At 39.5% G+C, this 70604-nt stretch overlaps 5 protein-coding genes and 1 long non-coding RNA gene across 11 annotated transcripts; 3 read left to right on the top strand and 3 right to left on the bottom strand.

Moving 5' to 3' along the window:
• Positions 1 to 13594: 13594 nt before the first annotated feature.
• On the bottom strand, positions 13595 to 19933 carry LOC121687923 (inositol monophosphatase 1-like). 2 transcript variants are annotated; one of them, XM_042067123.1, is made up of 9 exons: positions 19817 to 19933; positions 18062 to 18142; positions 17798 to 17931; positions 17428 to 17532; positions 15114 to 15159; positions 14891 to 14999; positions 14683 to 14791; positions 14220 to 14371; positions 13595 to 14008 (listed from the first exon to the last, which is right to left on the bottom strand). In XM_042067123.1, exons 2-9 carry the CDS (start codon positions 18122 to 18124, stop codon positions 13884 to 13886), a joined length of 843 nt encoding a protein of 280 aa, XP_041923057.1. In that variant the 5' UTR covers positions 18125 to 18142; positions 19817 to 19933; the 3' UTR covers positions 13595 to 13883. The 2 variants fall into 2 exon arrangements, with proteins under 2 accessions (XP_041923057.1, XP_041923056.1); XM_042067122.1 differs by having other exon boundaries at positions 18062 to 18145; positions 19817 to 19929.
• A 5398-nt stretch (positions 19934 to 25331) lies between these two features.
• On the bottom strand, positions 25332 to 42145 carry LOC121687924 (inositol monophosphatase 1-like). 3 transcript variants are annotated; one of them, XM_042067124.1, is made up of 9 exons: positions 42048 to 42145; positions 39884 to 39970; positions 38723 to 38856; positions 37230 to 37334; positions 35914 to 35959; positions 35564 to 35672; positions 35024 to 35132; positions 34636 to 34787; positions 25332 to 26345 (listed from the first exon to the last, which is right to left on the bottom strand). In XM_042067124.1, the coding sequence occupies exons 2-9, from the start codon at positions 39944 to 39946 to the stop codon at positions 26227 to 26229; spliced, it is 837 nt and encodes a 278-aa protein (XP_041923058.1). In that variant the 5' UTR covers positions 39947 to 39970; positions 42048 to 42145; the 3' UTR covers positions 25332 to 26226. The 3 variants fall into 3 exon arrangements, with proteins under 3 accessions (XP_041923058.1, XP_041923060.1, XP_041923059.1); XM_042067126.1 differs by having other exon boundaries at positions 35564 to 35668; positions 35914 to 35936; XM_042067125.1 differs by lacking the exon at positions 42048 to 42145 and adding an exon at positions 40284 to 42024.
• A 2129-nt stretch (positions 42146 to 44274) lies between these two features.
• LOC121687925 lies at positions 44275 to 46292 on the bottom strand. Its single transcript, XR_006024454.1, has 4 exons — positions 46214 to 46292; positions 45578 to 45692; positions 44582 to 44670; positions 44275 to 44485 (listed from the first exon to the last, which is right to left on the bottom strand). It is a non-coding gene; the product is annotated as an uncharacterized LOC121687925 (long non-coding RNA).
• Positions 46293 to 49643: 3351 nt separating this feature from the next.
• On the top strand, positions 49644 to 51976 carry LOC121687920. Of its 2 annotated transcripts, none has more exons than XR_006024453.1 (7): positions 49644 to 49734; positions 49865 to 49955; positions 50039 to 50272; positions 50468 to 50641; positions 50730 to 50768; positions 50908 to 50949; positions 51256 to 51976. XR_006024453.1 is itself a non-coding variant. In XM_042067118.1 (7 exons), the coding sequence occupies exons 2-7, from the start codon at positions 49941 to 49943 to the stop codon at positions 51912 to 51914; spliced, it is 1149 nt and encodes a 382-aa protein (XP_041923052.1). In that variant the 5' UTR covers positions 49644 to 49734; positions 49865 to 49940; the 3' UTR covers positions 51915 to 51976. The 2 variants fall into 2 exon arrangements, 1 of the variants encoding a protein (XP_041923052.1); XM_042067118.1 differs by having other exon boundaries at positions 50482 to 50641.
• Positions 51977 to 53404: 1428 nt separating this feature from the next.
• On the top strand, positions 53405 to 58273 carry LOC121687921 (ADP-ribosyl cyclase/cyclic ADP-ribose hydrolase 1). Its single transcript, XM_042067119.1, has 11 exons — positions 53405 to 53512; positions 53674 to 53719; positions 53889 to 53949; positions 54052 to 54175; positions 55324 to 55450; positions 56469 to 56607; positions 57053 to 57135; positions 57212 to 57285; positions 57406 to 57498; positions 57806 to 57892; positions 57992 to 58273. The coding sequence occupies exons 1-11, from the start codon at positions 53439 to 53441 to the stop codon at positions 58086 to 58088; spliced, it is 1005 nt and encodes a 334-aa protein (XP_041923053.1). The 5' UTR covers positions 53405 to 53438; the 3' UTR covers positions 58089 to 58273.
• Positions 58274 to 59079: 806 nt separating this feature from the next.
• On the top strand, positions 59080 to 68138 carry LOC121687922 (ADP-ribosyl cyclase/cyclic ADP-ribose hydrolase 1-like). Of its 2 annotated transcripts, XM_042067120.1 has the most exons (8): positions 59084 to 59666; positions 60173 to 60302; positions 60459 to 60594; positions 60695 to 60777; positions 61338 to 61411; positions 61580 to 61666; positions 66635 to 66721; positions 66815 to 68138. In XM_042067120.1, the coding sequence occupies exons 1-8, from the start codon at positions 59464 to 59466 to the stop codon at positions 66870 to 66872; spliced, it is 858 nt and encodes a 285-aa protein (XP_041923054.1). In that variant the 5' UTR covers positions 59084 to 59463; the 3' UTR covers positions 66873 to 68138. The 2 variants fall into 2 exon arrangements, with proteins under 2 accessions (XP_041923055.1, XP_041923054.1); XM_042067121.1 differs by lacking the exon at positions 66635 to 66721 and having other exon boundaries at positions 59080 to 59666.
• Positions 68139 to 70604: the final 2466 nt, after the last annotated feature.

Below are 70604 nucleotides of genomic sequence, written 5' to 3'. Positions count from 1 at the left end.
TAACATCAAAGGTGTCATATGATTAAAACATATGATTCATATATATTAATATAAATTAATGGTTTTACTGGATCTAGTTAAAATAATGAATACTGGGGAGAAATCATGAAATGTTCATTTCTCTAGTTCACAGACGGAGAAAGTACATGGTATGACATGTCAGAACTTGACCATGACATGATAAGAACTGTACCATGGACAGAAATCTCAAACAGAGGAGACTGTTTCAGTTGTCTGATGCATTGAGCCCTAATGTGTCAGGATGGATACATTTCAGCTATCAGATGTCTGAGCTGATGTAATTTTTTATCTTTATTTTAACCAGTCCACATTATGAAAAGGCAAGAGTCTAGTAGCCTTTGAGTTGCATCACCTGTGCACAATGTCAGAGCCTGAAAGACAGTCTAATGTTACACATTGTCTAGCCTACAAATGTCACATAGCCTTACATCTTTACACAAAGACTATTGCTTAAGCTCTACATTATGACAAGCACAATTTTTATCGTTCTGCCTTGCTCCAGCAGTTATATTCAAACTTGATCAAACTCTCTTGTATCAAACGCAACATAGAATAGAAATGTCTTATTGTCTACTGGGGGAATGCTGTGCAATCAGAAGCATTCAAATACAAGCTTTGGCATTTTGCCAGAACTTACCAAATAGTTGACAGAAGGCCTTAGTATAGTGTGTAGACCATAACTGCAGCTGCTAGGGCAGGTTTCAATGGTGATCTTTGTATGGCAGTACAGCTCACACTTCTATAAAACATAGGTAACATGTAATGAATTAATAGGCCACCTTATTGGACCTAATTAATCCATACTGTTTGGTGGTATATGTTATTCATGTTATATACACATAGATCTTAGTACAAATTTCACGTTTTTGCCTGAAATTGCACTGTGCCTATTTACAAGGGCATTGTTCCCACCTCTTTTGGGGCCTACTATCAAATGTTGGACCTCTATAGAAAGCTGAGAACCTGTAGTTTTCATAGGAAACACAAAATAACTGTGTGATGTACTCACACAGAGTTAGAGAGGCTAGAATATAGTTTTTTTCTTTCTGCCGGATTACAAGCATCTCTGAACTGACCACATTTCAGCCCTCTAGGTCACTTGATATCACTTAGAAACACAACTGAGCCCTAGCACTAGGTCTTGTGAAGTTGTGTGCAAAAGTAGATCAATATAGAATGAAAATATGAGTGCTTTAGACTATTATTTGCCAAGGTATGCTCATGTGTTTTGTAAAATGCTTATGGAAACTCCCCATAGGACTTTTTGTTATCCAAAATGCACTGATAATCAAATGCTTACTGCACATGAACCCCTTTGTGTAGAAGCATAATCCTTGTCTCAAATGAAAGGTAACACTTTGAGGTGTCTTGTGGACTATTTAGATTGTATGTCAGCTGTTCTGATATAGACTGACTACACAAAATATGGAATAATTACAAAAAAGTCTCTATTTTTGCATTTACTTTGTTGGTTCAATGAGTGTGTATAAGATAAACTATACATCTGTACAACTAATATTGGATAATACAACATGAAGATTCAATTTCTATGGATTCTTGTGAATATTTCAGTACACAATATGTTGCATCTACTTATGGTGCTGCAGCTACACTGCAGCCAGAAGTCAGGGTAGCACCAAAAGGGGAGGAGGGGGAGGGGGTCGTTTTGGATCAAATTTAATTGAGACATAACAAAATTAATCTGAAAATGTAAAGCACTATACAGATCGTACATGAAAAAAGTTGTCATTTTTGGATTACCAAGAGCCAAGGCTTTGAAATGGTGTATAACATTACTATGCTACATAGCAATATGATGCATACAATTGATTTAGAATGTTGGGGGGAGGTGGGGGAGGGGGGTAACCGTCCCACCGGCGGCAGGTTTAAACTGTCAATAGTCAGATTATTTAGCTATCTATTTTTGAATAGTGTTGGAATTATTTTAGATGCCTCTGGCGGAATACCTAATAAAAAGGCAGATACTTGCACCCAGGTATTTATACCAGCCTATGTGGCCATTTACACCCAGAAGTATAGGAGACATGCAGAAGCATGCAGACAGAGACATGAACTTGGGTGTCCATTGCCAGCAATGTTACACCTGGGCACAAAGATAAACATTTAGTGCATATCTGTGCATTAAATGCATGCATAAATCTATACATATATAATGTAAAAGCAATTATGAAAATTCCTGTCTTTGATGTTACTGTAAGTCCTCCTGCACTTACAGTACAGTAGCGCTAATAACTGGACATGCTTATTTGACCACTTCTACTCTGACCTTCTTCCTGATCCTTACTATCCCTTTTCACCTTCCCTTGACTTATCTTCGCATGAACTTTCTTGTCATTCTTTCTTTGTGAGTACAGTACTTATTGCTGCACTAACATGTCCTAGTTGCACTGTACCTTGGTTGTACATTGATTTTGTAAGTAACTATGGATAAAAGCTTCAGCTAAATTACTATGTAAATGTTGATGTAAATGTAAGTACAGTCCCAGGCACCTGATTGATAACCCCAGTGAGATGCTCTTGAAGGCTGCTCTGTTGGGGATGTTTTTGTCCACAAAGGTTGCTTTATTGGTGATTTTGTGTTTGATGGTAAATAGACCTAGCTGTTGATTGGCTGTGGGAAATCCCCTACCTATAGAACACATTGAATGGGTGTAGATAGCCTCACTGTGTGTCAAGTGCTATTGGTACCTGGGTGCAAATTTCATCACTTGACAGTAATAAAAACCTAACTGAGGTGTGAGAGTGCTGTGGTGAAAGTTGGTGAATAAATTGGTCAGTTTTATTGCACTATGAATGTAATGTAGTGCAGTAGAATGTGTTACATGTGTCAGTGAAAAACGTTAAGTCCTATTCCTTCTTGTGACATGCATCTTGTCTAGCTGTGCAAATATCATAATTGAGCTGAGAGGCAATCTGTGCCAAAATAAAAGCAACTTGCAAACACATTCTAAGCCAAAACACACACATAGCAAATCACCACACAAGAATGGGATAAAATATATTCCCAAAATGATGAGAAAACAACTCAAAAACATATTTCACTCAATATACCTCCTTTATCAGGTCATGGGTCACCTACAATATTTTCTTCTTTCCACACAAACATTATTTTCAGAGACAGTATAACACAATGTGAGAATGATGGACATATTGAATAATGCAGGAGAAAGCACCATTGTCTCCCTTCAGCTGTTAATGTGCAAATCACTGTACCTCCAAAACCCAGATTACTGCTGAAAAATCTTTGAATTTATGAATATGTCTTGGACACATGAGCAAATGGTGATAAGAAAAACTCTTGGCAAATAAGTGTTTCAAAAACATACAAACACACAGAGAGAGAGAGAGAGAGGGGGGGGGGGGATAATTCATCTAAACAGATAATAAAACAGCCAATTGAAAGTTTAATATATATTAATTTTTCAACAGCATCTATTTCGAACTGGAAACATGACATTTTGATTTCATTATATTCATCTTATATTGATCAATACATAACTTACAAAAACCTTATTTTTTGCATTTAATACAGCTTCAATAAAATGTGTTGATAGGAGACATATGAGACCATGAGATGAGATATACATGAAAATCTCTCCTTGTCCAAAAATAGCCACGAAATGCCCCTAAACCCTGCACCCTGTGGGTCAGGTATTCAGTGTCTAGCAGGCATTGTCTACATATTGTAGAGATTAAAATCTGTCCATCAAAGAGTGTCTTGCAGCTCACTGGCGATTAAACAGGATGAAGCAGTTGGAGTAGAGGCTTGATTTATTTCCTCTGAGGACACTAGCAGATGTTTCATAATTACAGTTACATGGGTCCTACGGTTAGCATAATCCACCAGCAGCAGCATGCATCCCAGGGTGCTCCAGCACTAGGATATTAGCTATGGTCCCCTGGGAAAGAGAACAACACAAATACATGTGTATGCTTCAGGAATGGACCACACAGGGATGGGAGAGGAAGAGCAATGTTGTGCTCTGCAGTTCAGGTATTCTAAGAAAAAGAAAATAATATTTGTGTTTGACTAGTTTTCATTACACATGTAAATCTTTTCCAATGCAATAGAAAGATGTAGAGCTTCTTTCTTATGAGCAAAGATTGCAAATAATATTTATTGATCTCTCAATGAGTTGATATACCAGACTGGAATACATGGCTGAGTGCAATTGTGCTTCTGAATGTGGTTTCAGCTGTGAATGATATCAACTATTGATGACATGAACACACATTTCCATTTCCATTCGTTCATTTAGCTGATGCTTTTGTCCAAAGCAACTTACAAAAAACGAGAAATAAAATAGAGAACAAGGTACAATGTGAACAAACATGTAATAATAAGTATTACCTTGAATAAGAAATAGAATGACAGTTCAGAGTCAAGTTAAGACAAGTTCAGAGTTAAGTTAAGACAAGGAATGTAGATAAAATAGACAGACAGGATAGAGAAGAAGGTCATAGTAAGTGTAAGTTAAGTGTGTTATAAGTGTGTTAATACATGAACACACATGATTGAATTAGCTACAGTGATGTTTTTTGTTTCATTTTCTCATTCCCATAAAATAGTTCTTTAATAAACAGACAATTATCTGTAGTCTTGATTTTATATGTGTTGCTGCAGCATGTTGAACAAATATCTTTGCAAGTCAGATGCAGGCCAGTTCAGGCTTGAACATCTCATTTTATGATGGTACTCCTAACCTCTGTGACTGTGGGAATAGCTGCAGTAGTACAGTTAGAGCAGGGGTGGGCAAACTGCGGCCCGCGGGTCGGATCCGGCCCGCCAAGCACTTTCATCCGGCCTGCTGAGCATTTCATTTAGTTATCAGGCTGCTCGCTATTTTTTTCCTGCGATAGAGACGACGTTGGTTAGCTTTACTGCAAACTGCTTTTCACTCTCCTTAGATAACGTTTACAATGTCAATGTCAAAACATCATGTTAAATAGAGATAACATCATGTTAAACTAGGTTAACCCTTAGTTATCTCCTTTGCAGCAGATCTAACGTGAACATTATGCAATCCATTTAATTGGGAACGCGTCTGCACTCACGACAGGGAGAGGGAGCCGCAGGTTCCAGCTGGCTTGTGATTGTTGATAATTGATATCTCCTTCTTATAATAAAGTTTTAAAAGGAAATCATGACGGCAACAGTAGTTCCCACTACTGACCATTTAAAAACTGTGAGAGGGCCCAGCCGTAGATACAGCACTAGCCATAGCGGAGCAGGCAGAAGATCATTGAGAAATAAACGTGAATTAAAGCGACTGTCTTAAAGCGACAGTGCACAATTTATACATTTGTTAAACAGCATAAAATTAGCTAGCCTGGGTGTTCCCATGCTGCCTTGCGCGCGATTTGATTCACGCTGCTAAGGCAGCCTGGAGACCATGGAGCAAATTTTCGCCTGAGATAGGGAACCAATCACAGAACAGGGGGGAAAGCAAGACGATGATGAGCTATGCACAGACGCATTTGATAGACATCCGTGGCACCCAATAAACGGATCTGGGCATTTTTTTCAAATACGAGAAAATGAACGTTTGGTTCCCAGACCACGTCTCATTGAGAAGTGGTGGCGCTAGCCAGGCTAAAAATTAGCAGTATTTTTAAGCAATTAATATTTTAAAACAAATACTTTTCATACTAAATTATAGGCTATAAAAAATGTATTTTTTTATGCGTGTGGCGTGGGGGGGGTTGTTGTGCACCCGCCGGCCAATTTTCAAAACCCAATGTGGCCCTTGAGCCAAAAAGTTTGCCCACCCCTGAGTTAGAGGATTGGAAAAGACCATTGGTTATTTGTCATTGGTATCCTTCAGTTAACTATATTGGGTTTGTCATAGCATTACCCTCAATAATGACCTCTTTCATTTATTTGGACAGCCAAAAGTCAACAGCACCAGCAAAGGTATAGCTGAAGCACCCCTGAGTCTCAAAATCATTAAGTTCCTCAACTTTCAGAGTTCAATCGATTACACAGACATGAAACAGCCGCCCATATGAAAGTGGATATGCATTTAATGTAGCACACAGTGCGATCTTACTTTCACCAGTGATACCTCAGCCACCCATCCCCAACCATGATATTATTTTTAAGTCCTCCGTCACTTTGAAAATTACGGAGGGTGATTAGCGGCAGTTCGTTGGGAGATCTGCCGCTCTCCTCTCTGCAAATGCCACCCGTTTGATGTTGTTGTTTTTCACTTTCTGCACCTCCCCATCATTTGAATATCACAGGCAGAGGGGGGCTCTCGCCCGGCCACTCGCTGCGCCTTTGTTGCTGTGATTAAAGCAGGTGTCGCAGAGGGTTGTGTTTGTTAATGACAGTTTGCATTTAAATAGCTGTCACTTGCCTGTCAAAGGAGAGGGAAAGTGTTTGTTTCTAGGCCTCAGAAGAACTCGGAGCGCATCTCTTTTACATAAGCTTAACCCAGCTTTGCAAATGAGCCAGGCTAGTTTGTTTGTTTTTCTTTCTTGATGCATTTTCTTTTCCACACAGTTTGCTTTCTTCCTGGATGATTCTTGGAGGAGTTGTGGGGAGTTATCGAGTGCCAAGTGATGAAGATGATGTAATACTACAGTACAATTCAGTTAAGGTTTTTAGAAATGACTCTTAAGGAGCACCGCAGCAAAGCGTGCTCGAGCACAGCCCAGGCCAGGCCAGAGTTTTAGGTACATACGGTTCATAGCTGTCCCCTCTCTATTAGATAGGTAGGCTATGCTACTCCATTCAGCATTCTGTTAAGGTCTCAAACAGAGATCCAAGGAGAGTCCATTTCACCTCTCTGACATCCGTGGAATAATCAGTTCATCTCCCTCCTCTCTCTCCAGGCGTGACACCAACACAGCATTTCTAGATCTGTCTCGCCAACTTCAAAAAAGGATTGTCCGTGGCCCCTTTGATGGCTCGAGTTGCTTGAAGTTGCAGGCAGTTAGTGGGTTTGCCCTCAGCGCAGTCTGCTTTTCATGAACTTTGCCAGCAGTGAAGAAGTTGGTGAAAAATAAATAAGGGAGGCAGACTTGCCTTCAGATGGCAATTAGCTCCAATCACGCTGTTCCATGGCCATTGGTGGCTTTCCTCCTAATTACTGCTTGCATAATAATAATACAAAAAACCCAAGGGTATGCAGAACACCCTCATGATTAAGGGTAGTGGCAGACATTAGCTTTGTTTTCAGAAATTCCAGGAACGGGAGAGGGAAAAATCACATCATGTAACCTTGGATGACATATAATTTGTTTCTGACTTGAAATTAGTTTAGCAGGCCTGTTGTAGCAGGCCTGTTGAGGTTGACTGACCCACGTCTGTGGCCTAGGTACTCCCACTGCAAAAAGTATCTGAATTTGGGCATTCTCTTATTCATGTATGTACCCAGTTCTGATTCCATTTTATTATCTGTAAACAACCTGTGCTACTCATTATGCTGGCCTATTGATTGGCTGTTTCCTGCCAGAAAGGAGATTAGTGGTTAACTCTTAAGACCCAAATCAATAATAATCTCCCTAATTGGGTATTAGCAGCTGGGAAAACATCCACAGCAGCCTGACAAACAAACTCAGACAGTCCCCAAAGTTTACCAGTGAGACTGCCTGGGGCTAGACTGTTATGAGGCCACCTCCAATTTTTTGCCATTTGATGTAAATTACAGTCCTTGTGTTTGTTGTGCTTGTTCTACCCTGTTTAAAAATGCAAGCCCAGGGATCAAGGAAAACTATTAAACATGTTCAACAGCAAAATAGCTGAGGCTTTATGTATACAAAATAATAGATTTGTGTGTGAAGATGATATGAACAAATATCATGCACATTTCACCAAAGAGAAGATGCAAGATAGCTGCAAAAGTATGTTTGAAACTAATACTTATTTTACAACATCTATGTTTCTGACATGATCTGCAGTATCTTTCAAATTCAATGTTAATGTTTAATAGAAATTAATACTGTAAAAATAATTTGTATAGATGTGCTGAGAACTGTGTTGGAATAAACCCTCTTAAGTGCTGAGAGAACATTCCTGAAAATCTATTTTTACAGAAGCAGCACTTTCAACATTTTTGCCTTAGGTTCAAAATCAGCACAGCACAGAGATTTGAAATGTTTTTTTTTAGGAATGTTTTACATCACACAGCAAATTCTGTTTACTACTACCAACCGTGTATATGAGGTGTAGGAAAGGATCCATCATGTAATTCTAGCTTTATTATTACGAAAATGGATACTGTTTTTTTGTCTTTCTGTGTCAAAAACAGGTAAAAACCATCATGGAAATATTCTGTTTAATCAGCCCTCTCCGTGGTGTTTTCCTTGCCTTGACTGCATCCGTACTGAGGGACATAAACAGAGCTAAATTGCAGAACTGGGGTGGACCACTGATTGCCTTAACAATAACACCTTTTCCCAGGATGCTTTCTAAACCTTGGCCCTCACCTGACCCACAGAGTAGAAGAAACTCCCAAACAGAAAGGCAAAGTGAATTGAAATCAGGGGGCTAAACCGGGAGTTCATTCTCGCTAATTACCACCGCAAGCCGGCCCGGTCGGAGCATCTTCTCAAGAAGGAAGTGAGAATAGGCCATGCTATTATCCTGCTGGGCAACCATCTAAAGCCTCCGCTTGGGTAATTACTATACTGAATTTGTGTATCTTATGAAACAAAAAAGAAATCAATATTAGTCTCTTATCTGTTATTTGTTTTTGGTTGAGGGCATAAAGTGGTGCTACTGTCATGGGAAGCTCTGCGATAATCTCATTTCTCTTGATCCAGGCTGCAAATGAGGCCTGTGAACTTTTGACTGTTTCTTTTTCGGTGTGGCACCAATGAACTATGCTTGGAAATGATGGCAGTGAGCATGTGGATCACAGAATTGCTCATTACAACTTACCGGGGTGGCTCTGTTTCCAAGCAACAGCAATGTGGCACAAACTGAGATTAGCGGCACGGGGATAGCCGTCCCCCCCTGTCTGATCTGATCTGGGAGTACGGTTGGAAATCCTTGCTCCACTGTGACATCCCCATGGCTGACACAGCTGCTAAACTGACTCCCACCTTCTGCTGTTGTTGTGCAAATGCATTGAGGTCAAGTTATTAGTGTGTGTGTGTGTGTGTGTGTGTGTGTGTGTGTGTGTGTGTGTGTGTGAGGATGATAGTAGTTTGTGGTAAATGCAGTCATTATAACACTACCATGGTCATAGATGGCATTTGTTCCAATATTTTGGTAGAATCTGGTCAAAATATTGTAACATTGTACATCTGGTCAAAAACTGGGTAATCATTGTGTAAGACAAATAAAAGCCTTCAAGGTCTCCTTTTAAACATAAATTATCTGTCATATCTAAGGATGTTATAAACAACTTTTCAACATTTCGAGCATAAGTGTCCATGACAAGTCTTTAACCAACACTGTAATTTGCTTTGAATACTTATGTTTGACCCACTACTTACAATAAAACAAATATGAATAGAACAAATTGATCGAACATTCTATTAGAATGAGCTATCTCTGTAACACACAATGGTTGCTTAATGCAGATCTAGCCTAGTTCAGTTATTAATTTAATAATTGAGTTATCAAGAAAGAATTTACAGCTGAAAACTTGTTTACAAAAACAGTTGAGGCCTCTGATACCTCAAATTCAAAAAAGAAAAGCTCAACGCACACATTATTACATGCTGGTTATATGTATAACATTCCACAATCCCACATTTTAATATGCTTTCTGTGAAGAAGTGAATGCTTTTTAGTTTTTTCCACCTTGAAATGCTTGCCATGGAGGTTTGTATTCTAAATTAGCAAGCTTTGCAGCAGTTAACTTTCCTTCATTTCATTGGAGGCATGAACCATGACAGATAACAAGTCTGAGGTGTGCATGGTGCTAGTTGTCCCATTAGATTCATAGCTAGAAGTGCAGCTTTTTGTTTCAGAAACGTTGCACTGCCACTCTGCCACTCAGTCTCCAAGGATTCCAGTGTTCACTGCTCTTCACTAGTGACCAGCAGAAAGGCAGACTAATTTTGTGACAGGCTGCCAAGCCCTTCACTACAGAGTGGATATTCTTTGTCTAAATGAAGCAAAATGATTTTGTATTGGTTTTGTTACATCCCAACAGGACCCCTGCCAGCACATGTTATGGTAGAACACCCAGTGTCTGACTTTCACCAGCTTTATTTATTTATCATTATTAAGGGTTACAGCCCGCTGGTCCTTTTATACAAAAACTGTTGACTCTGACCTGGATCTTGGTGTCTTGGTGTGTGTGTGTGTGTGTGTGTGTGTGTCTGTGTGTGTATCTGTGTGTGTGTTGATCTCTTGTCAGACTCACTTGAATAAACCCAGGCCGACAGAATAACAAGAGCTCCATGGCCTGAGGGTGAACATGGATGGGAGAACAGAGAGGCTCGAATAGTCATTATGGCAGGCCTTATTTAACAGGTGAGCAGCTCTTTCACTCCACAAAGGTACTCGCTTAGAAGAAAAATAAATCGTAAAGCATAACAGAAGGCTAGTGAAAGATGAGCTTTTGAATCATTATCACAAACATAATTATACATTTATAAGTCAATTAAAAGTCAAAGAAGAAGTTGAAAAGAAATATAGATGACAACCATTTACCACTTATAATGTGTTGTGTGTGGTGTCTTTCACAAAGTGTAGCCAGATCAAATGGTCAAATGACTGAATTGTGTAAAAGGTTTGACAAGCACCCTTCGACAGCTTTTATGTGATGAAGAAAGTCAAGGCTCCATGATTCCATGTTGACATCCTGGTCTTGTCGAGTCTGATGTGGTCCTGGTATTGCAGAACTTGTGTAGCCTATCAAAATATGTACAGTTCAATGGTCTACTTCAAAGGACTTTCAATTTGACACACTCTCGGATGACAAACAAATGTATAACACATCATACCCCTGAGAGAGTTAAACATTATATAAATTATATTGTTGAAATTTTGGTAATTCTGCTTACAGCTATTAACATTTTAGTTTAATTGTATAGTATAATTAATAATAGTCCATTACCACTAAATGCATCAGGTGCGAAAGTATTGATTCGAAATTCTTGTTGGATGGATCTAGGATGCATTGTGCATTCTATGGTCCATTTAATGTAATTTTAGGAAATGTTATCCCCTGTTTATGTTGTCAATTAGCATGCTGTCGGAGAAAGAGACCAGACAGTTTTCTGTGCTAATTGCTAAAGCTTCCATGAACATTGGTGGGAGATTGATTTCTCTGCCTAAGACTTTAAACAGGTTGAACGACACATAGAAATCAATAGAATATTGTCTCCTCAGGTGCATTTCCAACTCTGAAAATGTTGAAATTGTTCCATTTGCTGGTTTTCACTTGTTGGCCTTTGATGAATAACACCCCATTTTTACTGCTGGAGAGAGAAACAGAACCCTCACCATGCTCCACTTAAAATAATCAAATAAATGAAAAAAAAAAAATGCATAAATAAATAAATAAACTCTAGTAAATGTAATTAAATGAGGAGTTTAAAATGCGAGCTGGCAACGTTTTTGGGATCAATTTCAGTAGATTGACAAGATGGAGGTGAACAATTCATCACCTTACATATTGACTGGCCCTGCTGCAGGAAACCAAACTTGTCATCTATCACATTAGTCTAATGATGGAGATGGGGATCAGAAACAGGCACAAACAAACACAAAGCTTTTATGTTGCGTGTGTCCAACACATTTGCATACCCAGTGACATATAATGGAGTCTGACAATTGCTGTACCTTAAAAGGACTGTCTTCTCTCTCCAGACAATCATATGAACCATCATTTTGGTAAGATTTGCTTATGAAAAGAACAGAATTAGGCCTACACTTTCAGTTCAGTACATTTGGCAGCTTGCATCTGTAGCTGAATGAGATGATTGTTCCCATATTGGTGAGATAGATGACAGTGAAGTTGATGTCAGCCAGGATGTACATTTTTGTTATCCTGATCCCACACGCTTGATTTAAAAACAAAAAAACTTGATCACTGTCTATGTGTAATTCTATTTAAGATAATTATTCAATATGCTCCAGCAAGCTGCGATTAAAATCTCCATGTCTCCATATCAATGCGCAGGTGCTTCATATATCATTTTGCATGGAACAATTGCTTTAATCAAGGAGATAGAGTTACCAGACCACAATCTCCATCTTTGCAATATAATTCTCACATCAAACACCTGCTCTACTCGCTTAAGCGATCATATGAGTCTCAGATGCATACTTTAGCTTCCTCTCCACCATCAACACAGGGCCACTTGCAGTTGGCAGAGAACAGTTTCACATGTGAGGTTTAGGCTATTTTGTTGAAGCACTAGCAGCAGCCTACTTATTTATTATTCATTAAGATTTGTAGGATGTTTGATGTGAAGTACGATGCTTATTATTAAATTATCTGTAGCTGTCAATAGCATATTTAACCATATTCAAATACCCAGTCACTTTTAAACCAGTGTCTGTCCTATTCAGTGAGGTTTTTAATCAGGACCTTTATTGTGAATAGCTGTGTGTGTGTGTGTGTGTGTGTGTGTGTGTGTGTGTGTGCGTGCGTGCGTGCATGTGTGTGTGTGTGTGTGTGTTATATACTGTATCTCTCTGTTGTAAGTTAATCATAATGGTAACAAAATAATGGCATATGACATTGTCTGTTTTATATCTCGGCAAAAAGAAATTAAACATAAAAAAGAGTGGCACACAACTGCACACATAAACTTCAAAGAATTGCACTTTTCTTCAATAGAACACCATGTGTTGTGCAACACTCCCCCCTGCTGGCTGAATCTGCACAGCATGCAGTAATTATGTGCATTCATTCCTTCAACTCAGGCTTCAGCATTGCTCATTTGACCAACTGTGGAGGCCAGCTAGGGTTCAAAAGGCGTTGTTCCGCATTGGCACAGAAGACAGAATTCACAATGACTACTCAAAGATGCCATGCTGGCAACAGAAAAAGGATACTGACAAGAAAATTAGTGCATTACAAGAGTGAAATAAGATCCTTTCAAAGTAATTGTCCCCCCTTTGCTCCAAATGAAGCCATGTTAATGGAAAATGTATTGAACAGTTCTTTTTTTTTAGAAAAGGAGACAATTGCTTGCCAGTTTATCGTTGTTTTTGATGATTAGGGCAATTACGTGTTCAAGATGTAGTTGTCAGGGTGAAGTAGGCGGGAATAGGAAGACTGAGAAGACAAAGCTTTTTTATTATTATTATTTCAGTTGCCCATAATATATCTAAGACTAAGGTGGGTGTACACCAAAAAATATAAAAATGCAGAGAAATTATTGCATTGTTTGAAATATATTGGGTTAACATGTCAATCAAAAATATTTATCAAGACCCTTATGGCACTCATAAATGATTTTTGGCAAAAGATGTAGCATGTATCATCTGATTTCAAGTCTTTGCTACAACTAATTTGGTGGTTTATTTGATGCATCCTGGACAAGCAGGGTGGTACTATTTGTAAATGTCTGAGGATATACTTTTACACAAGGAAAAAGTTCTGATGTGACAAAATCAATAACATAGGAACATAAGAACTGCTTTATCATTTATTTTTAGAACCATTATCAACATTACAGTTTTTTCTAATTACTAATGCCCAGTTAAACATTATTTGGTATACAGTAAAAAACATTTTTGGCAAACAGTAAAAAATAAAATAAAATAACATTCAACAATGCATGGTCTGCCGTGAAATGCAGAGGACAAAACTTCTTTACGTTTCCTCATCTAACTTATGACTTCACAGGGCTTCAAAGCGCCAACAGTAGTTGTGAAAGTCTATAAAAAGTGGCAGTGATAAAGGAGACATGGCATTAAGCCTTCACTTCTTTTTGGGTGCATCATCCCTCTCTGCAGGAAAAATTTCGATCTCTTTGACGATCCTCTCAGCAATCGTTTTATTATTTGCTGAAACCATTCTTCTTGACATCAAGTCAAATGGTCCTCCTAGACAAAAAAAAGGGATTTATGAAACTTTAATTAGAACAGCTGAATGCACTTCAAGAGACAACTCAACAGTTCTATTTATGAACATATTTGTATGAACAAAAAGCAACAGAAAAAAGTTTTAGGATTAGACATATCACCAAATGCAGTCGTATACTAAACATATTTAATCATTTAATCAATATTGTCTTAATGTTGACAGCTGCCCTACCATCCACATCCATGAGGACGCCACCAGCCTCTGTCACGATCACTGCCCCGGCAGCGATGTCCCAACAGTGGATCCCAATCTCAAAGAAGGCCTCAACTGCCCCTGATGCAACCATACACATGTTGGTGGCAGCAGTGCCTGAACCACGTATCCTGGACAGACAGGAACATGAAAGAATTGTTTTTAAAATGTTTATATCATAGGAATAGATGATATTTACCATATACATCTCAATGAATATGTGTTTGCCAATGGGGCTCGGAATCAATGGTGCATGTAGTTACGTAAATAAGGTTTATTGCTTTTTAAAATAAAAGAGATACCTTGTTCTTTACCTGTTTAGCTTTACAACACATCAACAGAACAATGACACACCCCATGTGGCTTTTAGCTAAAAAAATGATTTACTTAAGAATAACTCTACATGCTCTGACAATCTAATGTCAAAGGAGAAAGAACTCACCCGTGCACTGGGATGCAGAGGATTTTCTGCATGGTGGAAAATATCTTGCTGACCACCACAGGGTCTCTGTTTGACCCAAGCTCACTGATGATTATAGTTTTTCTCATGTCTGGTAAACATACAAAAAAAGCAGTGTTCAACTGTGTTCTGTGCAATACTTGTTCTAAGAAGAGCAGAAACACATACCGTTACATAAAATGTGGCTTACCTGTTTGGTCAGACACCTGCAGCCTCTCTCCATCACAGAAGGCACCTTTGCCTTTTCTACCTGTGTACATTTTATCCTCCAAACAGCTGTATACCACACCAAACTCAAGCTAGAAAACACATATTAGTGTGTTCAGTGAAACGTGATGTTTAGGTAATGCTATTTTCAGTTTACATTTGACTAAGATAAATCAGGTTTGGCATACAATGTTGCTTGGACATACCTCTTTGTTGACAGCAAAGCCAATTGACACAGCTACAAAGGGAAACCTGTCAGAGATGGGCAAATGTTGGGCACATTTAGTGTCATTATCTGCATGTGAAAATTATTGTCAATGTAACTGCACATTAGTACATGACTAGATATGGAAACCTATTACGGACTTCTGATCGGCAATAGATAGATAGATAGATAGATAGATAGATAGATAGATAGATACTTTATTGATCCCCAGGGGAAATTCAAGAATATAATAGAATAGAATAGAATTCAATGGAGATCTGACCACCATTGACAATGTTTCCATAAATGACCAGATGGCAGAGCATTACCCCAGACATAAATTGTGCTACCATTGTGCTACTCCTCCCTAGAGGACAGGCAAGCATACTTTTTTCCAGTTGTCCATCTGTGCATGCCTGATTCTGTCTGTTACAGCACAGTGTTTGCAATGCATCATATCTCCCATTCTGGATTGCAGGATCATCATCAAACTTTGCACATTTAAGGAAGAGTATATGGACTCATTAGATAATCAAGGTCATGGGGTCAGGGGTCACAGAAACATGGGTTGAAAACAGAGGGTTGAAGAATCTTCTTCAAACTTTGTACAGTACAGTTAATCACAATTTGGCTACAGGGGATTCAAGGTTGTGGTGTCAAAGCTAAAGGTGACATGGTGTCCTATACAGTGTGTGAGATACCAGAGAATGTCTAATCGGTAGAGAATTGGCACTGTCTAGTTACTTCCGGTTTCTGGACTGGTTGCAGTTCCACCTCAGATTCCACTTGAGGGCGCTCGCAGGCGAGCGCAGAATGCATGGAGGTCTTTGGAGCTTTACCCCTCAATATCCACTTTTCTCTGGATATAATTTTTTGAGTAGTAATTTGAATGTTGCATTTGATAGGAGAGGCAAAGAAAATACACACTGTTGATTATTATATTTTTTACAGTCATGTAATACTTCTAAAAAGCCTTTCAAATATGTCAATGACGTCATTCATTAGCACAATGCTAGCGTGTTATGGGTAACAACGACCCAATCTGTAAGAAATGAAAAGGACATAAGTACTCGTTCATTCAACTTTAGATCTAAAATCTATATTGAACTTGCATAAACTACAATAAAATCTACGATTCTTCTACGACAAGCAGGTGAAAGAGATACATTTAGCCGTCTAGCTCCATAGACCCCCATTCAACCTGCACTCGCCCGCGATCACCCCCAGTGGAATTCTAATGGAACTGCAACCAATTTCGATACAATGGGGCTTATTAGGAAGTATTAAGTAGACGGGCTCTGGAGATACACAAGTGATATATCACAGGTGGCTTAAGTGATGTTCATCAAACCTTGCATGTGACCTCTGTGAAGTTGGCACCCCATATGATGAAAACATGAATACAAGTTGTTAGTGCATTGTTTGTGCACGTTTGTGCAGGCAAAATAACAAAAATTGTGCTCAAATCATGTTAAAGAAGTTAACCTTTAATGTTGCATAAATGTTTATTTTGACTGCACAAATGTGCACAAACAATGTAGAAATGTATTTCGTAGTCGTTTTGGCGTCAATGGGGTGCTGAGTGACCCCAGCTCAATAAGCAAGTTAAAGTTACATTTCTTTACGACGGTTTGAGCCCAAATTTTTTTTTTTGCCTGCTCAAACGTGCTCAAATGATGCACAAACAAATCAAAATACTTTCATCAAATGGGGTTCCAACTTCACAGAGGTTTGCATGTGGCACGCATGTCCAAACTCGTCCCTACAGCTGACTCACATCCATGGCGATATCTGCTACCAACGCTACTCTCACTCGTGCCATATGTAAGGGATAATGGACAACACGGTGGTCTGTTCACAGAAATGAATGCACGGTCGAGGTTGTAAAACGGCCCCGACGCGAAACGGAGACACCCAGCCAGCCAATCAGAAAAGAGCATTTCTTCTCTCCAGGTGATAATGCTTAATTAGGTACACTAGGCCAAAGGGCCCAGGGGTCACATGTACAACAATGTTTGAGCACACTGATTGAAAAATCAGTGTCAACGTGCAAACATAATAACAACAAAGGCTAGATACACTGACAAGGTACTCAAGGTTGTGGGTTCAAAGGTGGGGGTCACATTTGTTCAAAGGTCAAGATCAAGTTCATTTCAGGGCACCGCAGTTTACAGTAGGTGGAGGCCTGCTCAACCACATTGTGTTGAGTTTTATTTCATTATAAATGTATCGATTCAAATAGTGCATTAAACAAAACTTACACACTACAAATCTGTCTGGAAATGATCTGAATTGATGTTAACAGAATTACCTACCCATGTACAAAGTTTGTCGTTCCATCCACAGGATCGACAATCCAGGTGGGGTTGTCCGTTAGAATGCAAGGTTCTCCTGCAGATACTGACTCTTCTCCAATAAAGCTGGGTAGGAGATCAATACACAGGCATTCAATTGATACAGCCAGTAAGCTAACAGACATCAGGATACAGTGAGGGCATACTGTAGCAATGTCCTCTCTCTCTCTCTCTCTTTTTCTCTCGGTCACATTGTTTGCATGTTACGTGTAGATTGGTTGTATTAACACACAGAGAGAGAGAGAGAGAGAGAGAGAAAGAGAGAGAATCTGCAAGTTTGTTTCTATGTGCATTGCATTGGTAATGAATGTGTGGCAGTGCATGGTTGCACCTATGCGTGGGGAATTTTTCTTTGACAGATTGAATTATGATCTTCTCCACCCTTTGATCAGTTTTGGTGACCAGGTCCACAGATGAGCTCTTTGTCATAATCTTAACCTCATTCTGAAGTGCATCTCGGATAACCTGGACAAGATACATGGAGAAACATTGTTAAACACAACTAAAACTCTCGCCCAAATGATCTACTTTCACTTTGTTCTATAATGCAACCTGAGAATGAATACAGTATGTGTCGATATATTTAGGCACTTACTGCTCCAGCTTTCCTGGCCACAACAACTGCATGGTCCATTGATTCTTGCCAAGGATCTGCCATTTTGTTCTTCAAGTATTCCTGCTAAAAGGGTTCATGTCAGGTGTCAAAAATTATATGAAATGATATGAAAATAGTTATGAAGTCAAGAATAAGACATGTTTACAAATGTTCCCCATAACCACATAAGAAAACCAAAATCTTTAATGGACATATAGTAGAAGTAAGTTAACCCAAAAACCGACTATAAAAACGGTACACTAGGCTATACAGTCACACCTGTTTCGCAGGTATAACAATAAGAAGTGTTTGAACATTGTTATTGTATGCAGAACAAGGGAAAAATAACTCCAGGCACTCTCTGCTTGGTCGTTTTAAACTCTCATGCATTTCAGAAACCCTTCATCAGGGAGTCAACTTTCAATGATGAAACACATCAGTTTTTAAAGGTGTAGTGGCCAAACCAGGAAAACAAATTCTAAGGAATCATAAAAGTTGTTTTCCCTAACAATAAAATAAAGTCTCATGGGGTAGCCAGAAGCAAAGGAAATGTTACGTAATCCATTTGTCTGCAATCCTGTTTGTGACGCATGCTTCAGTTTCTTTTAGCTGGTCTTCCCAAGATGAACCACAAAAAGACAACTTAAACCTCATTTTGTTTTTCAGCTGTACAATAACAATCACAAAATGTTGAAAATTAGCCCTTCCTGGACTCCAAAGATTTATATTTCAGCTCTTTGGGAGGGGAACACTGAATATCCAAAACAATAAAAAAAATATCCAAGGGTGTTTTTTGTTTTAACAATTAAAAAGCCTTTACATTCTCTCAAGAGCAATGAAATGTCAAAATAATGCCTGCACACTTCCGTATCAAAACGTGATCAAAATCAGTGGTTCAATGTTGGTGGAATGAGTTGCCCAGTGCTCTCCGTTCCTGTGATAGTTTTGGGTCGTTTAAGAGGGGTCTAAAGATATTTCTGTTCAACATGCACTTAGTTCCTTAAGCGCTTCTTATGCATTATGGTTTGTATAATATTGTTTTATTTTCATTAGGCTGTTGATTAATTTGACATTATTGTTTATTATTGATATTCTCCTAAATGTAGTCTTAGTATTGTTTATTATTGATTGAATGGACATTATTGCTTATTATTGCTATTCTCCTTATTATAGTTTGACCAACATTCTAATCTGTTTTAAATATTATATTGTTTTTGTATGTCGCTTAAATATTATATTGTTTTCTTTTGTATGTTGCTTGGACAAAGGCGTCTGCCAAATCCCATAACCATAACCAAAACACTGGTAAGAGTCAAAGCTGATAGCCATTAGACTTAGTAAAATAAGATATGTGCACCAGTTTCAATATATGGCCAAAGAACAACACATCAACATAGCATAAATATATCATCACCATTAACAGAGAATAGAATGTGCAACAATGCTCCTCTAATCCCCTCACTTAGGCTTATGGGCAAAAGGACTGCACTGGTACTTCTTATATTGCCCCATTCTCCGTGCATCTGCACATACATTTATCTATTTGAATAAATATTTTACTGACAAAAATGGTGCTCACGACTGTTCACATGAGAAAATCCATATCGGTACAATCACACTTGATCTTATGAAATGGACCAGAGCAACGCCAGCATCGTTTCCGTCCTCAAACGAACTTTGACCGTCCTCAAACGAACTCAGAACAGAAACTTTACAGTAGATAGCAACCAACTGGATTTATGTTCATCTACTTACCTCTGTCAGTGTCGGCGGTCTTCGTACTTCAAGATCCTCCTAAATGTAATGCAACTGAACCAAGAGGAGAGGAAATAAATAGCTGGCACGAAACGATATAAAGGAAAAGTACCAGTACCGCCCTAAATATTTCCACACCATACCAACCTAACTGCATGCACATGTGCCTGGGATATGAGTCAACATGTTGCGTGGAAAAATACTCTTAAATAAACTAACACATTTTTGTTTCGAAATCATTGCAATAGTTTATTTCTGACGTATCACTTTAGGAGACATGCTATAGATCTCCATCGCTGATAAGAGACAGGAAATGTGATGCACAGTATAGGCCTTAGTGCTCAAAGAAAATGGGTGTTTGAGTATGAACCAACAATATAAGCACACCGTGTTCCATCGTCGGGGTAGCCATTATTATCCTCATGGTAAACTAATCAATCTATTAAACAACTAATAGGTTATTGGCTATGCCCACTGCCTATGGCAATCTACTATTTATTTATTAAGGATTAACTAGAAAGTATATAGTCTTCAAGAAGCAAATAGGCCTACATGAAATGACAAATAACCATACATGTAAAAATGTAAACTAAAGCACACACCATTTTCATTGTGTCCTGCTGAGAATAGAGCATGCAAGCCCACCACACATTTGCATGGCATTGCATTTGCATTCAAAATAAACTAAGGATGGATGCCCCTAATAGTCAGTCAATGTCTATTGAAGAAAACCTTACAGATTACATCCTTAGCAAGCAAATATTTGACAAAGAGAAACTCTAATATGCAGTCTGATAAAAATGTTTTTTAATACCGTAGCCAGAGGTGGAAAAAGTACTAAAATATTGTACTCAAGTAAAAGTACCAATACTTTGATGAAATATGACTCAAGTTAAATTACCCATCTGAAAATGTACTCAAGTAAAAGTAAAAAGTAGTTAATTTAAAATGTACTTTAAGTAAAAGTTACTTAGTTACTTTTTTTCTGGTGTGTGTGGGGGGGGGGGGGGAGGGGGGCAGAAAAAAACCCAAAACAATCAGTTTTACCCAGCTCGAGTTGCTGCCAGCTGCTAAAATAGCCAGGCAGCTACAGCACTACCTTCTGGGGGCATGTTTGTGAGCCCCCATGTTCATGCCCCCCAGAGTGTAGCGCTGTAGCTGCCTGGCTACCTTAGCTGCTGGCTGCTGAAACGGAGATATACAGGACTGTATGTGAAAAATCGCCAGAGTTCTCCTTTAAGTTTGAGCAGCAGTTGATTTTCAAAGTTAGTTGTGCTCATCCTTGCTCACTTTGCAGTGAACAGTAATCCAGTACAACTGAAAAGCTGCTCACAGGCATCTGCGGCAGGCAGGCCCATGTTGAGTTTCAGTTCAGTTTACTTTATTTGTAAAGGGGTTCAGCAGATCCAAGGGCCTCGGACTGTGGGAAAAGTGGGACTGATTAGAGGGCCTCAATGGAGGAGAGGGCCCTTGAAAAGTCTGGAATATATCTTATTTTACCTGAATATTTTAATTTCCAAATTAAATGTCAAAATGAATGTCAGACAAAATGTAAAGTTTGACTGACTAAATTTTGTACAAAAAAATAGTGAAGACTGTCTAAGGCAGGGTGTCAAACATCAGGCCCGCCAGCAGGTTTAACGGCCCCCCCAGATGTTTTTGGTAGGAACGGAAAGTCAGAAAAAAAAGAAATTCACATCCAGTTTTCTTCAACAATGTGTTATAACCAATATTTCTATGGTATGACAAATTGATTAAACCTAGCACTACAAACCATCCTCAGCAAGGAATAAGCAGAAAAAGTAACATGGAAGTAGGGCATTTCAAGAGACAAAGAGCAGTATGTGACAGCAGTACATAATTGTTTGCTCATAAGTGATAATCAAACAACACTCTGATACCCATGCAGAAAAATGATAATGACCATGACAATGACAGCCCCCACGAGGTTTCATTCCAACAAATCCGGCCCACTACCTAATATGAGTTTGACAAGGTCTAAGGTCATTCTCACTCTCCCTTGCTAAAGCGCAAAATGGTTTGGTCCACCTGCACAACGATTCATAAGGTATCTCATTTTGTTTACGTAGTTGAGCAGGGCCGGCCCGAGGCATAAGCGAACTAAGCGGCTGCTTGGGGCCCCCTGACCACCAGGGGGCCCCCAATCGAGTTTCTTTTTTTTTTTTACATAATAAATAACGTAAACAATTGTGACATCAATGAATGAATAAATGAAACAATTAATAATTCAAAACAAGAAAATTCTGATTTCATGATCAATATGCCTGCCTACCTCTACTGTGTCTGCCAGCCTTTGAGTCACGCGCATAAACTAGACACCTCGGGTTCATAGACAATTCGTGCAGACACTGCATCAAGTTCAAAAATCGGAAGAGACGGTAATGTTAAGAAAAGTCACAAAAAAGGACGTATCCCTCTGGTGCCGAAAACAGAAAGAAGAAAATGACAGAGGAGGAGAAAAACGAGCAAGATAAAGGTATGTTTGCATGATTATTTACAGTATGTTTTGTGCTTGAGGTAGCTAGCTAGCTGTCATGATCTAATATAAGCCATCACCAGAGCTAAATCCTTGCCATCAACAGAGAAATGTCTCCCATTAATATTTATTTATCTAGGTGTATTTCAGATGTCAAGGATATTGGGATTGTTTTGGATGTTCAATCAAGCATGTACCCTAGCCATAGGTGGGCTTATGTTGTAAATTAAAGTTAGCTAGCTGACTGAAGTGGACATTAGCACTACAGTACCTACATGAAAACGTAGCTGAAGGCAAATTTACCACAGAGGGATTGTTTCTGATTTTGCACCTGAAAGTGTTGATAGTTTATTACTGTTCTATAATATGTGACATAGTGGTAAGTCTGATAGCAACAGCAAGCTAAGCCCAGGCTCAAAGTCCCAACCCACTGACTAGCGCGACTCTGGGCATCGGTAACGTTCCATCTTCATAGGCAAAGATGGAACAGTACGTGCGCTCTGCTCTAAGATCTTTGGAGAGAGATGGTAGTGTTTGAGAAAATATACCATGTTGGGTGGGGAGACTTCTGTGATGGAAATAAACTTACATTTGATTAAGATAGTGGCAAGTGATGTAGCGGTGCTACCCTAATATTTAGGCTGCAGTAGATCACCATGTTAAACGTTCACCACTGCAATTAAGTATACTTTTGATTTTGCCTCATTTGCCAACAGAATATGAATTGTTACATGTGGAATTGCTTGTTGATGAGTGTAAGTAATGATAGCAAAATAAACTCATTCTGCTCGATCAACTATGCACTTATGCAATATATATATTTTTTCAGAGACACTGTTGAAGTACTTTGGAGCACATCTCTACAACTACCTAACTCTACCTCATCAAGTGTCTGCCTCCATGGCTGATATGACACAGAAGGTGAGGTTTTCTTGATGGCAAATGGTTACATAGCCTGTTAATATGACATGACACATTTAACATAGTTTTTGTTTTATTTATTTATGTATTTATTTAATCACTGCAGGTTCATCCACTGCAGAGTTGCAGATACCTGAAAGCCAGGAACGAAGTAGGAATAAGTATCTATTTTTTTGGGACATTTTATTTTTGATTATTAATGTTTGTCTATTTTGGTTTTATTTTGTAGTTGAAGATTGCTCATTTAATGCACATTTGCGGATTTGTTCTGCAAATCTGTTGAAAAAACAGGTCATTAAACGGATGTACTTGTTTACAACAAATACAAATGCTGTTGTATTTTGTTATTTGTCAATTCAACTTCAGTAAACCACCCTTAGTGCTTCACTTTGAATATGAATGTTTCAAATAAATCTGTGATTTTAGTACCCTCTAAGATTAAAAGGTGACAGGGTTGGTGTAAATAACAACTAATACATTGGTTTACCAAGCACATGAGGCCAGAAGTCTAGAGCGGAGCCCCAAAACATTTTTGGCATGTGAGCAAGGATGGATTACTGAATGAGCCTACCGAGTCCTTATGCATCTGTGTCCAGGGGGACAGTAGTTCATAATCAGTCACTGTATTAATACATAACCTCACTGTATTAATTTATAATATGACATTATAGTGTGAAGTTGTCAATTATCGCCAAGCACAGGTGACTCCACGTTGTGGGAGGGGGCCCCCAAATCAAATTCTGCTTAGGGCCCCCAAAAGGCTCGGGCCGGCACTGTAGTTGAGCATCGCTAGTAGTGGACAGCTAATTGTTGTGCTCCTGGTAATGTCTTTCTCCAAGAAAACCAAGTCGGATTACCAAAAAACAAAGGCAAAAACAGGAAAAAGAGAGAGATCAAAATGAGGGGAAACAGCTGCTAATAAACTTCTTTCCAAAGAAAGGTGAGCACACACGTATTGACACGAAATCCCAGGGTGTTAAACGGCTTGAATGTCTCGCAATAGAACTGAGACAACCCATTGAAAGAGCGGAAAATACAGTTCCTAGGTTACACAGGTAATCTGAGGTATCTCGTGATCCACTTCCATCTCCATCTTGGCGCCAGCTTGATTCATGCCCTGGCCTATAGGCTACATGCTGATCATTGTAGTGGTTCCAGGCGCAATTTCCCCCCTTCCTTTCCTTTCAGGTTGTCGTTAGTCTTAACTTTTTTTTTTTTTTTACTCAGTAACTGATGGGATTTGTGATGTAGCGAAGTGCAATACTTCACTCAAAACGAAATCAAGTAAAAATAAAAGTATTAATTTGAAAAACTACTTCAAAATTACAAAATACACAAAAAAACTACTCAATACAGTAACGTGAGTAAATGTAATTAGTTACTTTCCAACTCTGACCGTAGCATTGTGCGCACAGCTAGTGACAAGGGAAGTATGTTTGGGTAACATACTTACTGTATGGTATGCTTGAGGAAATGTTGCCAATAGTTTCTTAAGAAGAATAACCACTTCCTAACAGGTTTTGTGTCATTTACAAGCATTTCAAATGGCTCAGTAAGATAGACTCTCACTGGTTGTGATCATTGCATGTCTTTGGTTATGCATTACATAGACGGTCTTCTCTATTACTCTGTCATAGAGTAATAGAGAAGACGGTCCTTCATGACATTCTCATAGTTCATACCTTAGCAGCACATTTCAAAAGACAGCAGGAGAGTGTGGACAGGTTCAGGCACAACATAGTGTGTTATCATACCTTACAAAACCCTGCCCTCAGCATGCTGTAACAGACTTCTCGATTCCCTCTCAAGGTATTGTGCACTTAAGAGCATACTGCACATGCAACCACACCGGCTTCACAATGCACATTTTCTGACATGATTTGTTTTGTCTTTCTGTTCAAGATTGTTCAATCTATGAAACATTACCAGAATTCCCATTATAAGCTTGACTAAGAGGGGGAAATCCATTCCCATAACAGCATGGAAAAATCACAAAAAATAGCTTTAACCCTTATTTGTGGTTGAGGTTATTGGGTTAGCAGCAAGAAAAGAAACATACTTGCAAGTTTCACACACAAACAATGAAATAAAGCTGGACAACTTTAAGGGGCTTTATTATAACTTTGGCAACATGACACAGCCTGTTCACAGTGTGTCACACAGGACATGGTAAGCAGTAATGAAAACATCCCTATGGGAGATACCAACATTAAACATTACTAAGTTAAAACAAGGCTTACTTCATCATGATACTGTAAGAGTGCAAAACAAAGTGCATCATAATCACATTTATACAAACTAGAATCATGAGGTATAAACTCAGAGTGTGATTTTTGATACAGTACAATAAATAAAAAAACAGATGATCTACAGGAAATTCCCTCTCACGTGGCATTTTTGATAAAGACTGCAAAACGTTAGCAGTCGGAACATCTGAAGGTAAAAATCTAAGAATATCTTAGCCTGCACATAAGAACATGTAAAATAGAATTTAACTAAACTGCGCTAAATTCACTTGGATTACGTCTCCCACTTGTTCTAACATATCTTGAGGTCAATATACTCAAAAACAAGACAGTCCTACAACTGTGTTTGGAATACAGACAAAAACAGCCTTAGTCATATTATCTGCTAGTTCACTTCAGGCAATGGAAATGCAGTTAAGGCTAGCAAAAACATGGCTTTATCAAGGAAAATTCATACTTATTTGCACTTCAACATACTGGGCCCTAATTTAAACAGTGGGCAAAGTCTATCAACAAGCCAAGCTCTCAAGCATTAGCTATAACTATGGCGTGGCATGTGGGGGCATTCAGCTGATTGAGTGCAATATTTGCTGTTAAGGTCCTAGTCCATTTTAATTTAGCCTAGTTCTTAAATTAGCTGGTTAAACAGACTTTGAACTTTGCCCATCATTCAAATTAGACCAACTGTGTGTGTGTGTGTGTGTGTGTGTGTGTGTGTGTGGTTGGGGGGGTTAGAGGTGGATGGACTAGTTTTCGGTGTCATCTCTTCCACATGGGAATGGCTGTATTTTCTGAGCGATGTGCTCTGCTATGGCCTTACTGCTGGCTGTGATTAACCTCCGTGACATCAGGTCAAACGGTCCTCCTGAAAGATCAGAAGTGATTACTGTGCAGAAGTCCAACATTTAGGACATTCCATGCTAAACAAGTAATACAAACACTTGAACATGTTTGTTTTTGCTCCCATTTCTCCTTTTTTAAGTAAAAGATGTAAGATTTCTTCTATGCAAACAAAAAGCTTATTTCATTCCAATTTTGTTCTCAAATGTGTTGCTTCATGCAGTGCACACTTGAGTTGATGAGGTTATTGATTGTGCACTGCACAATATTGGTTCACCCTCATTACCCCCTTAGTTATTGTTGCTACGCCTGACAAACATTGCAGAACTACCACGAAGTTAACCTGACTCTTGCCAGATGATCCGCCTAGCTCCACTCACATCCATCTGGGATCGGTTCTGTTGAGAGTGATTTCAGCACAAGATTGTATGGTAGAGCCAATCAGGACGCAGGGCGGGAGTTTCATAGATGTGACGTAGCGTAGAAGCGACTGTAAGACTGTTCTCAGCGTCACGGGTTGGCTACGATGGGAGTGGTTGAAGTAGCACGTCAATAGATGACGGACAAGTGGCTTATCCAATCTTATGCAAGAAGGCCCAGCCTTCTGAAGCACCACTCCAATGGATCGATCCCAGATGGATGAGTGGAGCTAGGCGGAACGAAATTCATCTGGCGAGAGTCAGGTTACCCAGAAGTAGCCATAGACTACGTTTACACGAAGCAGGGTATTTTCCTAAACGAATATCTGGCCATCTACGTTTGCAAATAAAACTGCATTTACACGAGACAGTTTTTTTTTTTAAAATGTGTTAACACGAACCCGTGTACATACATGCCGTCATGAGCACGCCAAACCACAGTGGCAGTCTAACGATAAGCTCAAGCTCACATTAACCAATCAGAATCCTGAAAAGTTGCCCGAGCCACCGGAAACGGAAGTGTACTCTCTTCTTCGGATAGCAGCGGTAAAGCAAGTTGCAAATGCAAACAGACAAAAAGGGTCTGCACCAACATAAACGTGATGGCTATTCTGAGCGCATCCATGATCACCTCAGCCCCAACATGTGAAGTCGCACGTAAGAACATGTAAATGTAAACATTGGTCGCACATTTGGTGTACTTCTGTCGCATACTGTGACGTTGGCTGCCCAAAACTCCGTTTACCACAGTTTACAACCAAACGCATAAACGAAGTTTTCCAAAAAAATCACTTTGGCCGGAGTTTTTTTGGATAACCGTTTTACGGGGCGAATTCTCCGTTTGCGTCTAAATGAAAGGCTCAAAAGTAGGGAAATGTCTTCGTTTATAAAAATACACATGCTCGTGTAAACGGGGTCATAGACAGTAAAAGTTACCAGCTGGAAAACAGACCATGTTCATTTTTCCAGAGAAGATACTGTAGGCTGGATGAGATTGGACTGACACATCTTTAATATCATCCCGTGCAAGGCAGAAGGGATTGTGCTGAGACATGCGTTGCCGTTTGTAAAAAACGTGAGGTGCACTGTTTTTTTAAAAACGTGAATGACATTGGGCACTTTTTCAGCTTTGAGTTGAATTTTTTTTAAATTTTCAATTCGAGACGCTCAGGGCGCCTCTGCATGAACACATGAGACATTCAGGGCGCATCAGCAGCACGCAAACTTACTGCCAATACGAAACAACATTAAAAAGACAACTGCAAAAACCGCATCCTGTCTGATGGTGGCTTTATAGTGCCCATATTGGGGACACCTCTCTGCTATACTGTTAGGGTGAATTTGGGTAATCTGGGACATTGGGTAATGTGGGACACTTAAGCTTCAGCATGTTTAATTCCTGTTTTAACTAAATGTAGTCATCAAAACTCTTACTATAAGTTTACCATAGATGTCATGTGACTGAAATTGCATGACTTCATGGTAGTGAGGTCACAGAAATATGCAGGGCAAGTGTCTTTCAGAGCCTCGCACCCTGGAATGATATGACAAGTCCAGTGACTTACAATTTTGACTAGATTAATGTTAAGGATGTAAATCTGTCATAAAATAAAACAAGGTTCCTAGGCGAGGATCACATCAGCCAGCGGCAATCGGCAGCGGCAAAAGTAACACAACACTCAAACCATAATAAGTTTTATCTCGTTCCTAAGCAACACAAAGGGTTTGTCAATTGAATACGCTCGCGTTGCGCTTTGAAAGATGAACCAAGTTCAACACTCAACACTCGCTTGTTCAATGCTAGCATTACGCCGGATTTGCCACCGTTCCGCTGCCGAACCATAGAGAACAAAAGGAAACCTGCCGCTTGCCGCTGGCTAATGTGACCCCCGCCTTATTGTTATTGATTTATGTGGGTGATCTGTTCAAGAGACAATATGGCGGGGATCACATTAGGCAGTGAAAAGCGGCAAGTTTCCTATTGTTCTCTATGGTTCGGCAGCGGAACGCTGGCAATGGTGGTGTAACGCTAGCGTTGAGCAAGCTAAGCGTTGAACTTGGTTCAACTTTCAAGCGCAACGCTTGGCTCATCAATGTTCAGGTATTTTGACCAATCAGATTCATCTAGGGGCGGGACGTTTGAAACATCAACGAGACCGTTTATTCAACTATGGAATCACCGAGAAACTGATTGTCTGTCTCAAACCACCCGGTGTTGTATGACATGTCGTCTAAGGACTATCACAACATAATAAAAAAAGGCCGTGCGTGGGAGTTTGTGAGCCATGTTGTGGGAATTTCTGTTAAAGTGATTTTACGTCTGTTCTGTTGATTTAACCAATGTAGCCTACTTGCTAAGCTTACTTACTAAGCTCGTTAGCCTAGCTAAATAACAAACTAAACAAAAGTCGGCTGATGTGCATAGCAACTGTTACAATATGTATCTACTAGGGCTGTCACTTTATCGATTGGACTAAACAACACAAGTTTCGAAAACTAAAATAGGGAATCGATTTTAACCAAATATGTACACTATTCATTTTAAACGAATTAAACAAATAAAAAGGATAGATGTAACAAAATTCACAAACAAGAATATAAGAATATAAAAGAATTCTGAAGTGCAGTAAGCATTGCGAAAGCTAAAAAGAAAATTCCCATCAATTTTACGCACCGGAAACAGCTGTTTCAATCAGCTGCTGTGCTGCTCGTGTTTTGCCAAAAAATGGAGGACAACGCGATCAACATGTGCGACATGAGAGAAACGAGTGATAGGCCCTAATAACTTGAGTTCGATGTGGAAGTAGGCCTACTTCGGATTTTTGATATATCAAACTATGGAGAAGAACAAAGCGGTAGGCTATGCAAACTGTGCAATCGAGTTCTACATAGGCGAAATTTGTTTAACATTTCTAATCGTAAACACAGACACAGGTACGTTGAAGCCTGCAGCCACGAAACTTCACGCCAATAAATCAGAAATATTGCTGGCTTGCGTCTACAAGCGCCCACTTTATGTTCGTCCTAATGCCTGTTAGTTGTTTGTGAATTGGCCTATATTTGCTGTTGAAAATGGAAACGTCTTTAGACATAAAAAAATCGATTTTACAATCGATTTAATTCACACTTATGTCTCAAAAATCGAACAGGATTTTTTCACAAAAGTGACAGCCCTAGTATCTACGTTGGTAACGTTAACGTGTTATTCTGATATGTATGTTCATGATAGAAAAGGAGTGTAAGACTAAATGGAAATCTCTCAGGGATCGGTATAAGAAAGAGAAAATGCGGAGAAGGAATTAAAAAAAGAGTGGGTCAGGTGCCAGTTACAACACCAAATGGCAGTTCATGAGTATCCGGTCATTTCTGGGAGTATCCAGTCATGCCTTATCTGCAGGACAGGCAAACCACATCCAATATGTTGAAGAGCCAACCAAATACAGTAGAAAGCCTTCTACTTCCCATCATCACACCAGAAAGAGAGGTTTGATTGCTTTTGATGCTACATTAGTTTCTTTATTTGTCCTTGTGTGGTTTTTGTGCTAGATATTACTTATTAACTTATTTTTAATAACCACCAAATGCTTTTTTTTACCCCAACTTGACACCAGAGATATGAAATGTTCGAGTGCGAGTTACAAAACCTAGTCAGAGGATGGCCCACTTGAGTCCTCAAGGGTTGGTCACACATCCAGTGAGACCCAGGACAGCACCTGCTTCTCTCTAGTTTCAATTGCAATCTTTGTGGCATTGTTGCTGCTGAGTCTTGAGATGTCTAGCCATGATAGCTGGTGGTAAGTTTGCAGATACGAACTTGGAGGCATCTACATCCTTTCTATCTGAGTGCCATCAAAGGAAGTTGTGAAGTAGAGGGTGACACGGGAATCAATTTTCACTCCCGTCCCATCCCGAGCCCGCACAAATACTCCCGTCATATCCCGATCACGTGACAGCCCCCCCCCAAAAAAATTCTGTCCCGCAAAATCCCGAGAGAAAGACTCCCGAATCCCGTCCCGCTCCATATGTTGATGTCTAAAGTTATCCGACTGTTAGGCTACGCAGTAGCGTGCGGTGACCATACATTTTGGTAGGGCAGAAAGCCTTGTCTAACTTTTCTTTAATAGCCGATCATTTTGGGCTACATTAAAATTACATATTTTACAGGACTTTGTGTAGGCTATGCTTAAATCATTTCATATAGAATAGTATATCTCATCCCATCAGTTAAGTTTGCACCGTTCTCATCACGTTAAACCAGCGAAGCATAGCAAAGTTGTTGCTATGGGTAAACAAAACTATTTTTTGTGTTCCGCCAGGGTTATGCGATAAATATATTGAGGAATGCGATCGTCGAGGTGCCATGCCCCAACATTGCATGACACATTAAACTCGACGAGAATCGCTTTCCCGGACAGCTCGTGCAATTGAATAGAGCTGTCCTTTGCTGACACTTTCGCCTGTAACTGTTTCTTTGCATCCATTTTGGCCTAGTCGCTGAAGCTGATTGATTGTGAACAGAGCAGCTGCTTTGTCTTGTTCTGATAGGCTACCAATCAACAAACGTATTGTGGGTTGTAATTGGTTCTCTTTTCTAAAACAAAATGCCTCAATGAGCATCAAACCAGCTAATAGGCTAACTGAAATAACACCCATGCCAATCTCTAGGTATGGTGAAGGGTATGTGATGATGTGGGGCTATTTTAATTCCAAAAGCCAAGGTAACTTTATCAGGATGCACAGTATTCTGGATCCATGAAATAACTGGCCTTTAAAAATAAAAATCTGCCTGTCTCTATGGGAATTTAACATAGGGGTGGGAAAACTTATGACCCCTGTATTTTAAGGAAGAACATTTATTTATTTATGATACATTATTCATTCACTAAGAAAATTGGTGTCCTTAAGAGTTAGATATTTCCTCATTTTTCACTTAAGGCATTAAGATCAATTTCCAAAAGATGATTTTATATTCCTCTTTTCAGTCAACTTTAGCATGGGTGCCAATACTTTTGGCCATCACTGTACATGCGAAAACGGCCGTCAGCTAGGCGGAGCTGCGACACTAGTTTATGGTATTCCCCATATGACTTTCGTAATAGCAGCGTGTCATGAACCCAAACTGAATGCTTTTTTCTTTCTTTCTCTTTCCTCTCCTTCCATTCCTAAAGCAATCAAGAGCAAATTTCTATTGCTAGCATCCATTTTGCCAGCTAGGAACGTAACAATGTTGACCGCTAGTGTAACTTAGAAGCAAGACAGAACGTCTTGGATTATTATTATGGTCTACGCTTGCCGCTGACGCTTGCCGCTGCTTAATGTGATCCTCGCCTATATGCACCAATGTGTTGAAAATCAGTTTTAATTTATTGTTTTAAGACATTTTTTTGGCTGTCCCACTTAATCATATGTTTGATAATGTAGGACAGCATGTTTTGGGTAATCTGGGACAGTCAATTAAACTGTTTAATTTGGGGAAATATGCATTAGGGACTTCATGAAGTTGCAGTAGTATAAACTAAAACATCATTTATGGATTGCAGCTATCAGACATTGTCTAACAGTCTGTTACTGTCTATATACACTAAAAGTCTGGTTAGTGCTAGGCTAGCTAGCGTTTCCCATTATAAATTAGCATCAACTAATATTCCATTGGATTTGAATGTCCCAGATTAGCAAACGACCGGTCCCAAATTATCAAATTCTTTTTTTGTTTTGTTGTTGCAAGGAACACTAAAAGGTGTGTAATGTCTCCTCTGGGTATGACATCTATTTTTTGTCTTCTGATTTGTGTAGAAAACATCTTGGGGATTACAGAAAGGTATAGGATGTTGATCTTTTTCATTAGATGTAAGCTATATTGTAATTAGGCGCAGAAGTAAAATTAGCAAAAATTGTCCCAGATTACCCGAATTCACCCTGGGAAAAGGGAAAAACACACACCTGCCTCCAATCTCTATGAATATCAAGTGTTCGAATTACATAAGCACACCATTTTGGCATGTTGCCGATTGTCAAATAATGACATAGTTTCCCTGCATAGAGGCCGTTGGTTATGCAGGATTAGACACAAAACGTGAGTCCTGCAAAAGGTCAATTAGAACCCTATCGTACACAAGGGGGTAGGCAAACGTTCGGCGAGCATACGCTCTATGGACGGCTTTGAGGCTAGAAGTCGACTACTTGTAGTTAGCATTCCATTGACCCCCATTCATTTTGGCGTCACTTTGACATCAAATAACGTTAGGCCTACATCTGAAGCGTTTTAAGCCTTTATATTAACCTTTTCTATTTACGGAGACATACAACATTGTGTGATTGGCTTCATAACCTCATAACTCACTTTAACGCTGAGTAATAAACTTTCCTTTTCCGAAAACAATGCTAAAATTATGTAATGGGCATGTGACTTTGCATCGCACAGGACAGAAGTAACCGTATTCTATGGATAAGAAACTCGAAGGCAGCCTGAGGGAAGACTGCAGGTAAGATATTAAGGAAAGCATTGAGGGTTTAAAAACAATTAAAGTTTTGTTGGGTTGGCAACTATGTCAGAACAAATCATCACCAAGAGCTGCATTCGAACTCTGAGCACATTATCAATTTTCATAGCACGGCTACCAGACTGTGTTTCAGTCTGTTTCTTATAACGTCACATGTTTCTCACTCGCCTGGACTGAGGATGCGCAGAAACAAAGTCGACCAACAGGAAAAGGGGTTCAAATTGACTTCACTTGCCTCTACTGAAGTCTATGGGGCGACTCTGTCCATTGGTTTTACTGTCTTTGGTCATACAACACTGACATTTGGAAACCCCTCGCTCCCTGGACAATATTGTCTGTCATCTGCCCGATACTGTGTAAACCGGGATACATCTGTGAAGAACACTTTTCCAAAGTGCAACATGCCATCGAAGGTGAACATTTGTCCAATCAAGTCAGTTACGACGACGTGCTGCAGTCAGGCCAACAAGCACTCAGATGGCCTTCCTCGAGATGGTTTCTGACCACTTGTGCAGAAATTCTGCCCTTGAGCAAACCGACTTTCATCAGCTGTCTGGGTGGCTGATCTCAGATACTATAATCTCTCAGATAAAAACAATGTGAGGGTCCTGGTCTGGCGTGGTTACAGTTACATTGTTCAGAAGCAATGTTAGAGGCAGCTTATGGTAGTGAAATGCACACTCATTTCATGGACAACAGCTCTCTAAGACATTCCTGCTGTTAGCTTGCTAATTGCCTACTTCCTCAAAACTGTGGCATTGTGTTGCATGAGAGAACAGCATATAGTTTATAGTGTCCTTTTAATGTGACTATTATACACCATATCATGATGTTTAATGGACATTGATATGCCTCACCTGCCTGGTGGATGGATTATTTTATCGAAGGTGAAGTGCTCACTAATAGACTTTCAAATAAAAGTAAATAAAATCTGAGAGAAATACGGCTTTTGTGTGCATAGAATACAGTGTTTCCCATATAGTTGAATTCTATTTGTGGTGGTAAGTTAGCAGAATTAACTGGAATGCAACAGTTTTTAACAAATTAGCGCAGCGTGGTTATGATGCTAATCAGATTTAAGCACAATTTAGTACAACCTGGAAAATCATTGTGTGGTGGTCAATGTTGATATTGTGGTGGGCCGCCACAAATAAGTCAATGTATGGGAAACACTGGAATAAATCTAAATAGGAATATAAATAAATATGATAATAATAAAAAAAAAAAACTGTTGGGTTTATATTTTTGTTGAGTGTATATTCATTAATGTATTCATTTATTCATTTATTATGTATATACTTCCAAACTTGACTGCATTCCACAATACAATGCCCATTCTGAAAACACACACATTTTTACTAGCTGTCTCCATACAGCAGGTGTTCTGCTGACTCACCTGTGATATCCATGATTACTCCCCCTGCCTCTCTGATAATAGCTGCACCCCCTGCCATGTCCCAGCAGTGGATGCCAATGTGATAGTACGCATCAGCTGCTCCACACGCCACCAAGCACATATTCACAGCAGCACTGCCTGGGGCCCGAATCCTACCGTGATGATTTACAATCAGTAATGTTAGCTCATACAAGCTCATAAGAAATGTAAAATAGTAGTAGTAGAATAGTATATGATTCTGTGTTTGACATGATCTGAAGTCTTGACTCCTTATACTGACAGACTCATTTTGTTGAGTTCACTTTGAAACACATTCTTTTTTCAAATGATGTATGGTATTGTAAGGGATGTCATGTTCAGACCAAATGCACTTAATGTTAGCACTCACCCATGCACAGGGATTGTGAGGATAGACTCCATGTTGGTCATCATTGCTCTAAAGTTCTGTGCATCTGGTTTAAAGCCCATTTCTGTTAGCACCAGGGACTTTGTGATATCTGAGTATAGAGGAGAGGATACATGGCATCATTAAAAACCAATTGACATGTTTCAAGGCGCACATCTGCCCAACAGAGCTCAAGGCCTGATGGAACTGAACAATCCCTGTGTCTCACCAATAATCAAATTAATTAGTCTTGAAATTGACAGCTATTCAGTAAGTCTTCCCTATTTGTCACAACCTTACAGTTTGGACAAATGTACAAAAGCTGACTGCACTATGCAAATATTTGCTTCTGGACAAATATGTCCCTCTTGTTAAATGTTGCATCAGTATCCAGCATATGCTAAACTTACAGTATAACTGAGCAATAGTGTGAAAGCAAAACTACAGCCCCTAGACTAAACCTCAGATGGTCTTAAGCAGTAAGACAGTCATCACAGAGGACCCCTGACCATAGCTGAAATCAACCTGTGTAGAGTGACTGACCTTCTTGGCCAGACACTTTGATGGGGACTCCGTTGCAGAATGCTCCTTTTCCTTTGCGAGCTGTGTACATCTTCTCCTCAACACAGCTGTAGACCACTCCAAATTCTATCTGACATATAGGTTAAAAAAAAAAAACTATTCAGATTGAAAACATTGTGACCTAATTAAATGTTTACATTAAAACTTTTAGGATTATTAAAATGTTTTTTTTTAACAGTTATTCTGTAAGTATCAGAACTTACATAAATCACCTGATTCATGCTGTATTAGGAATTATCCATCACTCCATCTATCTAGCCATGTACACTGTAAACTTTAGATATCAATAGGTAGTAACAAAAGAAGCATACCTCTTTGTTCACTGTGAAACCAACTGATACAGAGACAAAAGGAAACCTTGGCAGAATGGGGAAAAAGACAAAAAGAGGAATAAAGGCATTTAACATGTTTCTGCTGCTGCTGTGTAAGATGCAGTGCAGTGACTGTTTGATGGATTGTACCTCAAGGTCAACTTCTCTTTACCGTAAAAGACACCAAGGTACAAGGAAACTATCAATTTCAGAACAGATCAAGTGTTGACAATGCGGGCATAATATATGCTAAACATCAACCATGTGTGATTTCAGTCTGTTGAGAAGCTACAGTCTAAGGTTAGTTAAAGGTTGTATCAGCGATTTCAGGCCCAAAAAAAGCTCAAACATAAATGATCACATTCATTTAATCTTTCGCAACGATCTGCTAGCTGTCTGTCCCATAAGCAGGCCGTCAAAAAAACGTGTCTCTGTAGGCAGCCTAGGCTCCAAGATCTGTACACATAAACAATTGCTACCAACAAGGGTTGGCAACCCACTCAAAGGCAAAATAAAGTGTTTCAACCAATAACCGACGAGATGCGCGTTTAGGAGAGTTTTAATTGCACAGGAGGGAGGGGGAGGGAGTAGCAAGCTAGCTCTCTGTTTTGTTTGAACATCAACAGAAGTGACGTATCCCCGCTATCGCTGATACAACCTTTAAGTTATTGAGAATGAACATGCTCAGCAAAAAGACTGACATACGTGCATACAGAACTTTAATTACGGGTATGCCAGTGGAACAGTGAATATGCAAGAGACGAAGCATGGGTTCCAGCCCCCCCTGTAACACAACACACCGACCCCCCTGTATCTGTAGTGGTGAGTTTGAGCCTAGGATTTGCTTTCTCACAATGGAGGATACATGGATGATAGTTCCCATACATATAAATAAAATCTCAATTCATTAGTTCCACAGCTGTGATTTTGGCTTCATCACTTAGCCATATACTATATCCAGCTCAAGTTTTTTATTTTATTTTTTAAAGCAAACCAATGATTCTGTAATGTCACTAAGCATGCTTCTAAAAACAGATTCTTAAAATAATCCTTGACCACAGTAACAATTCTGTTTGATATGTAGACAAATTGCTCAGATGCTGAAGGGGAAATCCGTTTACAATTTCTATGTGAAAAGTATTTAACTTTAGCTAGAAATGCGCTAGATATAGCCTACCTTAAGGGCCCTAAAGTAGCGAGCATAGTGTGTCCTTCGAAATACCACCTATATGGAATCCGAGCTCTATATAGAGGAATTCTGCAAGGTTGTCCTGGCTAAAATGAGTGAAATTCTAAAAACCCCATCCCCTCCCCACCTGTGAACAAAGTTGGTTGTTCCATCGATGGGGTCAATGATCCAAGTAGGATTGTCTGTTAGAATACTGGGAGCCCCTGCAGCAACAGACTCCTCCCCTATGAAGCTGTAGTAGACCAAATGCAGATAATAGAGAGAGAGTAAGGCTATTTAAATGAGAGGAGAGAATATTGTCAAATTATGATCTTTTTATACAGTAGTGTTACAAATTTTGGAATCACCCACAAATGTTTCTGAAAGGAAATGATAGTTTCACTCACCATCCTGATTAAACATTGATCTGATCATGATTGGTACCTTATGGTATAGAATAGTGTGTTTTTCACATGACCGTTATATGATTCGATTTCACCATCTAACGGCCTGGTATGGGAACAGTACACAGCAAGACCGTAAAGCCCTGCAGAGTGTGGTGAAGTCAGCAGTGAACACAACTAGGAGTACACTACCCTGTCTTCAGGACATTTACACCAGGAGATGTCAGCTCAGAGCCAAGAAAATTATCAGAGACTCCAGTCATCTCAACTTTAGCCTCTTCTCTATTAATTAACCAAACCAACGGTCCAAATGAAACTGGTCCGGACCAAAGGGTCTGGTGTGAATGTGCCCTAACACCATGCTTTGAGTAGTGGAGTTCTTTGCCTGCACTTCATCCTGTTCATTTGATATTTAAAAATATCAAAACACCCCTCTGGCAAGTAGACTGGGCTGTGTGAAAATGCAAATTCGAGCTGTGACTGGCTGACAAGCCACACCACATCAAGTCACACCACCACAGGAATGCAGAAAAACACAACGAGACGCTGAACTGGCTGAGCAAGAAGCCTGGCTCTGTACAAGGGACTTCTTGGGAGCTCTTGGAGTTGGTTATGAAGAGAAGGATGTTGCACAATGTGGACAATGTGTATCCTCCACAGACTATTGGTCAGACAACACAGTTTGAGGATCTTTAAAGATGATGGTATATGGGGCAACTTGTTGAGCAATGTTGCTGTGCAACCACATAACCAGTTCCATTTATTCTGATTGGATGATATAATGATTTGTCTGCTGATAATTTCTTCAGAAAGAAATGGTTTCCCAAAATCACAATAATGAGGAACACTGTCCATTGTGCTCAAACGTTGCCCCGTGTACTGTATCATCAGCTTGAGTTTTTCTGTAATGAGGTTCCTTAATCTTTTCTGCAAGTCATGCCCAAAGCAATCACCCTGTATAAGAATTACCCTCTGTATTGGAAGAGGACACTCTTCTTCTGAGTTCATGTACAAAGTAAAATGTATATTTAATACACATTTAAGTGTGCCCAGTGTTTTTTGCAAGTCCATTTCTATTTTTAGTTCATGTGCACTGTAGTTATTTTAGACCAAGTTGGTCTTATTCTCTAAAGATAATATTGATCATAAATGAATCTAATTAATTTCTGGAGGATTCCTAAAATTTAAGTAAGCACCATCAACATAATCCATCAATTAAGCAGTCTCAACATGGTACCTGTGGTTCGGGTACTTCTTTTTAATAGAAGATATTATCAGGGTTTCCACCTTCTGGTCTGTCTCTGTGACAAGATCGACAGGAGAACTCTTCTGCATGATGGAGATGTCCTTTAGCAACGCCTCACGGATCACCTATGCAACAGTAGAACAGTTAAAAACAGAGGCACACTATTTCCTATGAAACACAGCACACTATCATGATATTAATTAAGCATACAAAAGCTACATTTGTTATTGTCCCCACCACAAAAAAACATTGGTATTTTGACGCATAAATGCCAGGAATCTATGCATGAACCGATCCAAGCATTATTGTATTGTCTGTCTGTCTTAATTTTCTTTTTTCTGCATGACAAAAGGTGTGGGTAAGGTTCAGGCATCCTTTTTAAGTATCTGTACAGATTTTGTCAATGCCTTTCAGCTATACAGCATGGTGCAGCATACAACCTTTTGCTAATTCTGTCAGTAACACTTTACTTGAAGGTATCTACATTAGAGTGACATGACACTGTCATAACCCGACCACTAACCCTAACTTGTCATTTCAAAAACCGAATGACACTTGACAGAAGAGTGACAGAAGCGTTATGTCATAAACATTTATGACTTGTTTATAATATGTATGACACGTTCATGACAGTTTCATGTCACTTTTATGTAGATACCTTCAAGTAGAGTGTAACCCTTGTGTCTATGTTGTGCCGTGTTTGAGGTGTGATTGGTTGCATGGGATTTTAACATTCCTTCACCAATATTGTATCAAGTAAGATGGACGAATGTGCAGCTTAATAGTTTGACTTAGAAGGATTTTTAAGAAATAGGATTTCAATAGTACGGAGACCCTAAAGGGACATGTGCAAAAAATAGTTTTTTTCTTCAAGTTTGGCATGCACGCCATATAATTTCTCCTGTTCACCAGGAACTCAAAGCACATAAGAGGACATGGGTAAAACATTTCTAGTGCACACCAGATAGTTTCTCATGCTCACCAGAAACTTTGCACATGTTTCTTTAGGGGCCCCTTACAATGATCTACTAGCTACTATTTTGGGCAAATTGTTAATTGTTAATGACAATTTGTTACAGCCAATGGCCTTGGCCTATTGGCTATAATTTAGTGTATTTTATAGGCAATAGGCTACATAGTCTGTCAACTTACCTTCCCCGCCTCTTTAGTCACAGCAATGCAGTGGTCCATACACTCCATCCATGGATCATCCATGATGATTTTAGTCTATGCTATACCCTATAAAAATAAAACATATTTAACAGGCTTCATGTTTGGGACACATGAATCAGGCTCACTGTTTTATTGCTCAGGAAGCAGTAAGGAAACCTAATCATTTTTATGACTTTATGTAATTTTATTTCTGATGAGTTCTAGATATTGTTTGCTTTGGCAACACTTTCTTTATGAATTGTCATGCCAATAAAGCTTTTTTGAATGTTGAACATAGAGCTATATTTCAAAGTCATAAAGCCTACCTACACTAGCAATCAGGACCCGTGTTAGGCTATCCAACAATATTTTCCTTGGTCACCACTAGTCTTCGATTTACCGTATTCGTTGACTTCCAGCCAGTCCTGGAGATGTGAACTTCCAAGTGACCTGCTGCAACTAAGGTCTGGTGGGAGTGTCCTACTTTCAGGCTCGACGTACCGCCCCCCAGTTGGTGGGGCAGAGTATCACAGTTAATTTGTAGTGCGCAGGCGCTAACTTTAATCATCTAGCACGCATTCAGGACAACAGATATTGGAGTATGCTTCGTGTACGCGTCAGAAATGACGCACGTCTTCAACGCGCACAAATGTGACGGAGGAGTATACAGTACCATTTCCTTCAAGGCAGAGCTGCAAGAACTACCTGTCCATTACGGACATGCTGCCAATCATCCGTGTTGTGTCACTCAAATCCTGCCGGTGCTTGGCTGTCCCGATGAGATCTGCTTTTCTCTGACATGACCAACGACAGACTGAGAGATACAACACAGACATCCCGATGAACGGCAGCATGTCAGCAATGGACAGGTTGCCTAGTTCTACCAATTACAGCTCTTGCCTGTCACACCTACCAAATATTGTGTGGCGGTGAATTGCAGGCAGGGTGGATCAGACCATACGGACCAGTCCACATGTGCATCAATGAGCCTGGGTCACCCATGACCCCACTGTTAGTTCACCACTTTTCCTTCTTTGGACCACTTTTGATAAGTTCTGACCACTACAGACTGGGAACGCCCCACAAAAGCTGAAGTTTTGGAGATGGGCTGACCCAGTCATCTATCACAATTTGGCCCTGGATGAAGTCAGTCAAATCCTTATGCTTACCCATTTTTCCTATTTCTAACACAAACTTTGAGGACACAATGTTCTTACTGCCTAGGCTACATCCCATTCAGTGGCAGCCTTAATAACAACATAGGCTAATCAGTGTTTTTCACTTCACATATCAATGCTCATAATGTGGCTGATCTGTGCGTCTGCATTGGGAAATCAAGTAATTTTCTCGAAATCCATTCAATATACATTTGATTTATTCATTTGGACTTGTGTATATCAAGGTGAAAACAGAGAATATGAAACTGTTGATAGAATATATGCCCGCCTATCGTGAGCTATTAGAAGTTCACATTTCCAGGACCAGGATGTGAAACTCGGCTGGAGAAGGTAGAAGTCCTAGGTCATACACTGGTTCTACCTGTGCAACTAAAACAGGTGATTTCACAAAGTAGCTCATCTACCTGGCTGAAGAGTTCAGCTGATAAGAATCAGCTGGCTTAATGGTTGGAACAAATTACGTGATATAACTAAAATAGTCAACGAACACGGTAAAACGAAGACAAAGCTACCTAACTACTAAAATGCCGACGGCACCATATGTCACCTTTCTAATGACGGAAACTGCCAATCTCTGAACTGCCCACTTTATTTCGTAGCCCAACATCTGATGACTAGGCCTGACAGGACTTCTATGCTACTTGAACAAGCTGCTCCTATGTGGACAGACAACGTAGCCTACTAACACAGGCTTCAAAACAAGCTGTTTCTGTAAACTTTTAACAGTCTACTACCGTAGCCGAACTCTTAACATTATTGTGAAAGCACATAGCTTCTATCCGCTAGCAAGTAGATGCTGACACTAAAGCAGACTCCAGACTTAGCTATGGCAAGCTAGCAATGACTGCTATGAGATGTGGTTAATTTAGCCCATACGATTGACAAATATGAGAATTGGAAGTAGACGGTTAGACGTATCTTCGGCAAAGTAGAGGTGTTACATAGATAAGGAACAGCTGCCGTTCCTACTAATTTTCAAATCTTACCTGAGAAAATTAATTCTACGAGAGTCACTGGGTTTTGTAGGCTAAGCCAAAGATTGTTAAGGCGGAGCAAGATATTTCATCAGGAGCCACTTCCGGGAACCCGGATCGCACGAGGGGGGGGGGTCAAAATCCTCCTTTATGCAGAGCAGAGGCAGCGACTGCTCCATTGAAGTCTATGGGCATAACTCAGAATTTCACCACATATGCTAAGGTCTTGGTTCTATAGAGTTAGGAATGTGAATTTCGGGCACATTTTCATGATCCTCAAACCCTTCTGAACATTTCAGGTACATTTTTAGTATTTTTGAGCAATCCAGTCTGGAGAAAATCAACCTTATATCAGGTGTGCGCCGGTTATTTATGCCGCTGCTGTTGGCCGGTTGCAACTTACGCTCGTCAATACGTCATCGACACGCCTCTTTATGCAGACAGGATTCGATCAAAGATGGTTGATTACGAAGATACTTCATGAGAGGCCATTTCCTGTCCCCGGAAATTTATGCAAATAGGGTAGCAGTACACGCCCCCGCACATTTATGCAGTGATCGGGCTCTCTTTTTAACATTGAGGTCTATGGCAGAATCCAAGAATTTCCCAGAATTTGTCAAAGCCTTATTTTTCTGAGCAATGGATGCACATTCCGGACACGGTATCATGATCTCCAAACCCTCCTCCCTATTTCAGTAGAATGTCGTGATAGTATGACCCTCCAGTCGGGAGAAAATCAACATTAATGAAGGTGTACACCAAGTTTATTTTGTACTCCGGCTTGTCTGGCGTGGAACCGAGGCGTTCAAACGTAAGTCATACGTCAGTGACACGCCCCTGTGCAGGCGGGAACTGAACCAGAGCCCGTCTCTGACTGAACTCCACTTTGCCCTCATAGACATGAACTAGGACGACCCATCTTGCTACTCATTCATTATCTTTGATTCGATCCCCATTTCGCGACATGAACTACGACGAAGTGTCTTGCTCCGCCTTAACAATCTTTGGCTAAGCTGTCAACCCATCAACTCATTCACACATGCGCACTGGCTCCAATGTTAGTGTTGCCGATGTGTCAACAAAAATTGCTGGTTACAAAGATGCAGGTTGTGGTAGTTTACACGTAGGCTACAATAGCCCATGTCATCCTGGAGCCTTATTACAGAAAAATATCCTAATTGCTTTAAGTTTCAAAGATAGGAACAATCCTATCCAGTGTTTCCTCTAGAAATGTAGAAATGTTTTCAGCAGAGGTGCGTTTCGGAAGTAGCCTAGTAGCCTAACCAAACCACTCGAAGGGGGTCCGGGGGGTGGGCATGCCCCCCTGCAAGAAAACTTAACTAGCGTTTAAATTCATCAATCTGCACAGTAAATCGGCCAGTGTTAATTTTACTCTATGGGTGTTAATTTTAACACTATTCCAGAGTTTATATAATCCTCACTCATCAGTGTTAAAATAACACTTGCCATAGTGTTGCCGTATTAACACTAGCCTAGTGTTTCATAATTAACTCTATCAGAGTTAAAATGAACTCTATTGGAGTGTATCATTAACTCCATCAGTGATTCATAATTAACTCTATTGGAGTAATTAATTAGTTTCTAGAGCCATATATTTATCAAAATAAACATATTAAACAAACCACAGCAAATTAATTACTTTTCTTTTTTTATTAACATTTGCCATGATATGGCTCAAATCAATGTGCAGAGGTACAATATATGTCAAAGTTTGGTCCATAAGCATTTTGTTGAGCAAAGGCCTTATACTCATACAAATCATTGACTTTAACAATAAAACAATGTTCCTTACAATCCATAACCACATATGCATGAAAATGCTCTGCAACACTGAGTAAACATTTCATAAACAAGAAATAAAACAATATAATCAAGAGTTTTTTACAATTTCACAAACTTGTGTTTTGCTTCAAACCTATTACTAGAGATGTGCAATAATGGGCCAATTTTCCATAAGCAAGACAGATAATGCACCATGAAGTGATGTTACATGTGGGTATACCCAAAGTCCTTTTAGGCAAGTCCCTCCACTCAGCAACCATATTGCAACGCATTTTGGGCACTTTCGGCAGGCTTCACAACACCAATCTTGCTCCAGCGGCAAGATCACAACACATGATTGGCACAATCAATGTCTTCACAACACACCACATGATTGGCTCAATGTATTTACATGTCCACGTTTTGCCACGGAGGGGGGGGGTGATATATGTAGACAACACCATACGTTACAAACTAACCCCATGCATTTCTATGGAGGATTTTTTGAGTGCTGTGTCTCCTCATTAGAAAGTCTACCTCCTTAAAAAGCTCATGGTGTTCATGTATTCCAAGGCTCCCGAGCTGTTCTTGACCAAACGCTGCGACACTCGTTGCTTTAGGCGCCATGCCAGATAGCCCGTCCCTCTTCCAGCATCGTAGAAGTGTTCCTGCAAAATAATGTGGGCAAGAACTATGATTATCCAGATCAATAGTTGAACATTATTATTATATATAACCTTAAATGGAAATGAGTAAAATCTTACATAGCCATTGGTGGAGTAAGGATCCCTGAGATTAGGAAACAGTCACAATGCCGAGTGCATATCTTTTTCCTTGACTTCGTACTGGTATCCTAAAAACAATAGGAAAATTATATTAGATATATTCAGACAACATTACAAGCTATAAAATGGAAGAGTGATTAAACATGGATTATGGATAAAATGTAGACTTAACGCTTCTTGCCACTAAAATATGCTTAAGTAATATTACATTACATTAGGCTAACACATTTTTAACCAAAGCGACTAACATGGTAGCAGTTTAAGTTTTAAAGCAATTCTCCCAACAATTTTAGGACAATTTAAAAACAGTAGAGTACAGTAAGAATAAGTGCATCAGTGAGTGCTGTTTTTAAACAGTTGAGTGTCAGTTCAAGACAGGTGGTAAGTACTAGGATCAGCAAGACTTGTTGTAAGTAGTGCTATGAGAGGAGATGTTCTCTAAAGAGCTGGGTCTTCAGGAGTTTTTTGAAAATGGAGCCACTGTGTAGTTGGTAATAGACATCCCTACAGCTAAGGTTCTACCTTATAGCATTTATCAACCCTACAATCACCAGTTCAATATTGTTTTTACACAGCAATTCTACTACCTAATACCTGGATACATTAATGTACCTAATACATTAATGTAGGGTTTTCTTGTCACTCTGCAGGCAGGTTGTGTGAGGCTATATGTGCACAATAATGATTTTTCATTTTATTTCACATTACATTATTCACCCTATTACATGCACTCTATTTTTCTCACTCAAACAGTCAATTGTGATGTTATGTTACAATGTTCTCTCACTTTGAATGAATGGAACGATAACATTGGATCAATGTAAAAATGGCACTACCACTGAAAAGTCTGAGTAGGGATGTCCTGAGATAACCCCACCCATGGAATCCCTCTCGTTCAGTCAGAAAAGAGTTAATAGTTTGACTGGACCTAACTGTTGTATACAATTAGATTAATTTATTCAAAACAAAACATACCCATGGACCAGGATATTCAGAAGATGCCTTCTTGTACAGTGTGTCAAGGTGCTCTACTATACTCCTCCATTATTTCCTCTCCCATTTAACTCTTCTCCAGAACCTCCTGGACCATCTATGCGTAAAAAAAGAAACAATAACAGTGATACACTTGTAAAGAGAAAACTTACATGCACCCTCTAAAAAGTGTAAATCCAGAGTACAAACAAGAAAGCTAAGGGGGCAGCTAGAACGTCAAAAAACAAATGCTATTTAATACCACTGATAGTGCTCAAAATATAATTACACTTCTGTGGTTGTGTGATGAGGGTCTCTACAGACAAACAGAAGTATTGTAAACTTGGAAAGTGTACAGAGAGATTATAACAAGACCTGTATCTGAAGGAAGCAAATTGCTTGGCTTCGTGTTCTAGTAGCATGAAATCAGTGGGATTTTGATCTTGCAGCACTGGATCTGCAAGCAGATCTGACTGAATCTAATAAACATACTTTACGTTCAGCCAGATCTGTGCAGAGCTGCAAGATTGAATGTGCCCACTGATTTGACACTACCGGAACACAAAGCCAGGCTTCTGCATTTTGGAGACGAGACAGACAAGGATTTCTCCTAGTGATATTTTAATTTTAAATGCTCACCTGTTTGGCCTTTTTCTGCTGAATCTCCTATGGCAGAGGTGTTCTCTTCTTTTGCACCAGTGGATTGATGTGCCTTGTTTGAAGAACAAAAGGACTTTGGCTAAACCACATAAAACCTCATCTTCTCGAATTAAACTTTGAAAGGAAAAACCAGGCTGCAGTTTGAGGTACTTTTTTCTCCATGGTACTGGACATTGATGAGCATTTTGCTGACCCTGTTAAAACAAAGAAAATGATTACATCAATACAAGAACAACAATGATTTGACTATCAGCAGTATATCAACTAACCAGCAAAGGACTTCTAAACTTTATTCTGACATTATTTACCACAGGTTACCAAATGTTTCAACCGCAAGTGTTTTGTCTTAAAATATGTTCATATAATCCCTACTTTTTAAGCAACATGACTGGTAATAACTTAAATAATTTCATTAGGCAGTAAACTCGTCTACATTTTACCATATCCATAAAAAAACTGCTCATAATTTCAGAGAATAAACAGGTGCAATAATTATGATGATACTGCAATAAGTTCACAACCACTACATTTCAGCACTCCATGAAATTATGCAGAAGTGGTCGCCTGTGTTGTTCAGATAGTTAATCCAGAGACTTTCTTATGAGGAGACACAGCACTCAGAAATCCTGCATAATGCATGGGGCTAGTTTGCAGTTGCCTATAGGCTACACATATCCCACCCCTTGCGCGGCAAAACGTCGACATGTGAATATATTGAGCCAATCATGTGGTGTGTTGTGAATACATCATGCCAATCATGTGTTGTGATCTCGCCGCTGGAGCAAGGTTGGTGTCGTGAAGTCTTTCGCATTTCTGCCGAAATCGATGCCTGATAAGTGCCCCAAAAGCATTGCAATATGGCCGCCGAGTGGAGGGACTTGCTTAAAAGAACTTTGGTTAATCTAATTATTATGTGATTGCCATCTATACATGCTATATCTTCCTTTTTCAGGACAGTCTGGGCTACACATATCTGTGTAAGTGAAATTGTCTGGAATCTGGCAATATAAGAACCATGACATGGTGGTGTATGGCTAAGCAATTTACAAAGATGTAGACTACCGGTCAAAAGTTCGGGGTCACTTAGAAATGTCCATTTCACTCCATTATATACAGAATACCAGCTGAGATCAGGTGCATTGTGTGATCAGGTCAGGATCACGACTAATTGCAATCACCTGGGCGTGCGGGCTGGGGGTCATGGGTACGTAACTTCCTTCCCGACAAACACAAAAGAAGCTCTCCCAAATTGTTTGGTACGCAAGTTGCTTGTCGCTGGTCGGTACAAACCGCGCACTTCATGCTGGGTTTTGGTTGCGAACAACTCCCTCGCTGTGGTCTGGACTGTCATCTCCTCCCTACTCCTGTTTCCCTGTGACTACCAATGCGAATGCTGGACGTGGAGCTGACACACTTCCCTCCTCTGCTCCTGTTCCCCTGGGCTAGCTCGCATTGTGGAAAAGGCCGAGATCACAGCTGGCTGTCTATTACAGTTTGACCACTGTTTTTCCCCCATTAGAGTTTCTTTTGGTATTAGTCAGTGTTAAACTAACAGCACGTCAAAGTTGGATGTACGGTATGCTTGTTTGTGTTGGTTTATTTTCTTTGTGTTGTATGCTTGTCTGAGTGTGATATACTGGTGCATTTACACTGTTTGCCAGGGTCTGTTACACGACCAGGTGTAGTGCTGTTGCCATCCCTGAGCTCATATTAGCAGCCAGTTAGCGATTTCAGACTGTTACTCCGAGGCTATTGAGACTTATCCCTCCCCCCGGCAGTATTAGTTTTTAATGGGTTCTTGTAACCCCTGACTTAGCTTATCCACACGGGAGACTGTTACTCCTGGGGCATAGGGGTCTATCTATGCCCCAGGTGGTATTAGTTCATATTGAGTTCTTTGTGACTCCCAACCTAGTTTCTCCACACAGTAGACTGTTACTCTTGGGCCATAGGGGTCTATGTCCCAGGTAGTATTAGTTCATTATAGCTTCTGCTATTCATTGTAGCTGTATCGGTAGCACTCCACTGGCGCTGAATAGCGTGTTTGTCTTGTTTTTGTTTTGTCTTGTATTGTTTCCTTTATTGAATGCCCCCTCCTTCCCCCTGTTTGCTAGTATGGCCTGCTAGGTCTATTAGGTAACACAGTTAAGGTACTCTAGGACTGCCGCCTTCCCCTAGTTTGCGGTGAGGGCACATTCTAGTGGTTGAGCGTGTACTGAACACCTATTTATACTCGTGTGGGTTGTATTTAGAAAGCTTGAGTGTTACACTTGTGTTTGTGTGTGTGTATGGCCATAGATCACTTTTGGGGCTGGGCAGCCATCCGAGGGTTACTGTACCTGTGTTAATTCAGGCCGTGTAGCAGCCACCAATCCACTGGGCATTTAATTTATGATTATGTGTATTACATTTTGTTTTCTTTGATTATTTTGTGTTGTGTATTGTGATTTTGTTTTTATCGGATTTACCTACTGTACACCCCTGACATCCGTTTTAAACGAAGAAAATAAATAATAAATATAACATTGTTTATACTACTGCCTCTGTCCTCATCCATTTAGTTGGATAAACCTGAGGGCCCTGTCCCAATTGTTTAAAAAAAAAACAAAAAAAAAACAGGACAGCACTTTTTATATTATAGGCTACATTATGTGCTTACATAATTGCAAAAGGGTTCTCCAATGTTTTCTCAGTTGGCCTTTTAAAATGATATCAGATTAGTAAACAGAATGTGCGTTTGGAACATTGGATGAATGGTTGCTATGAATGGTGGCTAAGCTTATTAACCTATTTAGTGAAATATGCTTTATGCAAACAGCCATCCTCATCATGTCATAGGCTAGGCAACAACTGTTGCAGTCAGTTTTGGCAGTTATTTTGAATTTAGGACAGGGTCTGTGCCATCCTAAGTTAGGAAGTTCTTGAGTTATGGTTCTGTAATGGCCAAATTCCTATCTTAAGTTGAGATAGGATTTTTTCTTAAATGCAGTTAGGAACATGCTTCTGTAATACCAAAAATCCTAGATGCCATCATAAACTGAGATAAGATAAGATTTCAGAATTAGGAAGTTTCTGTAATGAGGCCCCATCTCTTCTGATGATTTTATTTTAGGCTGCAGATGTTGCTATCATTTGGTGTTATGCAAGCAAAAAGCAAAAGGCTTATATTTGAATTATATATTTTTAGTATAAGAACTTTTAGTTTTCTTCCATTAATATATTTCAGGACATAGATAGGCCTAGGTCTTGTTTATAATCAGCCAAATATAACGCATAGTACATTCACCTGCAGGCTATGCACAGCAAGTAACTTGGGACCGCCTGGTGGTGGGTAGCACACGTTACACGCTTCAAGGAAAACGAAACTTAATTGTCTGGTTGTCTAGTTTATCATCAATGATGGCAGGGAGAAATAAAGACTACATATCTTTGCATTCCCCTGTTTATTAACCTACTCAAAGACAAAATAAGAGATTACTATGCACGTGCATTTGATCCCTGTAGGTGTATCAGCTGAGTTTGTTTTTCTTCAATGGGCTTTTTTTTTATCAAAAAAACATACCGTACATGGAATGACATGATAGATGATGTGTTAACAAGTACAATGCTTTGGTCACATTTCTTGTACAGAAAGAGCTACAGAAGACACAGCAATCATCTCAACAGAAAATCCAGGCAAAAGAAAATAACAGAATTTAAACAAGCTATGGAGTCCTTGACAGTAAGTTTCAAAATTATACATACAGTATGTGTTACTGTTAATGTAAATGCTGCAGCACTCCAATATTTGTGTGTTTTCAACAGAATTCAGAGCAGGTAGTGATGGAAGACACTGAAAAGGTCTTTGAGGAGCTGGTCCGTATGGTTAAGGAGAGGTGCTCTGAAGTGAAAGAAGTTATCAGAACCCAGAAGAAAGCTGAACTAAGTCAGGCAAGAACACTTTTAGATCAGCTTCATCAGGAGATTGCAGAGCTACGGAAGAAAAACTCAGAACTGGAAGAGCTTTCACAGATCGAAGATCACCTAGATTTCCTGCAGGTAATTGGCTATATGGATAATGCAAATTCACACATATACAGTATGTCTGATTGTGAGAACCCCCCCCAATTCAATTCAAAAGGTGCTTTATTGGCATGTCAAAGCAATTGTTACATAAATGTATCTGGACATAAACAATTACGCAAATTAATTAATATATCTCTCTCTCTCCTGTCTTTGTGTCTGTGTGTAAAGTCTCAAAAGTGTAGACAAGCCTGTCATTCCGTGTTCCCTATGAGCCTAAAGTTGTACCTGGGACAAACATTAACCCCCAAGCTTCATTTGAGAAGGTCCAGCCATGTCTCGCTGAACTGAGGAAAAACATGGAGGGTCTTTTGACTATGGAGTTTAGGAACATATCTGATATCAGTGGGTATTTTGAAGTTTATAAAACAGGTTGACATCACATGTATATGTTCCAGTAATTGTTTACAGAGGGATGGGTTTTTTTTTTCAGTAAAGAGAGACCATATTGTACAAGCAGCACCAAAAGAAGGTAAGTGTATGTGTGCACACTTTTGCACACATTTCATGGCAAATATTACATGCATTGTTGATAACTAAGACTTTAGGTTGTTTTTTTGACCAAGTACACAGTTTATTTAACTGTCATCATTCCTTCTATTACACTTTAGAGCCATATGCAGTACCCACAACGGGAGAGAGCCTGTTGAGATGTGAGTGAAAGCAATAGAGTATATATATTGAAAGCAAATGTCAACAAAAAATACTTATGCACATACATATGTGAACAACACATAGAAACTAAAAACATATGTTTATATGCTGGAGTTAGATAGCAGGATGACAACCGACAGAAAGTAGAAAGCATTAATCTGCTCCTCCCAAGAGAGGAGCCTCTCATCCGTATTATGTTGGCAAGAGTATACTGTAGGAAGGACTTCTCTGAATAAGTTTTTGCATATTTTTTCCAATGTTTCTACAAGTTTCAATGGTTACAGTACTTGGTTTGTTTTCCACAGATGCCTCTCACCTTATACTGGACTCAAATACAATTCAAGGACAAGTCTGCCTGGTGAATATAGGAAGAGGCATATCATCTAATTTTGTACAGTCATCAAGCCATCCCTTTTCGGGAAATGGTGGTTTCAGCTTTGGGAGTTCTGCCTTTGGGACAGGTGGACTGAGTAAAGGGAGTGCTGTTGATCAGATGTTAGCTTATAAAAACTATGGCCATGTGTTATGTGCAGGGAGGTTGTCTGGTCACAGTTATTGGGAGGCTGAGTGGTCTGAAAGTAATGCCGAGGTAATCATGGCTGTCACATACACAGGCTCCGGCAGGCTCGGAGAAGACTTAATGTCCTGGGCCTTGCTGTGCTCTCACTCAGGCTATAGCTTTCAGCACAACAATGTAAAAACTCAACTTACTACCTTACCAGGTGGGATATCCCTTTTTGGAGCAAAACTGTTCACCAAAGTTGGTATATATCTGGATTTTGATGCCGAAATTCTGGCTTTTTATACAGTCTCTGATAGAATTTCCCTTCTTCATAAAGTTCAGACCTCTTTCACTCAGGCTGTCTACCCTGCTTTTGGTATGACGGGGACTGGCAGTGGCACCTGTACTCTCAGTTCAACTGTCCCAAGTATGTTTGGGGTGGGTGGGTTATTCGGCAATTAAGCAAAATCATTGTTTCTAAATTGAGTTGACAACAGTCAAATAAAGCCACAGATCTTGGAAAATATCTCATGACATAAAATTGTATTCATTCATTCATTCATTCATTCATTCATTCATCTATCTCGTTGGTTCTTAACCCCCAGAGGGGTCGCCAAAAATATTGGCTTCTGATACGTTTTCAACCCTGCCTTGTGCATACATGGTTGAAAACATATCAGATTCTCAGAAATAATCACGTTATGCAGTCAGCTTAAGATGGCTGCAGGTGGCTACATGAAGTCAAATCTCCCTAATGTGATGCATAAAAGGGAAATAGCTTACATATGTCTGAAGTAGTGAAGTTGTGTTACACATTCTGTTCTTTCACCAGTAGTGGGGACCTTTGTTATTCTCTACATGATCTCCATGTGGGTTCTTCAAATAGTTACAGAATTTATTTTTCCTCTTTGTAGGTGATCATATACAAAATGTAAAAAAATTATTGTGTCTAGTACTGTATATATTCATCATACCCTCTGTTACATGCCCTTCTCCTTCAACCATACAGTATATTTCCTTCACATCAATGCAGAATTTATCTGACATATCTGGGACGTGATAAACAGATCACTCCCTGCATTACATTCCTACAAGAAAATAGGTGCAGTCTCAAATTTGAATGAATGATGAACACTGTACTCTTCATTACCCCATCTAGCCTATCTGTCTTTGTTCCCATTGTATGAGAGGTGCACTCTTGACTTAGCTGGAGAGGATTGACTAGTCACATATAGACCCTTTCAACAATAAAAACAAAAACAATGCTTGAATGTTCTATTTGGGCCCCAATCTACTTCCTCTGCATTAAGATAACATATGGAATGTTAAAAAGGAAGTCTTGTGGGGCCAACTATGATGCTGATAATGGAACTCTCTTGAAAGGGTCCATAACCATCAGCTGTTGTAGATGATAGCGTACTGTGCATCAACATGAACCTGTTCATTCATATTCTGGTTGTCTTGTCTACAACAGTCACAAATACAAGTGGACAAAAACTATGCCAACAAGCATTGCAGCCAGAGCTCAATTTCACAGTTCACATTGATTGGGTTATTAGTGTTTATTAGTACAATTTTGTGGGTCATCATCAGCTTTCTTAATAAAATATAAAGAAGCAGACCACCAGCAACATTCTAAAATGGTAAATGGGCTAAAATCTAATTCCAGCAAAACAAAAGTCTTGTGTTTATCTCTTGGTAACATAAAATGAGAGTCATGTGAACCTGGAATTAGTGACAGGAGGCTCTCTGTTTGTGTGTGTGTGTGTGTGTGTGTGTGTGTGTGTGTCTGTCTGTGTTTATCAGAGTGGGTGTGTGCATGGAGGCACATGCTTTGTATGTCTCTTGCTCTCTCTCTCTCTCTCTCTTCTAATCTTGGTTTGCTTAAAGGAGCTTGATGTCTACAACTCCTTCAGATGAAGCAATTGATGAGGCTATGGACAAGACTGCCTTTACTTTTGTCCGGATGCTGAGTTTTTTATCGTCATGAATGTGTTTGCCAACTGTCATCATGGAGTAATGGGTGAAGTTTTGTTTCTGATTTCAACACATGCTATAGGGTAAGAAACTGGATTGTTTACTGTTTTATAGTATTCTGTATGACGTTCATACAAGAGTTAACTGGTTATCTATTTACTTACGAATCTGAATTGGTATAATGTATTTTCTTTATGTAACATGATTTGAGAGTGTGCATTCCTGTTTCTGATGAATTCAACAGCATGCAGTTGTACCAAACCCACTTAGTATTTCCTGAAACAAGCCTGGTCAGTTACACACTGTCATACCACTGCACAGTCTCTCTCTCTCTCTCTCTCTCTCTCTCTCTCATATATATACACATACGTAAACACAAACACAGGACAGGAAACACACAGGACAACATACATGAACTGCATTCACAATAATGGTTTTAATGAGGTTGCTATTCTACAGTCAGGCCACTGGGTGGAGACAACACCTTTTCAATCTAATCAACAACCCATCATGATATTAGGTGAGTTAACTCTTAACAATTTTAAGTTTTTCATGCTCTGGGCAATTTCTGATGGGCTTGATGTATGCACAGTTCTCAGCTCTATGTGTATCTGTCGTTTAGGACTGGTTGCTGTGCTTTTCCTCGTGGAGAAATTGAATGCAGAGTTGGGCACCACCCCGAACTTGAAGCACATTGTCATTGGGCGATGCTACAATTATATCACCTTAATCAATCCCAGTTCCAGGTAAGGCTAAAACAAGATTTTTTCTTAAAAAAAGAGAAACAATTTGTAAATACGTTTCATACCCTTATCCAAATTTAAAAATAACACTCACTACTTTTCAAAAGTTTGGAGTCACCTAAAATGACAGCGAAAACAGCAAAGACAAAGTAATGTGAAGAAGATCCTAAAATTAAATTTATTCAACATTGTACAGCAAAACAATAAACAAAAACAACAATAATAATCTTCAACAAAGACACCCTTATCTCTAGCTCAGGCATGCACAGGGCTCATCTCAAAACTCTATTTGCAAACGGCCTCTCTCCTCGGTCCTCGGCCCTTGGTCCTCCTGCTCGTGCCCCGGAAATCTTTCAAAGCTCGACGTCATCGAGGATGTCTCATTTATTTAATTGCAACCAGAGGAGGCAAGACCGAGGAGAGAGTCGGAATTGTGCGATCATTGGTCCAAGCTGCCAAGGTAAAATATTCCCTCCCATGTCTTGACGTGTGAGTGAGCATCTCATCTGTCATCTGTCTCTCCTTCGTTCCTCCATCCTCCTATCGTTCCTTCCTCGTTTTCTTCATCAAATTAATTAGAAAGAGGGATTAGGAAAAGGAAGGAAGGAAGGGAGGGAGGATAGACAAAAAGACAAATGATAAGAACCCACAGTGTAGCTGTCAACAAAGGGACATAGACAAAGAGAGGAGAGAGAAATCATCTACACTTCTGTCAGGAGAGGAAAGGGAGAGGAACATGACTCCAGAAAACTAACTCTCAATGTTCAACCGCACAACCATCACACACACATACACTTCTCAACTGGTGTGCTGTGGGCAAAGCAATGTGTCTCTCAACTGAACAATGCATAGAAAAAATATGGACATAAGAATGAACACCCCTGCTATAGCCTTTAATAAAGTGTGAGGCAAAATCAGTAACCATAACTCGATGTGCCTTGATGTTTTGGTTTGACCTTTGGTGTGCCTTAACCCCATAAAGGTTGGGAACCCTTTGACCTTTAGGCCTACTTTCCAGTTATGGTTCACGGTCACCTCAATGCTCTGTTTTTTTTTTCTTTTTTTTTCTTAGATATGACCTTTGACCTTTAGGCCTACTTTCCAGTTATGGTCCACGGTCAGCTCAATGCTCTGTTTTTTCTTCTTCTTAGATATGATTGTGAAGGGATCTGGAGAGAGTTTGAGGAGGCAGTGGTAAGAAGGACTCCCTGTAGTGTGCGAGTAAAAGACTACCAACGCATGTTCAGAGCAACTCCACAAACGCTGCCCTGTGACAAGGTAGGTGCCATGGTATGGATATAACTAACACTAACACATGGTCATTAAATATAATATTAATAATAATACATTTTATTTAAAACGCTTTTCAGGAGCAATACTGCAATACACTCTTATGGAATCCTTTTTGGAAGTAGATCATCTTTATTTTAAACAAAAGTTTTAAATGCAGTAGTTTTCAAGGTTGTGACTGGTTTCTGAGATTTTGAAAATTGGCAAGAAGGATCTGACAGAGCAAGATTCGTCTGTTCCCCAGGCTAGTGCATAATGCAGTTATGAGTAGAATTAACCTATCATCAGTCAAAATAATGCAATTATGAACAGAATTCACCTATCATCTTTTAATGTTTCAGTTTTGACCATTAAAATGCTACCAACAACGGAAAACATCTGTCGGGAAGGTTCATATGTGTCAGAACTTTATGGGACAGTAGATGCATTAGATTTGTGAATATTGCAGAAAATATAAGTAATATGACTCCATTTAATAAGTTAATGACCGACACTATTACTAAACAGTTTATTAACCAAATAGCAGCAATGGCTGCAATACATAGAAATGTATCAGGTTCATTTGTAACACCAATATGGCACACATCCCGCCCCATCCTGTAATGTAAGAAACCAACCAATCATGATCAGACTGCTGCCCATATAACAAGGATCAATTAAAGACCAAACATGAATATGTTTCATTAATACACTGTACAATTGCTCACCTTGAAGCTTTCTGTGACCCTGGTGCATAGAACCAGATCAAAGGATGCAGGAGATGCCATTCAGATAGATAGATAGATAGATAGATATATAGATAGATAGATAGATAGATAGATAGATACTTTATTAATCCCTAGGGATCCCTCCCTATCAATTCACAGCACTGTGACCAGGCCTTGGGTACTTGATATAGACTAATCAGTCCATGGATGCAAACAGTTCAAGTTGGGAAGCTGTAGTGTAACTTGCCTCCAGCGTGGATTTTACCTTACAAAGTCTTTGTCTCTGTCTTCGTCTCAAGCTGCTGTTCTGGAGTAAGACACACGATCTGGTACACAGCTACTCTGCAGTTACTCGTCGTTTCTGGACCTTGGAGGACACGCTGGTTGGATACATGTTCAATGACCTCATCTGGTGTGGGAAGGAGGAGAAAGATAGAGGTACAATCTACATTTCTACACAGTGGGCCTAAATATAGATATATATATTGTCATTTATCTGACTTTATTCTCGTAACGTTTCGACTTTACTCTCGTAACATTACGACTTTATTCTCGTAGCGTTACGACTTTAATCTTGAAGTACAATACTTTTTTTTTTTGCGTGGCCCTAATACTCTTCCGTAGGGTTGCCTAATTTAGCCGGGTAAGTTTACAGTTGTGTTAATTATGTTTTTTATGAATCCGCCTAGGGACAATAGATGAAAATTCCCTATGGTGCTAACTCTATCATATTTACATTGTATACTGATGTCCATTAATATGCGCTGTCCCTATCTAAATAAACAATTAAATAAATAAAAGACCCGTTGTACATACATACCTTATACAACTGGTTAAAAAAGATCTGGAGGGGGTTCATTTTGTTGTCATTTTTGGTTATCAGGATTCAATTTCAGTGCCTGTCCTGAATGGTCTGATTGTGTGAACCATCCTGTTTATTCTCTCTGGAAACAGGCATCACAGAACGTGAGAGTCTACATTTTAGACATTATTTTGTTGCATTTAGAAATTGACTATTCAAGTAAGTAAGACTGTTTTGTAGTTTGCAGAAGCCGCTTGTGGTAACATCACTGTCATACTTAATGGATCCATTAAAGATGCATTTAACAGGAAAAGGTAGGCCTAATTTTGGATTCATGAATTTGAGAACTATCTGCATTGGATTTTCATATTTCATTCTTGTGCAAAGTTCACAAATGTATGTACTTGAGTTTATCTTTCCTCTTGCCCTCTCAGTATGTTTGGGGGTGTGGAACTGGACAGTCTGAACCCGAGAATGGTGAATCATGTTAACATCAAGGTGGTAACCAACTTGGAGGGACCATTAATGTGAGACTCTGGGTGCAGGGTGTGAGAGATATGTAACTATGTAGCACGGTGTTACTGACAACACAAAGCAAACAACAACTGCATTATGACTCTCTCTGGTCTTTGGACTTTCAGCAAACCTCAGAATGACATATGAATCATGTTCAAATGACACTAAAGGCATACCCAGTAAGCTAAAAATTATGCCAAGCAGATTTTCATTCACATTGAAATTGTTTTGTGTCTGGGACATTTTTCTCTTCTTTTCATGTATGATGATTTTGAACAGATTAATTTAGTAGACTAATGGTTTTGCTTTCTTCACCAGAGAGTCTTGTACAGAGGGATCCATTGTGGACCTGATCAAAATCCTCCAAACCAGAGGCTTCCGGTGGACCTGCACTGATTATGACCTGTTAGTTTATATATTTATCATAGACGGATGTTTGCTTCATGTTGTTGTGAGGGGAAAAATGTCAAATAATTTATCGAAATCTGTGTCTTCACTCTCTAGGACTCTGATGATTCTCCAATGTATGAAGAATCCAAAGCAGTACTCCTGCCTCACCTGTGCAGACAGCCTCTTGAACAGGAAGAAGCCAGTTCTGTAATGTTCCTGGATGCATAGTCATTGTTACACATTGATTGTGCAAATGGTCAATTAATCGATTCATTAATTGAGGATACCTTGATTATAGTTACCTTAACTCAGAAACCCTACATTAACTTAATAGTGATGATTAGGTTTTAGTGTCTTTGTACATTTGGTCATTGTTTTTCATTTTCAAAACAAACATGAGAAAACAAAAAAGGCCTGTTGCTTTGTTGTAATGCAAAATTTTTATATTGGAAAAAATATAAAATAGAACACATAAAATTGCACCTATGCGCCTGTGTTCATGTCCTTACAGGAGAACAGAACACATTGGCACGTCAACTTTTCTAGTGAATTTGTTATTGAACAATTGAGAAAGGGTGGCCAGCTTTTTTATTCCTCTACAAACTTTGAAAAGACTTCAAGTTAAAAAAAGTTCTTATCTTTGCAAGGTAGAGATTAGTGTTTGATGGTGAGAGGCCCAATGCAGTGAACTTGGAAACCAGTTTGGAAAATGGTTAACTTGAACTTGCAAGAGAAAGCCAGACTGTTTACCCTAACCCTACTGTGATTCAATATTCAATTGACTGAATGCAATTAATGCAATTGTTGCATTGATATATCTGTGGTGCTTCACTTGTGCATAGCCTAATGGTTGTAATGCAAGTGAAGAGATAATATGACAAACCCAGTGCACACCTAACTGTCACAGCTCACATTTCTTACTTGGAATGTATCATATCAATTTGCATGTGATAGATGAGCACCAGCATATAGTTACACTGTACTCAGATGGCCTGCATTCCAGGGTCAGTTCTCTTGTATAAAATGAACTGGCTTGCCATATTTAAGGAACACTGACAAAAGCACATTTAAATATCACATTGATGACACTGATAATATTCATTGATTACATTCACAATGACAGGCCTAATAAAAGGTTAACAAAAAACATCCACACTCAGGTAAGTTATAATAAAATAACAGGGGCGAAGGGGAGGTGATTATCTGAATAAAATAGCTTACTGGATTTGACACCTCTAGAGAGCTAGGGGGAGAGAACCACAGTGGATCAGGCTGAATGACAAGCATAGCTTTCTTATCGAAGAGTTGGAATTGCGAGAGATATGCCTACTGTAATTCGCCAAATTCCGAATCAAATGCAGAGCAGAGTATGCGCCCTAGCTGGATATAAATAGATTGCGCCCAAATGTGATTCACATGTCTCGTGTCAAACATCGACGACGAAGGGGCTAACCTTTGTCCCTTCTGCAGTTAGCAAGCATGTGTGTTGAGTGAAACGCTGGCATTGACTGTTATTGCTCCTGTCGCTAAAGGGACAAAGTTGTTTGGAAAACGTCTGCTCGCCCGCTGCGTGGTGCAGTAACAAAATGGTTTATACGGAGATCAACCGAACCTCAAGTCCAAAACGGAGAAATCATCTGCTTATTTGTCTATGTGTGGTGTTAATGGCCATAGTTATCCTATCTGTTACACTTGGACTTACTCTTGGAACTAGTTCGTCCAGCAGTCTAAAGGCAACATTTACGAATAGATGCCAAACTTATTTAAAAGACAACGGCGCAACGACGAGGTAATGACAATTTCAACAGCCACATTCAATTTAGATTTTATACGCAAATAATATGAGTTACTAGAACAAGCTAGCAAAACATTTGTTTTAAGGCTCCCCTTTGTGTCCGGAAGTGGAATATGGTCAATTTGGATATGTTTACATTTTGTAGAGCGCCACTACAGATCGGATGGTATATATGTGCCTGAAATGAGTTTTCATATTGAAATTGCAGTAGATGTTATTCCATGCTTGCCTTGCAAAAATATAGTGGAAAAGCCAGTAACAACACAAAATTGCCTCCAACAATTATGGTTATTGTTAGGCCTACTATTATTATTGGTGTTATTATTGACGTGTCTATAAGTGTCTGCATACAAACTAAGCACATGAGAGCATGGAACTGGTAATCTTTGTAGAACATGTTTAGTCAAATGTTGCCTTAGTAAAGTAGTGTCGTAATGGACAGTTACCTGTTTTATGAAATATCAAAAAGTGATGGGAATAGTTAACATGCATACTTTCAGTCAAAATGATTGTGAGAAGATTTGGGAATCATTCAAGCAAGCATTTGTGGGAAGGAATCCATGTGATGTCCCTCCAGACGCATATGACTCCCTATTACACAGAGTGTCCCACGATCCAGCATGTAACCGGGTAACAGGGATCTTTTTTGTTTTCTTCATCATATATATGATATATATATATATATATATATAAAGGGAGGGAGAGAGAGAGAGATTACTTTTTTATTATTTCAGTACTTCATTATGGTAAATTAATATCATGCATGTCATGCGTTCCTCTTATTAGATGTTATTCTGGAGCAAAACTAAAGAAATAGTTCATGCTTTCACTGAGAAAAGGAGCTGTTACTTGACTTTAGAGGACACTCTACTTGGCTTCACCTTGGATGGACTCACTTGGTGTGGCAAAAATGAGAGCCAAGGTATATTAGCATTTGTTTTCTGCAGACACTGAATTATAAACAAAAAAAACAGGATATAAAAAGGTCTTAACGTGTGTGTGTGTGTTTGTGTGTCTTGCAGAAACTTTCACCACAGGATGTCCAGGCTGGTCAGATTGTGTGAACAACCCTGTTCGGTCATTCTGGAATGGAGCCTCAGCAGCAGTGAGTGCTTCTGGCCCGTAGTCTGACATAGCCTTTGTTCCTGTTCTACAGTGTGGGTGAGAATGTCTTCGCCACAGCAGCTGAGCAAACAAACATCAACACCCAACAGGAAAGCTATAATGACAAAAGACATCAACTGAACACAATGATTGTGTTAATATCAAGGCCAGTTGTCATCTCTGCTGGGAAAGGTTTTTCTAGTTCCATCAACATCAGTACAGCTTTGTTTGGAAATGCATGTTTACTTTCTCTCCAGAAGAAACAATGAATGAATGTATATTTGGGAAAGAAAGACTCAAAGTCAATTTTGTTTGTTTTCTTTTTTTTAAAGGTTACATGGTCCATAAGCTTAAGTTAAGACAGGCACTCTAAATCATGCTTCTGGATGCTGGTATAAAACCAGTTATATCATTGTGGCTGATAATGTAGTTCAAACATCCTTTCTTTTGTAACATTCAATAACATTTCTAGTGTGCAGTGTCCAAGTGCTATGCCTTTTATCAGTATTGAATGCTGTTATTTCATAACAATGTATAAAAACCCTCATGTTTGCTTTCCAGTTTGCAGCATCTGCGTGTGGTGATGCCTCTGTCATGCTGAATGGGTCCATAGATATGCCTTTTAATCCAACAAGGTATGCGGCTATTATGATCTGTCTATTACTGTATAAAAGGATTCATTGTTAATATGTTGTTCAAGTAGAATGATGATGTAGGCCTACAGTAAAACCCAGAACAAGCTACAAAACGTTCCCCTCCTTAGCCTATTTTTGTTACTAAACATTTATTTTATTCTTTTGTAGCATTTTTGCATCTGTAGAAGTGAAACATTTCCACTCCTCAATCATGAATGGCTTGACTGTCTTACTTGTTACCAAGGAAACAGACACGTAAGTTCTTTGTGTATTTTGTTCATTTGGTGGCTACATCTGCCCCTTTGCTACAGCATTTCAGGCAGTGTTTGAGTATTAGAACTTGTTTGGCATAATACCACATGTCTGAGAGTTTATACTGTATACAGTACTTTCTGCACAGTTTTTTGAGCTATATCATAGAAAAAGTTTGACAAGAGTTAATTGAGTCCAGAGGAATTTATGGAAAGTGTATATGGTATTTGACATATGTACTTTATACATTTAAGCAATAAGCCCCGAGAGGCCATAGGTTACAGTGATTTTAGAACAGCTAAGGGGCATTGTTTAGCACGACGTGCAGTGGAACCCCCGCATATACAGTACAGAACATGGAAAGATTTCACAAAATAATGACAACGAGAAATGTAACGATTTATTCATAGATAATCATTCTTCCGGCAGTAGTATAGCTAATATAGAATGAAATGTGGTCAACGTGTGGACTTATCCTGGAGTTTACAATGGCATTCACCAACGACAACGCGATTCAGCCAATCATAATTAAGGGCCAAAACTATCCGTTTTAGAAAAGTGTATTTTCCATATGAAATTTGACATTACGGGCCCTATTTCGATTATCTAATCTAAATGCATGGTCTGAAGTGCATGGTGCAAGTGCATTTAGGGTGTGTCCAAATCCACTTTTGCTAGTCTGACAGCAGAATAAATGGTTGTACTTACATGTACATTTGTTAATGAATCATGGGTGTGTTTCAGGTGTAAAAGGCTTAATCATTGAGAGTTCCATCTTCCATTCCCTTTTCAAAGTCAGGAACATTTTCACCACTGGATGTTTTTATTATAATAACAGATTTGCAGAGCAAACGCATCTCTGCAGAAGAAATGGACCTGCTCACATGTGTGAGTGACCATACGCAACAGCAGTTTTCCACTCAAGCTGCATTGCTGAAACGTGGCCATGTATGCACAGAATATATACGTATTCTGCACTTGCGTAGACGTATTGAGTTCAACAATACAGATTAGATTTAGTCAGTTACTTCACAGTACTGACATACAATGGGTTACCGAAACTTAAAAAGAATGAACAGAAACACAGCAACATTTAAAAACAAATAACATTTAAATCAGTGAATGCAAATCCTAAGGACATTCAGCCAAGTACATATTTGCATTGTATTGCTAGGGACTTCAGATCATAAACTAGCTTGATCATGCGCCCTCAAGATAATAGTGAAATTGTGAAGGCTTTTACTTCAGACCAGATATACCAGACCCTTTTAGCTGCCTCAAGATAGCAAAGAGTCAACAATGCACCTGGAGATACCTCATGGTGTCTATGAAAAACCTGTTAGATAGATAGATAGATACTTTATTGATCCCCAAGGGGAAATTCAGGGGGTCTCAGTAGCATACAGACATCACACACAACATGCACTTACAGCAGAAATGGTAAATATAAGTATAAGTATAAACATATAACCAAACTCCACTGTACAATAGAGACAGTAGGAGATACGAAAAACTAACAAAACTAAATACTAAATATACTATATAAATTAAATGTAAGAAATCCAGTGTGCTTGAGGGTGATCAAGCATGAGACGCTTGTAGTGACAGGGCCTGTAGTTCTGTGTGCATGGTGAGGTGCTCAAGAGAGTGAGTGTCATGGTGAAGGTGCAAAAGTAGTCCAACAGTAGTCCTGTATGTATGGTAAGGTGCACAAGAGAGTGAGTGTCATGGTGAAGGTGCAAAAAGTAGTCCAACAGTAGTCCTTTAGTTATGTGTGCATGGCAAGGTGCTCAAGAGAGTGAGTGTCATGGTGAAGGTGCAGAAAGTAGTCCAACATTAGTCCAACAGTGCAACAGTGCAATAATAAGGTCTAGAGACCAGCATAAATAATATAATATGGACAAATAGGAGAGTAAAGTATAATGTAGACAAGGTAATATAATAAACTATAAAAAACTATGTCAGTGCAAGAACAGGTTGAGGTAATAGGGTTACAGCCATTCAGTATTGTAGCAGAAGCCATTGATCATGTGCAGGGGCATAACTATCGGTAAGCAGGGTACGCGGTTGCTTACGGGCCCGGACCAATCAGGGGCCCGCATCACACTGGAAATACATGATTGACGGCCGGGCCCCCCTATCGCAATAATCGTCACTCGCGACCGGGCCTTTCACTGTAAAACGGACATTGTTCAGAGCTTAACACAGCCCAGCATAGTCCATGTTAAGATTATCTTTGTTGGACCAAACCAGGTAATAAATAAACTTGTTTGAGTTTAGGAGCAATGCACCTTGTCTGAAGTTATTCATTAGCCTTTAGGTTAATAGACTAATGATGTCTGCCTATTCACCTATTGCCCATCTTAATGGTTTAAAGTTCACGTATTCTCCATCAAATAGACTCGTTATACATTTTTGCGTGCAAAAATACAACAACATACAACATAGCTGTCTAATATTGTTCACGCTAATGACATTGAAAAAATATGCTTCTTGCTACACTAGGATACTCACCGTTTTTTCCTAACATAATTTGAATTAGAATTCTCAAAGTTTCATGTAGCTCACCTGTGACATCCATCACCTCTGCTCAGCGACTCACATCACTATTCCAGCTGATACATCGGACGCACCTATCTGCGCTCACACATAGCCTACTTTCGCTTTCTAAGAATATCAAAATTACGTTATATATATATATTTTTTTTGGTAAGGGGGGCAGCTCAGTCAAAGAGGGCAGACGGGCAGTTCTATTATGCACTAGTGCTATGTTTGTGGCTAAATGAACGATTTAGCATAACATAATGACTTATCATTAATGCAATTTCATATAGTAGCCTAACCAGCAGTGTTTTTTCATGTGCTAGGCTATAGTGCGCCGTCACCAGCAGTGTTTTTTCATGTGTTGTGCGCCTTCACCAGTATTTTTGTTTTTGTGGTGCGCGTACTCCTGATTTTGTCAGTCATCTCATCTCTTATATGCTGTGTTTCAAGGATCCTATCCTGTCCTATTCATGGTAGCCTACTCGTGGACATTGCGTTATCACGTGCTGTAGAAGGGGGGCCCGCCTTGACAATCCTGCATATGGGCCCGGTGTTGGCTGGTTACGCCACTGATCATGTGTGCTAATATAGCATGAAAAACAGTGTAGCAGGAAAACAGTAGTAAAAACATTAGGCTGACATTAGTACAACAGTAGTAAAACAGTAGTAAAGCAGTAGTGGGCAGTCAGTACTCCAACATGGAGAGGGTGGAGAGGCAGACAGACTAAGCAGAGAAGTCTATCTCTCCTCTTCCCTTTAGTGAAGCATTGAACAGTTCAATGGCCCTGGGGACAAATGACTTCCTCAGCCTTTCAGTTGTGCATGGCAGTGAGCGAAGTCTCCAGCTGATCAAGCTCTTTTGCTTTTTAATAGTGCTGTAGAGTGGATGGCATTCATTGTCCAAGATGTTGATCAGTTTGTTCAGGGTCCTTTTGTCAGATATTGAAGTGATGCACTCCAGTTCAGCTCCCACTACAGAGCCAGTCTTCCTTACCAGCCTGTCAAGTCACCCAGCATCCTTCTTCTTTGTGCTTCCTCCCCAGCATACCACTGCATAGAAGAGTACGCTGGCCACAACAGACTGGTAGAACATCCTGAGGAGGTTGCTGCACACATTGAAGGACCGCAGCCTCCTCAGGAAGTACAGCCTGCTCTGCCCTTTCTTGTAGAGTGCGTCAGTGTTGGCTGACCAGTCCAGTTTATTGTCCAGGTGGAGACCCAGATACTTGTAGGTGCTTACCACCTCCACATTGACCCCATCAATGGAGACTGGTAGCAGAGCGGGCTTAGACCTGCGGAGATCCACCACCATCTCCTTGGTCTTTGAAGTGTTGAGTTGAAGGTGATTGAGTTTGCACCATTGCACAAAGTCCTCCACCAGGCTCCTGTACTCCTCCTCTTGCTCGTCCCTGATACACCCCACAATTGCAGTATCGTCAGAAAACTTCTGCATGTGGCATGACTCGGTGTTGTAGCAGAAGTCAGATGTGTACAGGATGAACAGGACTGGAGAGAGCACAGTTCCCTGTGGCACTTCGTTGCTGCTGATCACAGTGTCAGAGAGACAGTTCTTTAGTCTGACGAACTGTGGTCGCTCGGTCAGGTAGTCTGTAATCCAGGTTACTAGGTGAGCGTCCACACCCATCTGCAAGAGCTTGTCTCCCAGTCTGAGGGGTTGGATGGTGTTAAAAGCACTTGAGAAATCAAAGAACATGATTCTCACAGCACTTTCCCCCTTGTCTAGGTGAGAATGTGTCCTGTGTAGAAGATAAGTGATGGCATCGTCCACGCCCACTTTCTCCTGGTATGCAAACTGTAACGGGTCTAGTACATGGCGTACCTAGGGTTTGAGCATGTTGATGTTAGAGCGACAGGCCTGAAGTCATTAAGCTCACTGGGGTGTGGCTTCTTAGGGACGGGGTTGAGACATGATGTCTTCCACAGTGTTGGAACTTGTCCGAGACGTAGACTCCAGTTGAAGATGTGCTTCAGTGGCTCCCCCAGTTCAGCAGCACAGGCCTTGAGTAGCCTTGGACACAGTCTGTTCATTGTCATTAAAGGAGAATTCCGGTGATTTTTCACATAGATCTGCATAGGTTTGTTGAGGTCATCGAGTATTGTCGGTACGAAATAAAACAAGTTATATTTTTCTATATATAGCTTGAGTTGCTGCTGCCAAAGCTAGAGTAGCCAGGCAGCTACAGTGCTACACTCTGGGCGCATCTTTAACATCATGCCCCCGATTTCTTTACGTTTTATTTCGTACTGACAGTACTTGATGACCTCGACTTTTTCTTTAAGGATGAAAACTATTTCATCATTGATATATCGTAACAAAAAGTCTGAGTCTGCCACTGGTGCTGACTGTAGGATAGGTTATGAATAGTCCTGCAATTGTAACTACTTTTTTTGTCATTTCATCATTAGCAAAACGTGTGGGAGTGATGCCTCACTGAAAGATCTACAAAGTCAGCTGGATCCTAAACTGAAATATACATGCAAAATAGTTCCCCAGTGAGTCCACGTCTTCTGTTTTATTTGCATACATGTGTTTATTTTATGGTTTTGTTTGTTTGCTGACTCTCTCTCTCTCTCTGAATATTCCAGGTCAAAAATTCAGAACTGCATCTCACAACCACAGATAGCCTGTGGTGACTGCTGGTGACATCTTTTCAGTCTACAAGTGGTTTACACATTAACATATCCATGGCCTATCCAGAGGCCTACCCCGATCATTTTCAAATTGTCTTAGAAATTCTGCTAGGGAGTCATTTTCTTTTAACGTGAAATGTTATTAGGATAAAAGTTATTGTGAGGTGTCAGAGAAAGATTGTAAGCTCTAGATTTGGTGTCTATTCCATAGCAGTCAGAATGATCAAAAGATTATGTACGTAACAGTTCACCATTATGCATTTACCTTTGACATGCTATAGCCCATATATATTGTTTCTGTAGTAAAGCTTAATAGCAGCCACAAAAGATATTACAGCAACTTTTTTTTACCTCAATAAGAAAGATAACCAGCAAATAACCACGTTGTACTAATAACTGTTTAAGTGGTCTTTCTTATTCTGTTTTGTATTTTTGTTAGATTTATTGTCATTTGTCAAAGACATTTTAAATCCAATAAGAAACATGAAAGCTCAGTGTGATATGTGCTAGATTCTTTATAATGTGAATTATAACAAGCTGCTTTAGGAAACCATATGTAGAGACGTATGTATGAACTGTCAATCAGTTGTGCGTTTCTACAAAAAAGTTCCATCCTTGCACTCAAAGATGAATGAATGTACATTTAAAACATGATAAGTGAAATACTCTGTTGGAGGGTGTTCAGGTATGAACATAGAGGGTCAATCTAGTCAAACTAATGTAATTAAAATGTTGACAATCGCAAAATATCCATGAACGATGCTTCAGGAACTATACTCTGGACCTGTCATTCCAACTACCAAACAAAGCCCATGTTTGCAATTGAAATGTGTTGGAGCGAGTGTTGGAACACCAAATCTAAGAATGATGGTTCTAACTCCAAAGATTGCGATGGAGGTTAGCCAATTAGCCTTTCTAAAAATGCACCCCAGAAATTATTACATTACATTTATATCAGATATGCAGTAAACTTTCCGGTCCAAAGTACCTGTAACTTGACACATTATATGGGAAACACCTGACCTGATGCTTACTTAACAGCTTACTTAAAAGTTTTCTAAGCACGGTTGGATGACGTCACTCCTATTGACAAACAGAGCTGCTCGTAATATTTGAAACCTGCTAAATTGTGAATGTGTTTCATGTGTTACATTTTGATGGTACTACATATTTTGTATACTTCTGAAAAGATTATATATTATGTTGTTTGAGGAAGGGAAACTAGAGCCTTTGTAAATATCATAGTTTGTCTATTAATCTGTCTTAACAGTAATAAATCCTGAAGAGTCGAAGGCTTGTCTGAATCTGTGTCATTGGCAACTGCAGGTAACCTCTTATACTGTAGGTTATCCTTTCCCATATCCGTTTCCTACTACAATTGAAGAAGTGTGTGTGTGTATCCACTTTTCCTGCACACCACAGTCCTCCAGTCTTGCCCAAACTTGCCACACTTGAGCTTCGCAATCAGTGTTAACCAGAGTTTATAATTTTGCAAAGCATCTGATCTTTTTTTCAACAATGTTTGCATCATGCCTTAACATTTCCATCATGCCCTGCCTTAAAAAGTGCAGAGTCTATAAATTGTTATGGCAAAAAAGCACAAGCCAGTGAATAGCCCATTGTACGGTGTTCATTTTAGGACATCCTCAGACTCGGGTGTCAGACTCAGAAAAACATCGGTCATCTTCAGACAAAACTGCCTCAGCGTCAGAAAAACCTCTGTCATCTTCAGACAAAACTGCCTCAGTGTCAGAAAAACCAGACTCAGAAAAACATCTGTCATCTTCAGACAAAACTGCCTCAGCTTCAGAAAAACTTCTGTCATCTTCAGACAAAACTGCCTCAGCGTAAGAAAAACCTCTGTCATCCTCAGATAAAACTGCTTCAAACCAAACTGCCTCAGAAAAACATCTCTAAGGAGTCAGGTCTCAGAAAAAACGCTGTCAGAAAAAGGAGTCAGGTCTCAGAAAATCAGGTCTCAGAAAAAACAGAGTCAGACGAAAAAGTCTCAAATGAATAGTTATTGTGGGGACAGAAGAATACGACGGATACAGAACGGTGAGTTTAATATTATGTTTAATACATTTATTCTGTCACTGGCATGTTATATGTGGTGCTTGGTTAGATGTAGAAATTATAAGTAAAGGTAGAAAGTGATCCAATGGTATATACATTGTAGGAAATCCATGTATGTAACTTAGCTAACCTCACTTCGCTAGTAACATTAGCAGCTGCAGTAAGGCACATACCGGAGTAAGCTACGTACTACATACAGCAAAATAGTTTGTTTTTCGTACGGTACATTCAATGAGCTAGGGAAAAGTTGGTTAAACATTTTTCCACCATGAAAGTCCAGTACGACACCTGGACCATTATTTCATACTTTTGCTAACAGTTTCCCAGTAGTACACTACCTACCGGTAAGAAACCTGCATCATTATCATCACATCATTATTCCCAAACCCCCATTTCTGACGCTGTCAGAAAAAGTAGAGTCAGGTCTCAGAAAAAGTGGAGTCAGGTCTCAGAATAAAGTTACATACAGTACATGGATTTCCTACAATGTGTATACCATGTGTATACCATGATCACTTTCTACCTTTACTTATCATTTCTACATCTAACCAAGCACCAAATATAACATGCCAGTGACAGAATAAATGTATTAAGCATAATATTAAACTCACCGTTCTGTATCCGTCGTCTTCTTTTTTCCCCACAATAACTTTTCATTTGAGACTTTTTCGTCTGACTGTTTTTTCTGACAGCGTTTTTTCTGAGACCTGATTTTCTGAGACCTGACTCCACTTTTTCTGACAGCGTTTTTTTCTCAGACCTGACTTCACTTTTTCTGACAGCGTTTTTTCTGAGACCTGACTCCACTTTTTCTGACAGCGTTTTTTTTTTTTATCTGACTCCACTTTTTCTGACAGCATTTATTCTGAGACCTGACTCCACTTTTTCTGAGACCTGACTCTACTTTTTCTGACAGCGTTTTTTCTGAGACCTGATTCCTTAGAGATGTTTTTCTGAGGCAGTTTGGTTTGAAGCAGTTTTATCTGAGGATGACAGAGGTTTTTCTTACGCTGAGGCAGTTTTGTCTGAAGATGACAGAGGTTTTTCTGACGCTGAGGCAGTTTTGTCTGAAGATGACCAATGTTTTTCTGAGTCTGACACCTGAGTCTGAGGATGTCCTAAAATGAACACCATACTATTGAATAGAGATCAGTGCAGAGTGCAGACGTTTGCCAGTGTCTACAATTGCCACATTACTATTTTGTCTCCTATGTTATGTATAAAGTACTGTTAGATGCCAGCTCACACATCAAGGGCAGTCTCAGACCCACTTCTTTTCATTGTCATAATTATGACGTGCGGAATTGAGATGGAGGGCAGGAAGCACGAAGAATCTATATTGCGAAAATTGGAAATGGAGGGCAGTATACATTTCTGCTATGTGCTACTAAATGAACCTGCTCAAAACACCTCAGACCGCAAACAATCATTGAAAAACATTTTGGATTAATGCTCTACTGTTGACATTAACATCTAAATGAATGTCAAACTCCGATGTTTATCCAAAACTGTGATCAATGCCGTTATCTTGTTATAAAACTCTGACTTTGAAGTTCTTCCCTTTGCCTTTATAACTTTAATGACCTGCCAGAAAATAGGAAGCCCATCACAGCACCCACATCAAAGACTGGTCCTGGTGTGGAGAGGCCGGGCATGTTGCAAGTCACTG

This window comes from Alosa sapidissima, chromosome 17, assembly GCF_018492685.1.
Source record: "Alosa sapidissima isolate fAloSap1 chromosome 17, fAloSap1.pri, whole genome shotgun sequence".
Taxonomy (NCBI): Eukaryota; Metazoa; Chordata; class Actinopteri; order Clupeiformes; family Clupeidae; genus Alosa; species Alosa sapidissima.
This window is presented reverse-complemented; position numbering and strand designations above follow the sequence as displayed.

Bases quoted from the DNA above. Each gene is read 5' to 3' on its own strand.
- LOC121687923 (XM_042067123.1), bottom strand. From the start codon at position 18,124: ATGGCAGATCCTTGGCAAGAATCAATGGACCATGCAGTTGTTGTGGCC. The intron at 17,533-17,797 runs GTGCAACCATGC...TCTCCTACCCAG, and splicing joins GAAAAATTCCCCACGCATAG to CTTTATTGGAGAAGAGTCAG. The intron at 15,000-15,113 runs GTATGTCCAAGC...TGTGTTTTCTAG, and splicing joins GCTTTGCTGTCAACAAAGAG to CTTGAGTTTGGTGTGGTATA.
- LOC121687924 (XM_042067124.1), bottom strand. From the start codon at position 39,946: ATGGATGATCCATGGATGGAGTGTATGGACCACTGCATTGCTGTGACT. The intron at 37,335-38,722 runs GTACCATGTTGA...GGTCTACTACAG, and splicing joins AAGAAGTACCCGAACCACAG to CTTCATAGGGGAGGAGTCTG. The intron at 34,788-35,023 runs GTGAGTGCTAAC...TCATCACGGTAG, and splicing joins CTCACAATCCCTGTGCATGG to GATTCGGGCCCCAGGCAGTG.
- LOC121687920 (XM_042067118.1), top strand. The intron at 50,642-50,729 runs GTGGGTATTTTG...TTTTTTTTTCAG, and splicing joins TAGGAACATATCTGATATCA to TAAAGAGAGACCATATTGTA. The intron at 50,769-50,907 runs GTAAGTGTATGT...ATTACACTTTAG, and splicing joins ACAAGCAGCACCAAAAGAAG to AGCCATATGCAGTACCCACA.
- LOC121687921 (XM_042067119.1), top strand. From the start codon at position 53,439: ATGAATGTGTTTGCCAACTGTCATCATGGAGTAATGGGTGAAGTTTTG. The intron at 55,451-56,468 runs GTAGGTGCCATG...CTTCGTCTCAAG, and splicing joins AAACGCTGCCCTGTGACAAG to CTGCTGTTCTGGAGTAAGAC. The intron at 57,286-57,405 runs GTAGGCCTAATT...TTGCCCTCTCAG, and splicing joins GATGCATTTAACAGGAAAAG to TATGTTTGGGGGTGTGGAAC.
- LOC121687922 (XM_042067120.1), top strand. From the start codon at position 59,464: ATGGTTTATACGGAGATCAACCGAACCTCAAGTCCAAAACGGAGAAAT. The intron at 60,595-60,694 runs GTATATTAGCAT...TGTGTCTTGCAG, and splicing joins TGGCAAAAATGAGAGCCAAG to AAACTTTCACCACAGGATGT. The intron at 60,778-61,337 runs GTGAGTGCTTCT...TTTGCTTTCCAG, and splicing joins GGAATGGAGCCTCAGCAGCA to TTTGCAGCATCTGCGTGTGG.